Here is a 60,948-nt window from a genome sequence, read left to right on the forward strand (position 1 = left end):
AGCTCTTCCTTGAAACCTTCACCTCTGGCTTAATCCTACCATATTTCCTGCCCTGTGAGGACCTTTCACCTATAATCAGGCATTTCTCCCCTGTTCAACTCATCGCCTTGGCTTCTCCCACCTGAGGACTAAGCAATATTTGCAGATGGCAAATGCCATCTATGCCTGCAGATACCATCACCAAGACCCTCTCAGCAGCATGAGGCAGGTCTTCTGGCAGCACATGGGAAAGTACTCGAGTGGATGGGTTTTCTCAGACATGGGACAAGGCTACACTGTCACCACTGCTGGGATGAAGAGATTTAACTGCTCTAAGCACAGACACGCAGCATTGGGGTGAGCTGGTGGTAAGGAGAGAAGATCCTTGAGACCTATTTATAAGGTAGAAGCTAGTGGGGCTGGCTGTTTTTCTTGGAAATATGTTATTTCTTCTTTTTGAAATCTCAGCTCTCTGAGTCATAATCGCCATATTCATTTAGGAAAGCAGTGTAGTTTGAAGTGAAATGTGAAAATGTAAAGTGTAAGCATTCAAAAACCAGAAGGCAATTGAAATAAGAACCCAGTGCTACTTTTTAACAAACTCTTAAAGTGACTCCTAATCTGGGAGATGGATGGGGAAGAAGGTGGAAGATACTGATACACAATATTTGACTGCCTGTGTCTGATAATGAAACTGTCCACAACAGCAGCTTATGAATGGTTGCACACACCTGTCATTCCTACAATCAGACATAAACAAAATTTTTGTTGCATCACCAACATTTAAAGTGATAGCCGGTATCAATCTGTTCTAAATGATACATGGAATACAGACCTTCTCCTTCTGGCTGCACAAATCTATAAAAGTAACCCTCCACCCCGTAACTGCATGCTGCAGAAGAGTCACGTACACATCTGCCTTTAGGGAGGTTTTGTACCTGCAAAAATGTTTTCAGAAAATTTTGCCCATTTACAGCCTAATGCTGCGAGACTGATAGCAGCAAGCCGAGGATCCACCACAGCTCCACCCTCAAGCTAGCATATTCAACACATTAAGAATTAAAAATAAAGCTATTTTCCTCTAAAGTCTGTGACCAAACAGCATTCCTGCACCAACAAAGTTCCCAATCCAGATATGCTAACGGGTACCCATCCTTGCCAGCTCTGCCCCAAAGGGCTGTGCTTGGACCCAGCTCCCCAGTTCCATCAAACATTGGCTCTGCAATCTGACCTTCTCATTAGCAAACTCAGCTTTCTGCATCACCCAAGGCTCTTCTTTGAACATTGCATAACTAATTACACACACAGAGATAAGGTTTGTTGAAAAAGCACTGCTCCCAATAGATCAAGCAATCTGCTGATGAGGGAAGGACCACATTTCTGCAGCCTACTACTTTCTAGCCCTGAGCAAAGTTCCAGGGCAGCCTGGGTGGGGACAGCTGCTCTTTGACAAATTTCATCCTTCAGCCCTTACTCAATCAGCCCCGTGCTTCATACCAGTGGGGCAGCAAGGCCTGTGGGGAAGGGGAGAAGCAGTGTGGTGAGAGCACTTGTGGCACCCTGAAGTGTGTGATGATCAAATCTCATTGCTCTGTGAAATGCATAAAATGAGTTTGCAGTTGCTAGAGCTTGCAGAATTAGGTATTTCAGGTTTTAGGCTCATCTTCTGACAGTCTGTTGTAGGTTTCCCTTAGGAAACAAGATCAGGGGGAGCTAGAGGTGAGGTGACTGTCCAGCCTTCCTGGAGACAACACTGTGCCCGGTTGCTTTTCTTGCTTGCTCCCTTGTGTTTCCCTGGCTCTTCTCCAGCCCCATAGCTAGCTGACTCAGGAGATGAAGGCTGGAAAAAAGCTGCTCATCTTTTATGTGGTATTAAATTGCCTGTTCAGTTAAGGTCCATGGCTGCTCACCCTGGAGTCTGTCAAGAGCCTGCACCAGTGCCAGAGAAGCAGATGCTCATCCAGAGGCAGCCGAGCGGTGCCCCAAACAGCAGCAGATGGGTGTATTCCCACTGCAGGGGCTGAGCTGCTCCCCGTGTTGCCCCTACCAAAGAGCCCATTTGTACCTCTCTCCCTCTGTTCCTTACCACCCATCCCACCCATGGTGCTATCTTCCAGCTCCATCAGCACACAGAGCTTGTTAGCCCAGAGGAAAAATAATTAGCAAAAAGAAAGCGGGTGGCTATCTTTTTGGGTAATGAGCCAAATAAATTCATGGAAGGAAGGGCCTGCCACGAAATGAAGGGAATGGGGGATAAAAGCACCCCTTTCAGAGGCAGCAGGCTGTTAGAGCAGCTCAACTGCTTAAAGAAATGCAGCCTCAGGATTTCTTTAAAATCCCAGTGCAGAGGAAATGTTTAGCCTCGGGGGGTGTCAGATGACTTTGCAGAGGGCTCAGAGATTATTCACTCAAGTGTGCACTCCTCTGTTGTCCTCTCTCCCTACATCTAGCTGTGAGGGACATCCCAGGGGCTACTGAAAGCACCAGAGATGCCGCAGAGAGCTGGTGTGTGTGGGTGTTGGGGTGTGTGTGTATTGGAAAACCTCTTACATACAGGGTAATTGCAGGAAAAGAAAAAAAGGAAAAACTTGACACTATTAACCATGCAGTGCAGCGATATCTAAATTTGAGCTGCCTGAACTGTAAGTTCACACAGCACTACATTAACACTGTTACATGGGTTTTGCCTGCATTGCAGTTAATCCATGATATGGCTAATTATTGAGATTAGTCCACTGAGTTAGAGTGCATAAAGCTATAAACTCCTACAGATTCCCATACTGAAAGGAAACAAGGTGAATCATCCAAAACAAATACTTGTGTAAGGTAAAACTCTGTGAGATAATCCTGCCAGAAATTGTTTCCTTCAAAATTTCCTCCAAAGATTTCTCTGCATGAGGAAAACTTTGCCTGCTTCGCATGTACGTGTGCAGTGGAAACACCCTACATTATACTTGACAGCCCCCGTCACAGCTTAGTGAACTAGTATGTTGTAATCAATTACTCTATTTTAAGTTTTATATGAAGGCAAAAATAGACTTCAGTGCAGGCTTGGATTACAATTCCTCTGCCTCCAGTGCACACTGGATACAAGTTACACAGCCCTGAAGGCAGGTACGCTACCTGCCCCACCACAGTGCTTCCACCTCATGCCAGGTGCTTGGATGGTCACCCTCCAGACCTCCTAGCTCCCCCCAGGGACTCTGGGCCCCGGTTTCTCTGAGCACTGCTCCGTATTTGAAACATGGATATGAACATTTCACCCATACAACAGCAGCGTTAGGAAAACAAGGTACATTTGGAGAGGAGTGTTCTGTTTCTGCAGTGTCGGTGCTCCAAACCAGAAATGCCCTGCTGGTATCTGCCTGTGCAACACTCACAGCAGCAAACACTGGTATTGGCATCAGTGGCATGGGCAGCTCCTAATTCAATGTTGAGTCATATCCACATGCAGGAGAGGAGCTGTCTCCACTCGATTCCAAATGCTGCATACTCACACACCTGCAACCCTACCACTCCTCAGCCCCGCACCTTCTCCCATCCTATTCAGGAGATTCTCCCATGTGCTGCGCCAGAAATGCAGGTTCTGTTTTGGCTGTACTCCTGCATTTTGTGCTGTGTAGGAACCAGAAACCAGGTCCCAAACCTGCCTGAGATTCCTCAGAGCTGTCAGCTCCCTTACTTGCTTGGCATGGTGCGGGCAAAAGCAGGAATCTGACTTGCAGATGCCATGTATCGGTTTACATACCACTGGTGAAATGACTGCACTTAGGTTATTCCTAGTGAATGATTAAGATACCTTTAGGAAACTAATTCTTGGCAGCTATTCACTCAGCATATGACTTTATTGAATCTTGTTTTGAGGCTCTATGCAAAACACCAGGAATCTGATTTTCCAAGCCAGGTCTTTGGATCACAGACAAAAGAGGGTTTCCATATTTCAAACAGGAAAAAAAAAACCCACTAAAAAAACCAAAACCACAACAGAAAACCCCCAAAAAACCACCACCAAAAAAAAAAACCCCAGAGAAAAAACCATAAAAGCAGGAGAGTAATGTTTCTTGGCAGCTTCTCCTCACCCCAACCTGTACCTAAAAGGAACTTCATACAGCACAGGAGGAAGCTGTGAACAGCATCTTAACACTAATCCCCATTCTACTCTCATCTGTTCCTTCTGCCCAGCCTCTCCTTCACCCCAATCTTTTCCACCCCTGAGCTGGCCTCATTCGGAAGAACTGTTTAAAAATAAATATCACATTGATCAGTCCATGCTAAACAAAATTATACATACTGTGACATGATTGCCCAGTTGCTTCCTACCCTAAGTCTCATTCTGCTGCCTCCCTGTCCAAAACTCCCCTGTAAGAGGGGCTGGATTCAGTACTCACCCAGATGCCCAACCTTGCTTATCAGCCCCCAGCTCCCTGCTGGCACCCCGCTCCCTGCCTGCTGCATCACCCACTGTGCCTGTGCTTGCTCTTCCTGAAGAGCCACACTTGCAGCTGCAGTTTTGGGTGAGGCTATCAACACTGCAAAGGGAGGTAACACCTGCCAAATCCCACCTGGAAGGAAAGAAGGCAGTAGCCACAGGGGACATGCCCAGCAAAAGGAGGTTGTAAGGCAGCCTTAACCAACTAGTTAAGTTTTTATGTTGGTTTTAGGTAAACCTTACATTCCAACTCTGGATGCCTACTGTTGTGCTACAAATTTTGCACCATAAAAAAGCAAGTTTGTCTTTTCAGTAACGTTTTGTGCTGGGCTGCCTTACTTCCTTCCATAGCATGAGAAAACAGAAGTACACAAGAAGAGTTTCACTGTGCACAAAGCAGCTGAAGAAGCTTTTCTGCACTGGCTACTCACCCACACTCAGGAAGAATTCCGAGGGGGAATTTGGCACAGTGACAGCATTTCTGAACTTGATACAGTAGCACTACGTTTCTCCCTTTCATGGAGGAGTTCTTTATTACCTCCTTCACTCCTGTGCATATTGAGGAGACAACCCCCAGCATGGGAGCAAGCCTGCCTCCCAGCCCAGTCAGATGAAGGGGCCACATCCCATTTTATGTCACACTGAAGGGGTATGTCCCTGTATCATGTACCTAGGAAGGCTGAAGCTTCCAATGAAGGTGCAGGTGTATTACAGCACTCAGATCCTCTCCATGCTCCCAGATCTGGTGTATACATTTGCAGAAGCATGGCAGGGAAGCTTGATCTAGGAGGTTCTTGAGGGGAAGGGCTTGGGAAGGGATTTATACCTTTTAGCTGCACCTTCCCCACAAAACCCCAGGCCCAGACATGAAAAAGAACTCCATGTTATTCCTCTCAAACTAACCGTTATTCCTGCTCAGCATTTTTTTCTCATCCAAGCATCTGCAGTCTCAGAAGAAATCATCAGCTGCATAAATGGAAATAGAAGCGTCTTCTCCAGCAATAGGCATGTTACATGTTTCATATTGGAACTTCATGGGGTCACAGTAAACATCTCTCACGTGGAAGTGCTGTAAGAAGGAAATTGCAAACAAATTCCTGCTGACTGGTTTGGAAATGGAGAAGGCTATGTTGTAGTCATTACTGCTCCTGGCTCTTTTCCAGTACTAAACTATCACATTTATACTATAATAATTTTATCAACCTCATGTTAACTTGCTATGATTTCTTCACTTCCAAGTAGCAGTCACAGACACAAACATTCCCTCATTCAAGCTGATTCCTTCTAAACCAAAATTCCAAATGAAAGTACAACATAGTCCCTCTGCTAATGCATTTATCATGTAGTTATAAATGAAAATGATCTTTAGTTTTCATATCCTGATATTATTCATAAGGTTGCTGCTACTGTATGTCTTTGTTTTCCACTTATCTAGCACTTTCAATCATGGAATAGCTGGCACAAAATGACAAAATATTTTTTGCTTTGTGTCCTGCAGCTATAATTAAGAATGCCCCAAACCCATTAATTATATCATTGTTCTTTCTTGAGACAGCACCATATGTATGAATTACTCCATCAACAGTGAACACTGTGTTTTTAGAAAAGGTACCATGACAGATCATATGACACAAACTACCAGACGAGGTAAAGGAAAACATATGATGCAGAATTCATACCGCCGTGGAAATGTTACTGCAGCCACTGTGCTGGTTCTGCCCTGAAACAGCGTCCTGCACACCACTCTGGACAGACTCTCTCCTTTCTTGCTAATTTGCTGAGAGCTGTAAACGACAGTAGAGGAATACCCAGAGTTCAGCTCCAGCTGCATGCCCACCTGCCCCACACTTTCTGTGGTTTCCACTTGGTGTGGCTGACACCTGTGAAATGCTCATACAGCCACCCTGGACTGCATGGAGCTAGCACACAAAAGCTTAGGTTTGTTACTTGGTATTTTTATTGAAAAAAGTAATTATATGAGGTTTTGCTCCACAACCAGCAAAGTTAGTAAAACAATAAAAAAGTGTTAGAAAAATCAACTTAGGCAATGTCTAAAAATGCGTTTTTGTAAGACTGTAACTAGCATTACAGATGAGCCAGTCAGATGGGATTTTTTCCTTGCTAAAAATCATTGTACAGCTCAGGAAAGCACACTGAAAATTATAAGCTGGATGGATGAAATCAAAGTTAGCCTCAAGTAGAATAAAATTAATAATAATAATTTGTAATCAAGTTATGCAGAGCTTTCATGTAACAGTAATTAGAAATAACAAGATAAATCTTATTTCTAAAAACAATTTCTTTTGGCAGTCTCAATGTTTTTAATGCTGTAGTTACTAAGATGAAAGGTATTTTTATTAATAGCATTTTGCCTTTGTTCTATCCTTTTTGGAAGAAGTCTGAGATCTTTGAAAAGTTTTCTTATAAAGCTGAGTAGGTGTGTATATGGCTCAATACCTGCACAGGTTAGCTGCTAAGAAGAAGTTGCATTGAAGCCAAGTAGAATTTCTGTTTTACTGTACTGTGGTTTATATTTCATTTGATCTATTTTATCATGTTTAAAATCTGATTTATCCAAAATAGTAATGAGAAACTTTTACAGACAAGTCTATAAATTTACTCTGCCTTGGATGAACAACCCACAAATGTACGTCCATGAAAAGCAATCAGAGAACAGTTTTATGGACAACATCTCAGCAATAACATTTACTATACATGCCTGATAGTCAGAATAAGACCTGAGGCAACAGGTTGTGTTATAATATCCTCTAAAGAAAGAATATATTGAGTTTCAGGTGCATACAGGGGTCAGGGAATAGAGTAAATGTAATGGACTAGACTAGGCTAGACTAGATTGAAATGGAAAGAAAAGGAATAACTTCAGATAATATAATGTAATTCCAGTGCAGGTGTAATTTCTACTAGTAGAAAGCGGAACTGCTGAAGGCTGTCCATTGATGGACAAGGGCTGAAGTCCAAAGGTAAGATAGTGATTTTTTTTCAAAATTATAATTTCTCAAATGTACATTTCTTCATATCTGCTTCTCCCCTCTGTAAACTAGAAAAGGCCATGCCAACTGGAGAGAGAGACCAACGGTATGAGATTGAAATGTTACTTCTTCAGATCAGTAATCTGATTCAGTAGAATAAATTCCATGACTAGAAGCACCGGGATTTCACTTGGGGTATTGCTATGCCTGAGCACTTGATGGGATGTAAAGGCGTAATGGTGGACAGAAGAGAAACGGCTGCGAGGCAAGAAAATACATACGAGGAACATGAAGGCAGAATAGAAATAGAAAAGGGTGCATGGGGAAGCTGAGAAACAGGAGGAATTTGTGAAAGGCTGAAGAACTGCAAAAGGACAGGTAGGTAAGAAAACATGGCAAGACACTGAAATGAAAAGCAAACAAGAGGGATAGGAGGTGCTCAGGGACGTGCAAGAAAACAGTGGGAGTAGAGGACATGGACAGGACTGCAAAGACTGAAGTACAGAAAAACAGACAAGGGGCAGGACACTGGCTACATTAGGAGCTGGCCTCACCTCATGAACAAGGAGAGGGTAAATGAAGATTTATTTTATCCATCCTGAGCAAATGTATAACAACATATAGTTGAATTTGGAACTGAAATTGCCACATATAATAGGAGTGGTTCCTTCCCCTTCAAAGGCCAGAAGGCAGACTGGAAAAAGCAAACACACAGTAAACATAAGCAAACATGTGGGTATGTGGTAATTAATTACCCCATATGATTTTTCCATCAGCTTTTTAATTCTGAGGTGATTTGAACATGTTGTGCAACACTGCTTGTAGCACAGCTGTGTGGTTTCATGGGAGGAACAGCAGGACAGTGTGCACCACCCCGTAGTGCAGATGGAGATGACTGGATGGGACTCCAGACATGGTGCACCAGGGTGTGTATGGGAATGGCACATTCTTGTAGCACCATGATTGCAGCTGAACAGCTTTTCCTCAGCTCATACAGGAGACACCACACCTCTCCATGCTACGATTGTATTTAGCAAACCAGGTTTATCCTAAATGACCTCCCTTATCTATCAGTAATAAGACAAATGTGCATTGCATAGTAAGAACCTGCTATTTCATTCTGTGTGGCTGTAGTAAATCCACATTGCTTTGATGGAAAATATGAGGATGGTTGTCTCCAATTAGGTGCAGTTACACTATTTCTGACTGTGATTGTCCAGACAGAAATGCATGTGTGCATGGTGGGTAGCTGATGTATAATGTATTTGATGTTTCAAAGGCAGCAAACCCTTTGGGATTAGCATACTAACAGAGCTAAACTTTGCAGCACATGCTTTTCAGTTACATATAGAACTACATATAGTTCACTCCATGTCTTCTACAGATCTCTGCAAGCACAGTGGCTGGTTGCATGTAAAGAAACATACCACGACTAGAAAAGTCTGGGCATAAAGTAACCTCACCACCAGAGTTAATATCAAAACCTAATGTATCAGTAATGGGGGGAAAGAAAAAAAACAAATAAACAAAAAATAAACCCTCTAACCTGCACAACATCAAAGAACTGGATAAAAACTTACAAAATTAGCTATCAAGTATTCTGAAGTCCAAGGATAATATCAAACCCTATATGCTCACACTAATACTTTCCATGCTTGCAGTAGCTATGAAAAGCCGTAATTTAAATTATGTTGTCATAAATTAGTAAATTTACTACAGTTTTATTGAAAGGTTGGTTGGTATTTGCATTAAAATTGTTGCTCCTGGAGTCATGTGAGGATATCAGACACTCAGGTCCTGTTCAAAGAGATGCCTTAGTCATAGAGAAAAATCCTGGTGATCCTGGAGAGCTCGTTCATGGCTTTGAATGCAGAGAACTGGCTAGTCTGCATTGGCTGTGAAAGGGAAAACTTTAGAATTTGTCTCATAAACAACCTCCCACTTTTCATTCATCCTTTTTTATTTTTCAGTAACTTTCGTCTGCCAATAGTAAATATTTTGCAGACAACAGATGCTGACACGTTTAACAAACTTGTGCCCATCAGTCATCGCGGGTGGAAAGCTTCTTCTGCATCTGAAAATCTGGCTGCTGCTTTGCATAAACCAAATGAAGGATACCTGCAAGTCCAGTCTGCATTATTTGCTAATATTTGTAAATAAAGTGATCTTTAACAGATAAGGATGAAACACTTCACACCCTCCAGACATGATCCAGCGAGAAACTGGTTCAGCCAAAATGAATGCACACAAAGCCTAGGACAAATCCCAGAGGCAGGCAGGATGCCCAAAGACATCTCAAACAGCACTAAAACCCATGTTTGGTTACTTCTTGTTGGTGGATCCAGGGACTGATTGCTGGTGTGTCGAGTAGCCCCTTATCTTGATACACTCCTTTGTCCAATGTCCCATAGGTAGCAGTGGCCAAAGATTAAAACCACAAAAGGCAGACAGATTAGTGGCTAAAAATTTGTGATTCTGCATAAAAAATTTTCCCCAAATCCCCTCTGAGGTGAGTTGTCATCTAAGGGACAATTAACCATTGTGAGGAGTGGGTTGCATGTGCACACCCTGTATGCATATACACCCTGTATTTATGATTTCACCCACTAGTATTTGACAGCTGGCGTACCACGTAGAGAAGTCAGTTTGCTGTAGGCAATTATCTAGCTCTGTCTTTGATTTTAATTTCTAATAAATAAACTCCAAGGCTGTAATCCTCTGCAGTCCCAAGTGAAAATTACAGACAAGCGGTCACAGAAGCCATGTCAGAGCTGACCTGCCCCTGATGCTGCTCCCCCTCCCTGGCGCCGGTGGCAGCAAACAGCGTGGGGAATGCATCATACGTGGGAAAGTCATCACGTGTGGGGAATGCATCATGTGGGAGATCTACTGAGCTAGAAAATCCTGCAGTGGGGAAGGGAAGACTGGCTCCTTCCATAGATCATGCCAATGGCCCACTTTAATGTCCCACGCTAGGATAGAAGTTGTGACAAGGACATGACATGGTGACATGGTTCACTTCTGTACAATCTGGAACAACCTCCAGGGTGTTGAACATGCCAAATGAGAATTCACATTATGCAAAGCAGTAACATATCTTTCTGTGTACATACCAAAATCCTTGGAGACTGGGACATCCTGACCATTTGTAGGTGAATCCTACGAGGTTTTCTCTGAACAGGTCTAATTTCAGTTCCTCCCTTGTTGAAACTGAACCATGCGTAACTGTGCAGAAAGCAGTGGCACTAAATTCAGGGTGCTTCTTAAGGTGGTGCCTCTGTGGAAAACAAACACTTTCATACAAAATTGAAGAGGCAGGTACCCACTGTATGTACCACGTACAACTGCACATTGCCCATAAGGCTAAGGGTGAGTCTGTCACATCTATAATATCAGAATAACTCAGTTATGCAAATATTTGTACTTGTCTTTATAATTTGAAAATTATACTAGTCTAAAAAGTAATTTTGTTTTGCAGTGGCCCAATCCCTTTTCAAAACATAAAGATGAGGAATCCAGCAATGGTATGGAACCATACAGTGATTTTATTCAAAGGTTTAAGGGAGGAAGGTTTAGCTGCTGTCCTGAGGGAACAAGGCTCAAGAGATTATGCTGTCTATGTGTCTCTCTATATGTTCCCTGGTAAATTCTGAGCCCTGTGGACAGTTTTCACTGATACCAGTATAATCCTCTGCAAAATTATTTAGGCTTTATGTGTTTCATGCAAACAAGATGACTAAATAGAAGAGAAAGACTACAAGTGTCCTGACCAGTAAAGACTGCAGCATGGTTAGGAGATTAGAAGAGGAAGAAGAAGAGCAAGAGAGATACCCTAATCATAGGGAATGTTTAGCTGAAGCTTGCAATCAACTGTGAGGTACAAACTGACAGGAAACCAGTTGCTACATCTACTGCTCAGGGAACAAATTGAATTTTTGACAGCATTGCTAGCTCCAAGAACCTACCTGCTTGTTAAAAATCTGTGTATTTTTTTTTCCCAGATATTCCTTTCTCTTCTTCAAAGCAAAACCTCATCAGTGACTTCTCTACCTCCAGTACTCCATTCTCTTAAGTCTCTGTCAATACAACTTGTAATAAGGACACGTCTGTCTTTATAGCTTATATGAATAAAATCTGGCAAGGGCACCAAAGCAAGGATTTCAGCCTTGATTTTCATTTACTTATCTGAATATTCATTCAGTTTAACAGGAATGCAACTTGAACTGAAATATCCCTTAGACGCTGTTCAGACAAGTATTAGGGAGAGTGCGTGCACAAAATCCTCATTCATAGCTGAAGGTGCCAGCTGGACAACAGGAAGGAGGCAACAGCCCTGGAGGTCACAATGACTTGAGCAGAATCGCAAAACAGTGACAAGTGGTTCAGTGTCCCATTCATTAGACCTGGACAGCAGTTATTTCAAGATGCTGGGATGACCTGAGCAAGACCGCAGATACAAGGGCAGAGTGGTTTGGCTGAGCAGTGCCACAGTGGAGCCGGGGAATGCAGCAGGAAGATGCCAGCCCAGCTTTGCCAGTGGAGGGGCAGGGTGCACTGCAAGGGGTACGGACCCTAAAAGTGGTGCTGCCAGAGCCAGTTCTGAGCTGGTACCTCTCTACACTGTTCTGCCAGGTGCTGCCAGCTCAGATCAGAATCATCCTGAGGATCACTGCACCACAACTTACTGGGCAGTGAAGACGTGACTGGTTTTCCTGTTGGCTTTCAAAAGGAAAATGCAAATCACCAGCTTTTCAGACCCTTTTCTCCTCTAACATCGGAGCTTCTCTGCTGCAGATGGACAGTCCCACTAGCTGAGAACCTGGAGACATGAGGCATCCCTGCTGAGGGACGTGTCATGCTTCTACACAGACAATTCCCTTGGCAATTCCTCTTTTCAGACAGCCCCTGTGACCTGCTCCAGGGGAGCAAAATGGCCAGGAGACCACTCTGCAAATGGATCCTCCTGGCCCAAGGCACTTCACTAAATGCTTCAAAAGCAAAGAGGTCATCCTAACCATAAAAAAGACGTGGATTTCCTTTGTGATGGTAAGAATTGTGCCCTTGTCTGATATTACTTGTCTTAATGAAAGGATATTGCCTTGTTTCATGGGAACTTTGAATGCCTAATGCAACATCAAATGTAGAAAAGCTTCAAACTCCCTAAGTTTAATTTGTCCTATTTCTGTGCAGCATTGTGAAACTGTGTTGGCACTAACATTTTAGAAGTAAACTTCCTTCACATAACAAGAGAATGAAATATTGTTGACGTAAGTGAAACAGAATGCGTAGATGATTAAGACATTTGGTTTTGAAAAGTGTCACTTCGGGATCAGCAGATAAATTTTGTCTTTATAAGGGAAAGCTTTTGTTGAAAACACAGACTATATTTGATAAGAAGCTTTGCTATTTAAAGTGCATTTTATAGCTAAGTTTAAAACATTTTTATTGTGTTCCATTTTCCTTACAAAAGATCAAAACAATATTCTAAGTCCTAAGTGCAAAGTAATCGTCTTATTTTTGTAATTGTTTTTTATTATTTTATGGTGGACTATTTAATGTGGGAAAATTAATGTTGATGCCCAGAGCAGACCAATAGTTTGTATTGATAACTGTATCTTTGCTTGTTGAAGGAAAACGACCAGATTTATGTGTTAGCTATACCTTCACTGTTTCAAAAGTAATTCCTATTGTGTGTAAAGGTAAAAGTAAAAACCCAAGATCTTTACAATTTGGAAAGACAAAGCCATGATTATCCAAGCTGTTGACCTAGCAAAAGTTATTGGGAAGTTGATTTTTATACATGAGAAAATCCAGCAATCCAAGACTGAGATATTTAGTAATGGAATTCATATTTGAAGAGAATTTTTCAGTAGAAAGCAAGCAAAGAGAAAGGTGTTCACAGGAAGAGAGCCAGTGGTCCCAGCTGCCAGTCACCTCAGTGCCCAGCCCTGACCTCAGCTCGCTGCCCACTCTGGGCTGCCACCAACTCAAGCCAAGCCCAACCCACTTACAGGTATGCAAAAAATCTCAATTTGAACAGAGGTTTTGTGATGCCATCTCTAACCCCCCAGCAGCCTCCTGCTGTCTCAGAACAAACCCGTTACTTTAATTCTTAGCTCTAAGAAAAAGCCAAGCCACCCTGCCCACATACCCTCTGACCTATCCTTAAAAATAGATGGGTCGCTCCTGCTGATGGCAACACAAAACTGGCCAGAACAAATTGCCTGACCGAACCCAGCCTCATTCATTAGTCGATGCTTACCAGTGCTTAATGGCACACACTCACCAGTACTGACTAGTGCACACTGACTAGCGCTGACTGGTGCAACACTGTGTGTAACTCCTGCTTAGTGCTCGTACTGGTTCCAGTTCTTCTGCTCGAAGACCTGAGTTCACACTCGCAAGACTTTCATTCAGCAACAAGTGCAAGAGAAATAAACAATTTTTTGTTTAATTCAGCTTTCCACACATTTGAAGGTGTGTGAATTCTTTTTTTTTTTTTCTAATTACAGTTGATACATATATGGTGGTGAGGAGATATTGTATACATTACTACAAAGTTAGCAGAAGTATGAAAATAATTACCTGTGAACTGTGGGGCAAAACAATTTGAAGAGTTATGCAAAGCTGATGAATTGCAACAGAGACTTCATCTTCATCCACCCTCAGAGGTGAAGAAATCCTGGCTGGCATATGTTCCACAGACTTCAGCATCAGCAAAAAGTACTGTGGAAATGACTGCTGTTTTTAGAAGTTGTGTTTCCTTTGGATAAGTCAACAGAAGAGCTGGTGCTGAGCTTTTTATTTGCAAGCTGCCCCTTCCATAGGTGAGTGAGGCTTGGGCAGGTAGGCAGTACTGCCTGGAATATTCCCAGGCAAGGCATCAGCAGTGTGAGCAGAAAAGACAGGCACGCAGCCCTCTTTGTCCCTCCCTTTTGACACTTCTTACTTTACCTTTGTCACACAGAAGATTCATAATTATGTAAGTGCCAACTCACAGCTACCTCACTCATCACTCAAGAATACTGTGCCTAGTTGCTGGAAATCCTCCAGGCAAGCCCATGACGTTTACTTTGATGATGAGCACCAGGAATATTTTTGCAGGCCTGACTGAGCTGAGGAGAATCTCTCACTCCAGAAGCACCTGTTCTCATTAGCGTTTTATGCTTTGCACTTGTGTCTCTTTGTGCATGGACTCCCTTTGCTGTTTGGAGGTGTAGGGGCCTTAGCTGGACGGGGGGCTCTGTCTTCACCCACCAGACATGCCTGGGCTGGAAGCCAACAGTGCTCCAGCCAGGGCAATAGTGTGGGGTGGCTGAGGGCAGGCGCTGCACCCACACAGCCAGAAGCCAGGTATTGACCCAGCAATGACATGGAGGAAAGACTGTTAGACCCCGTCCTTAAATCTCAGTGTTTTGCTCACTCTCAAGAAAAAACTGCTTACAGTGTTATGGTATGAAATATTTTTAAAGCCATATGAGTGCATGGAAGGGTTCCTTGTGTTCCCTTGGACACTCCTGGCTGGCAACTCACACAAAAACAAGTCTGTCTCTCAGCAAAGCATACCTTCCTCTAAAGGCTCTCCTTAACATACTCAAAATAGCCAAATGTTTCTGATAACTACATAGACTAACTGGACAAAGAAGCCAAGAGGACATATTTGATCCATGAAGAACTGCTATATTCAGATGCTTGCAAATATCTTCCATTCGTAAGTCACTTTCAGAGCCAGGTCTAATTCCTGAAGCAGGAGGGAAAGGGGAGGGCAAAGAGTTTGCAGAAAACACCAAAATATGTTAGGGATCATATCATGTGCATTGCTGTTTGGTTTTGGGTTTGGGTTTTTTTTTTATCCAAAAAGAGCACTGGAATGAGTGGAGGTTTCATGAACTGAGCAGGTAGTCAACAATATATACAAAACCACCTATTTATATAAGGGCATCTAGACTGACCAGTTTAAGGTCCATTTGAGTATGACTGCTTTTGTGAAGCTGCAGCCACACCTCTGACAGCAACATTTCAACCTTTAAGCATTTCCACTGAATTCTACACTTGTTAATAGTGTAAGCAACTTACCCCAAAACCTGTCAACTTACAACAGAATGTGCATGTCTGTGTCTGAAAAAAATAAGCCTAACACTCACCCTTGTTCATCTTCTTTCTCCATCCCACTCTCTTCAAACACGTGCTGCCAATAACCTGCAATGATGACTTTATCCACTAGTTTGCTATTTATGGTGTTATGCCATTTATATACGGACCATTTACTCAATACTGTTTTATTGAGTTGTTTTTGTAAATAAAGCGTTGCTTTACACTAAAGAATGAAGCTGGCTTTGTTTACAGCAGTTAATAACACATCTTAATCAGTTAGAGTAGCATGAGGTACTTGAAGGCAAGTACATGTTTGAACAGTTCACTCATGGAATTCCTGTTGAGCTTTGAAAGACACCAAGACTTTAAAAAGGAGAAACCTGGTTTTCTTCGAAGGAGGATGAAAGATCTTAAAGTATATGAAAGGAAATAAAGAGAAGATGTAAAAAAAATTCCACCCCATGTGTAGAGTCAATATTTGGAAATACTTCAAGTTCTAAAGCAGCTCTTTGAAAATCATTTCCTCTCCCAATTCCCTGCCAGAACCTTAAGTTGGACCTTTATATTTCTCTTTGAAAGCCTGCTAGCAAATCTTATAGGAACAGTTCTTTCTGGTCCATAAATACCAAAGAAAATATCCTCTAAGGGTATACTAAAAAATTCTGATCCTAACCAGAACCAGTATTGCAAGGAGAAAGCATGCAAGCTATAATATAAATAGAAATGTCAAAGCTGGTTCACAGCCTTGGTAGATGTTCATCTCAGGGTATAAGATAATCTGTTCTACATGGGTGAACAGCAACTGTGAGACAGAATGAATATTTGGAGGAACAAGTGTGGGGAACTAAACAAGAAAAAAATAATAATTGCAAAGTTTTAAAATACCAAGCTAGAACAGGCAGAATGCCATCTCCACCAGCTTTATAGCAGAATATGCAGCGGAAAAAAAACAAACCAAACCAAAACAAAATCTCAATCATACTTCTGCAAAGTTTGTTTACAGAAATAGCTAAGACACCGGTTAGGGAACATGGCTTCATTATGCTTCTACTCCACAAAAAGAAGAGCGTCACAAAGGTCCTAAAGACCTAACAATCTACTCAGAGCTACCTCGTCTCTACTGCTGGGCAATACTGGCCAATCTCCAGTATGCTTGAGACCACGGAGACAATGGCCATGATGGTAATGTTTCCTGAATCCACACAGATTGTCGAAAAGCATTCTAGCTTCGTAGCTATTAATGTAGGGAATATCTATTTTATTCTATGGCCATTTTAGAGGTGAAATAGGAATAAAGAAAATCTCCTGAAACCACTCCTGCAACAATGCAGCCCAAGCATTACAGAATTACAGAACAGCAGCCCAAGCATTAAAAGAATAAAAGAAAAAGATGTGCAACAACATCTACAGAAGTATCAAAGAGTCAGAGTTCCTTCCATCCTTTCCACGTAACATGAGAAGCTGGGAATGGAAGGTTGTTAATGAAAAACTGTTGCAGGTTTATTGACAATTTCATTAGGTACGATAAGGTATATCTATGAACATATTTGTTTTCAGAATTCCTGGTCCTGCTCTGCCACTCCACAGAGGCTGGTATTCTCCTTAAAAATCCAGCAATCTGTGATATTAAAAAGAGTCTTGTTATGGCTGTGGCAGCTAAGGAGATGAAAAGCATGAGGTCTGAGAATAAAAGGAGTTGCCTTTCTCTGTGCTACCCTAGGGAAAAGCCGAAGCAGTAGCAGAAGGAATGAGGAGTGGGAAAGAAATAGATGCTTATTGCCAAGGTGTTGCATGATTGGAGAAAAAACAGTGCATGACCACTGTTTTGCTGCCGTCTTTACCCAGAACTGCTTCCAAACACCCAGGAATTGAGTTTCCATTCTTCTGTCTTCTCGGTTGCTCAGCCAAATACATGATTCCTGGAACAAGGTTGGTCACAGTTTAATTTCTCTCTGACCCAAAACTGGTGAAGGCTTTGTTGAAGCTGCAAAAGACAGCATGAAACCTAGGCTTGAGAAGTTGCTTTATTATTTGAGAACAAATATATTTTGTTGTGTTGTTTTGTTTGTAACTCACATAGGTGAAAGGATGGCTATTTCTTGAAAGATTCTTTTGGCTAAAGAGAAGTAGCATGACTCATCTAGCCTGAATTCAGGTTACCCTGAGATAACTGGAGAGGCACAGGAAAATAGTAAGCGCAGGAATAAGATGGTAGTGGCTTTCAACAAAAGGAAAGAAAGCTAGCTCAGTTTAAAAAAGTTTTTCAAATGTCTGTTCCTTTTTCTACAAAAGAAGTCAAATATTTTTAAGATACAGATTATATCAGAACATAGTGTTAGGACGTCAGAATATAAATTGCTGTTCTGTGATAAGAAAAAAATAAGCTGTTTGTAGTATTTGGGAAAAAAAGTTATAAAGTCGTCTTGACTGGGAAAATAATAAATGTAATAGATTTTTTGGCTGATTCAGTCTAGCTTAGACATCTATCACTGGGACAACAGAGGTTTAGACATGGCCTCTAGGGATCTGTGTGGTGTAGAGAATTCTAATTCAAACACTGCATTTTCTTTGAGCCAAGACTATGCAGGTGTTCACAGACTGTGGAGCTGCTATGTTGCATCTAAGCAGGCTAGTCTCCTATCAGGTTTTTTGTTCCCTATTCCCTGAACAAAACCCAGCACTCAGTCTCTAGCTAGCATTACATTTAGCCAACCTTTCTTTTCCTTTCTCCATCCTTATTCTGTGGACTGGATAAATTCTGCCATTGAGCAGTTTTGCATAAATTACGCTAGGCAACTACAATTAAATGCTTTATTTATGTTCCTAAGTTCTTAATTAAATGATAAGTATTTTAATTTGTTTATTTTCAATTGTCTTTGTTTCTTCAGTTAGCTATCCAACATCTTGGTTGTCTCCACTTTGGAAACTTCACTGTGACAATGATTGATTCAGTCACGAGTTGCCCAATAACTCCAGTGTTCCCCAGAGTTAGCCAGAAGTGTTTCCTAATCATTCTACGGAACAAATGCGTGGTATGGTAATGCAAGTGCCTTCTCAGAACAAGGGAAATCCATTTCTCCAACAACTTCGCTCCTTTCTTTGGATTCACTGACACTTTTGTCCTGATTGAGAGCAGTATCCTGGTCCAAAGCTTAGCAGAGAATCCAGATTGCTGCCAAACTCTGGCAAAGAGGTGTTTAAAGTCAGCTTTGTTCCGTTTAATTAACAAGTAGGGAGTACCAGTCTAGCTCCATTTGGTATCAGGCAGCACTTCCCTCATCAGAAAAGTACAGAACCTGTCTGGATTACAAGTGCAGAGCAGGACTACTGACAGATGAATATGCTGTTCTATCCAGAGAGAAGATATGGCTGTGTGTTGCCGTGACGTATTTGTTTCAGGGGATTGCTTATTCAGAAGAACTCAGAAGAATGAAGAGAACTGTGGATCCTGAAGCATTTATGAATATTGTAAGTTGCTCAGTAGAGTGACCTGGGGATGGAAGGAATGCATGTCTCACAGCAGAGAGGTTTCTAGGTGTTAGATAAACTGCCTTTATTTAACCCATCCCCTCTAATCGCTCTATGTACTACAGCTTTCTCTTCTATTCTCTTCTGTCTGCATCTGTAGCAGCACGTCTTATGTTTCACAGAAATTAAGGCAAACACCTTTCCTTAGTAAATCTCCAGAGTTTTTAAATTTCCTTTGAAGTATCAGTTACCACTTTGCTATTGTTGGCACTAATCTCCTGTGTGAAAGAATGACCACTTAGAATGTCAGCATTTTATCAGCAAAGACAACTCTAAATAATTAGTGGTTTATGTTTTCTCCTTTTTTTGAATGACATGGCATAGATCATAAATGGCAAGCTTTTCAGAAGAGCACCTCTTGCCAAGCAAGCTTGTTTAGATCTTTAGTCACTCATTAAAATCTTGGGTTTTCTGTCCTGCATGACAAATTACATTGAGTAATTCTCTGAGAACAGGTTATAAAAAACAATCCTCTCTTGTAACAAAAGAAGTGGAATGTTACATATCGAAAGTAATACTTATTTCAGAGCTTAAGATTGACTAAGCTAGTGATTTTCCTTTGACTATGCAAGTGGCTGATCCAGTTTTTTTCCATAATGTAGTCAGTTTTTCAGTGGTACTCATCGCATATGTGCCATTCACAAAAGGGCAGTTGTGAACCTCTCTGGATTTCTCTGAAGGTAGCTTAAATAAAATGGTTTCATTTTGCATTACAGCAGATCAGGACCATGCACCCACACAGCTCCTCATCACAGCTATAGGAATCATAAGCTCCTGCTATGAGCTTGTAGTGATTCTTGTATCAGCAGAATGCAAGGGCTTGTCATGATTGTATGGCAGTAGTACAATACAGGGGTTTTATAACAGATTTTAACTGAATAGTCAAATCATGGATATAACACAAAGAATGAAGCAAATTTACTGTGGTTTTAAGGTTACAATATCCAATGTGATATTGCTTTATTTTGATGCTTAATATATGTAGACTAAATCCCCAGTTGTATCTGCTCTTTACCGTTCCCTCATTGTGAATATCTTATTCATATATTTTATGAAATGGACTTCTGCAGGCAAATGCACTTGTACTTTCTCTTCTAGAATGAGCTCATTGCTTACAAAGGATACCCCAGTGAGGAGTATGAAGTGACGACAGAAGATGGTTATATTATTACCATTAACAGAATTCCTTATGGTACACAGAACCAGGGAAATCCAGGTACAGTTCTTTAATATGAGATAAAACCAGCTAAGATAGGACACATTCTTGAAAGAGATACCTTATATTTGTAAAACATCCACCAAAGCTTGTGTAAGTAGAAGAATTTCTAGCAGAGAATTCTGGCTGCTCTGAACAGTTTGCAAGATCAACTGGTCTGGTGTCAAGCATCCCTATTTCTAATGAAAATCCACTATAATACAAAGCATATACCCTCATAATAAGAGTTGGTGAGTAAAAGTAAAAAAAAAAAAGGCAAAGGCTGTAATCTGTCCTATCAGCCTGTTTAGAGAAAGCTGCTCCAGCCTCTAATTTTGCTTTGGTTTTGCTTACACCTGGTTAATATCAGTGACTGATTCATATTTTGGGTAAAGGAAACCTCTGCAAACAATCCCACACCTTCATTCTTTATATCAGTGTTGAGAATCTCAAGCTTAGGGAGTTGAGCTGTACAAACAATGACCAGTATGTGCCAGGCTAGTTTTCACTGTGTCAGGCAGATCTTTCCAGAAATCCTTACAAAACCTTAGAAGTTCTCTCTTTACAGAAAGGGATACTTAGTTATTATGATTCGTTGTATCCCTTGAAGTTGGCATAGGAACAAATCCCAATATTGAATGTCAGACAGTAATGTCCCTGAACTACCAGAAAAATGAAAAAAAAAATCATGAACTGTTGTTTGTTTCTGATTTGCTTTTCAGCTTTGAAACCTGCTGTGTTTCTCCAACACGGATTATTGGGAGACGCTAGTAACTGGGTCACAAACCTGCCCAACAACAGCTTGGGCTTCATGCTAGCCGATGCTGGTTTTGATGTTTGGATGGGAAATAGCAGAGGGAATCGCTGGTCCAGAAAACATCAAAATTATTCCATTGATCAAGAGGAATTCTGGGCTTTCAGGTAGTCAGAACCATTGAAGGTCATCTTTACTGCCCACCATTACATATTTAACTAAGCTGGCTAACCCAGGGATTTACATATGCTGGCCTTTTAAAAAGCATTCTTTACATTCACTTTTGCTGAGGTGCTCCTATACACACATGAACTTTAATAGCGATGGAGACTACTTCCATTACTGTTAGCAGGGGTTCTTCAAACTAGAGGCGTAGCAACAGAGCAGTTCAGAGGAACCCACACAGGTCATCTCCAAGCCAATCCTCAGTTCTGGAGGCAGTTTTGGAAGCCATTTAGAAACACTCATCTGTGTATTACAATAACATGAAAATCACAGAAAGAGAAAATATGAATAATTTTTGCACTTATTTTAATGAACCTTTTAAAATAGACCTTTTCTTTAATGACAAATTGCATAAAATGTATGATTCCATGGAAGGAGCTCTCTTACTATATCACCACTTGTTCCTTCTGTGTAGACAGTTACAATTCAACCTGACACTTCTTCAAGTTATAGTCCTTCTGTTGATGTCAAGAGGGAAAATACCTCAGAAAATCTTGAGTAGTGTCTTCCCTATTCAGTTCCAGAAAAACACAGAACCTAAAATAGCTGAATGATTCACTAAATGGTTCATGATGTTTCTTTGCTGACAAGACTAATAAAAACATTAATTCAATTCAAAGTCTGATTTTTAATTTATGCATGCCTCTCCTTCAATCTCCTGCCTGCAGTTTTGATGAGATGGCAAAGTTTGATCTTCCAGCAGCAATAAATTTCATTGTGGAGAAAACCAGACAGGAAAAGTTGTACTATATTGGCTATTCACAAGGTGCTACTATTGGTAAGTTATACACAACAGACCAATGTTTTAGGAAAACAAGAATAAAATGTGATTTGAGGTACTGAGATACTGAATGTACCTGGGGTTTTCATTAATTCTTTGCAGGTGTGAAAAACGCAGGATAAGCTGTTTTCAGCATGTAGGCATTTTTAATTTAATATAAAGAGAATAAAACATAATGGGCCAAATGCACTGTTTCTGTAAGTCTGTCAGCTTAGAATTATACTGGAAATTATTGTGGGCCATGCAAATTGTTTCTTTCCAAGATGCAAGGGCATGTCCAACAGCAGCTGGTCAATTGACCAAAATAAACAAAATAGGAAGATGAGAGTACAGAAAGAGAAGTTGGTCAGTTTGGGCAGGACACACACAAAAAGAAAAGAAGAAATTGGATCAACCAAAAGAAAAACATCTGCTCCTCCCTATACTATATGAAATGCATGAATGTACATCAGAAGTGTGCATTTATGTTTAAATTGGTTTGGAATAAAGCTGCAGAGGCAAAATATAGAAAAAAATCTCTGTCTGAAGAGGGAAATAAAACTACAAGCTGGTAACATATGGAGAAGAGGGTTTTCACACAAATCTAGGCTGAACCATAGTCTCTAAACACCAAAAAAAGTTGCTTGTAGGTTTAAAATTGCAGAATAGAATTTATAAATACTGAAAATAGTCTAACATATGAATAATAATTTTCTTAATTCCTCTATTTTGTTTCCTCAGCTTTCATTGCATTTTCAACAATGCCAGAGCTGGCTCAAAAAATCAAACTCTATTTTGCGTTGGCACCTGTCACTACTATTAAATATGCTAGAAGCCCAGCAACAAAACTCCTCTACCTTCCTGAAAAATTGCTCAGGGTATGTGATATCTTGGTTTCAGTTGTTTAACTATATACTTGTTTGTTCAGCTCTTAAAATGGATAAACAGAAAGTATAGGGTTTTATGAAGTCTACTCATTTGCATGTGGGTAGATTTACCTTATGACTGAAGCCTTTGGAAGTTCAGGCTGGACATTAAGAAAAACATTTTATCTCTGGCAACAGTGCAGCACTGGGGCAGGTCACCCAGAGAGGTACAGAGATGCTGATCCTCAAAGGTTTCCAAGATTCCTGTAGACAAAACCACAACTGATGTGCAAGCTTAGAGCTAAACTATGAATTGGAGTTAACATTTAACATATCTCTTTATTAAAAGTGATGTAACACAAATTGAGTAATGCCTGAGCAGGCTGATGCAATGCAAAAACACCTAATTTCTCTGTTGTTTGTGGGAACATCATCTGGCAAATTAAGAAAAAGCAAGTGAGAACCACTGAAATTACTGGAGAAGAGGAACAGGACACAAGCACCTTTTGTAACACAACAGCACAATGTACAACTATACATTCTTAAATGAATATTACCTTTGTATTTCACAGGGTTTGCTAGGCAAAAGAGAATTTCTCCCCCAGACTGAATGTCTAAGAAGGCTAATAGCTCCTGTCTGCAGCCACCGAGCTTTTGCCCAGCTTTGTAGAAGTGTCTTCTTCAGTCTGGGTGGCTGTAACCTGAAAAACATTGACATGGTATGTATGACTCTTAGCAGCTTTACTAAGAGTTTAAGCTTCTGTTCCCAAAACTTACCTTCTATCCTGTGGCATGAATTCTGAATTTCTATTAGTCAACATCATATTGCAGGGAACAGTCCCCACTGCTGGACAGCAATATCTGCTGGTTGCCCTATCACTGGGCAGGGGACCACTGCCTCAATCCTCAGAAGGGCACTTGGCACCATCCCTAAAATCAACAGCTGCTCAAAGCCCCCAAAACTCTGCGGTCTGCCTTCTGCCAAACCCCACCTAGGGCACCATCCCCTGGTTCATACTGTGACTACTTCACATCTTCAGTATGCTGGCACACCACAGAAGGAGAAATAAAACCCCTATCTGTTTCATGTTTCCAGGACCTCTTTGCAATGGAGAAAGGAACACATGTATTCCCCTTGCCTTCCTCCTCCATGCCTTGGACGATCAGGGATGTGCTCAGAGGCACAGGATACCTCAGGAATACCTGAGAGAGAGTTGGCAGACACAGGGGGCTAAGACATGCTTAGGCATCTCATGCTACACACAGCTCATGCCACTCAATTTACGTTGGTTTTACTGATACATGACACAGCTGTGGCAGGCATCTTGATGTACATCTGAACAGAAGGGAGGAAGACAACACTCACTAAATATTTTCTTTCAGAACCGAATCAACGTGTATATTGCCCAAACCACCTCTGGAACTTCCGTGCAGAACATACTCCACTGGAGTCAGGTACTAGCAAACTCGTGGAAGACAAAATAGGTATTCACTTCTGGCTGAACGTTACAGAGGGGGTATAGCTGATCTCCTGTGGAGAAGCCATTGCTAACTTCTTGGAAACACATGCAACTTGTGGTTTACAATTGAAATCTCAGTTCAAAGCACTACTTTTCATTGAACCTTGTTTTTCCAGCAGGATAGAAATACCCTGTGTGATACAGGTACATTTGAAGCCAACAATGAAATGCTGTATTTGTGTAAAAATATGTGTGCTGGAAGCTGAGTATGTGGGTGTATGTATCACTTTTCTTATTGTGTATCCAGTAGCTTTTATAAATTATGCCCACTGCTCTGTACAGAGCTTACCTTAAGAAATCAGTTTTGTTTCCAATGTGCAGGTAAGAAATGAGAACACATTGGCTGCTTTGTAAAGTATCAAATTTTACTAGTATTTTAACTTATTGCTTTCAAAACTATCAGTTTCTGGACAGCAATAGAACTATAAATAGTAAACTATTTATTAGACTTGTTATATCCCTTACTTACAAGGTACTGTCACAGTGCATCCTCATCAGCAGTGCTGATGAAATCTGCCTTTCTGTCTTGGGGCTCACACTTTGAGGATTCGTGAAGTCTGGGCTCAGTCACAGAAGCTGCTGCATGCAAGGCAGGTTCCCCGGCAGCTCTGGAGGCTCTGGAGCAGAGCAGAAAGCAGCTGCAAGCACAGTGAGCTTGCAAGAGTGTTAATGCATTTTTCAACACTGCAAACACATAGATGAGTTCGAGTGACACCTGCACAGGCATTTGCTCAAAATCAAACAATACTTTTGGCTGTGAATTTACATAAAATACTAGATTTGATTAAGCTGTTTTTGTAACCAAGGCCTAGACCTGTAAAGAAAAAGGGTTACAAAGGCACAGTGGGGGGAGCTCTGCAAATTGACTCAGGTTTAATTCAGCATCCAGCCACAGACTGGCAAGTACAAACATGCAGGGGTAATACTCCTAAGCCTTCATTGTCATTACTTTTATTACTGTTAAAGGAGTTAATAGACACTTCCCCTCCAATATTAAGATCCCACTGATGGTGTCTCTCCTAGCAGTAACAACCCATGCTGTAGGCAAAGCCAAGGAATGCAGGGGGAAAACTAGAAATGGTTCCAGTTCTGTATTCAAACCAGGGAGGGAAAAGCAAACATGAAGAGCCACTCACGGAGCCGAGTGACAGCAACATGACTGTCAGAAGCAGCAGTGAGAGGAACTTGCTGGAGGTTGTTAACAGCAATTTTACAAACTAGAACAAACTGCCTATGAGAGCATCCCAGGGTGTTTCTGCAGAAGCCATGGGTTTTTTTGGTTCTGACAAAAAATATTGACTCCTTTTCACTGATTGAGACTTGTAATTAATTTACTGCTGGCTCTTTCATATCTCTTAGAAGAACTTTTGTTCAGGCTTTACATTGGAGTCAGAGGCTTAGCAGGGAAAGAATGCACAAACTTCCTGAATGCTAGCTTTGTAACTCCCCTTCTCTTGTTCATCCTTTTAGGAGGCCCACTCGGGGCAGTTCCAAGCTTATGACTGGGGCAGTTCAAAGAAGAACATGGAAAAATACCAACAGGTATATTTTGGTGAAACAACGTTACCACCCTTGGACAACACAGAAACACACAGGAAGAAAGCAAGGATGTAGCAGCAGACACATTTTCAGAATACAAGTAGATGAAAGAATTACTACTTTCCAGTTTGGAAGTCAACATAGAAAGCATGCAAGCAAAGTGGAGGGTGGGGACCAAAACTTTTCAATTTAATTATAAATAGGAATAAAGTGAAGTAAGGGTAGGAAACATCAAAAATTAATTTTGAAAAAGAAGAGAACATCTAATGGATAAGAGCAAACAGGCATCTTGCCTGCTCACATGATTGAAACAGTTACAAAAGCATGAGAGCCCAGGGAAACAATAGTATGAAGAGGGCAACTGGAAGGCTAATAGCTACCCCTAGATTCTGGCACCCAGAGACAAAAGGGCTTTGTCCTCAAGCAGTCCCTGAGGAACCCCTTCTCCGTTTAAGACTCTAATCCCATCCTTGACCTTCCTACCCTTTAGGTCTCCATAACAGCCCATCATTATGAATTACATGTTTTAATGAGGCCTTCCATGAAACGCAACTTCCTTTGGTTAGTTTTGAATTTGCTTGACCCTGGAAAGTCACTGGATGCCTTCTAGGTTTCGTGTTATGAGAAGCAAGGGGATAATGACTTCCTGTGCTCTTATTCACACCATTGTGACCGCATAAACCTGTTTCCTGTCCCTGCTCCGGCCTCTATTTTCCAAACTCAGGAGTCCTGAGCTACTTCCTCTCTCCTCCTACAGAAGTGACGCCATGCTCCTTTTCATCCTTGTCACACATTGCGTTTTCTAACTAGACTGTGTATGTCTTCTGGGGCTGACCAGTACTTCAAAAGGACCAAGATGGAGGTTTATCCAGAGGCATCCTGACATCTTCTGTCTTGTTCCAGGTTCCTGCCCTATGGATTCCTAGCTGAGAGGGCAAAGGCCCAACTGTAACTCTTTGTCAACTCAGCTGGCATTTTTCCTTTGGCTGTGCTATCAGCTGGGTCATCCCTACGAGCACAGGCAGAAAAGCCAAGCGAGGGCACTTCCTTCCTGTTTGGTTTAGGCACCTCCACTTTGAACAGTGCCAGAAGAAAGCCCCAAATGCATGTTTAAAGTTTGCTGTGCTTTCCTGGACATTCATTCCCATACTGCTTGATGTTTTTCAGGCTACTCCTCCTCCCTACAACGTAGAAGAGATGACTGTACCAACTGCAGTATGGACTGGGGGTCAAGACTGGCTTGCAGATGCCAAGGATGCAGCCATTTTACTGTCTCAAATCAAAAGGCTCATCTATCACAAGAGGATTCCTGAATGGGCACATCTGGATTTCCTCTGGGGATTGGATGCACCTTTGCGCGTGTACAGTGAAATTATTGATCTGATGCAGAAGCATCCTTAACCCACAACCAGTAGCCATACCTGACTCATTCAGTGATACTTGCTTTCACTCGGTATGAACAAAACCTTCTGCATCGGCTGGTTTCTGCTGGAATCAGATAAAGGGTTCCTCCTGGCACTATTTTCACACCACATGTCAATGCAATGCTTTTTGCATCTTGGTAGTGCACTTCATATTTTCTGGTAACCTGGTGGGTCAGTAATCACTTTCTATTTGATACAGCTTAGATTTTGCAATAACAATACTACACTAACAGAAGACAGGGTTTTCTGCTCTCTTCTTTAGATCCTAACAGTAATGAAAGCTCTGACTTGTTCTGGATACAGTCAGTAATCTCAAGACATTTTCCATTCTTCATATAATTTCTCAGTTTATTGGGTTGGCAGTTAATGAAAGGCATAGTGTAAGCCAAGACTAATTCTAACAGTTATGGTATTGATTAATTTTATTATTAGATGAGACAACGACCAGAAAGTAAAAACTGAGTTCGCACAAAAAAAATCACTCCTGAAAAAAAGATGGTTTGTCTTCATTTGAAACAGGGCTGCTTACTTTTTTCATACAAGGGACACAGGGAGGGTAGGCCCAGCAGAAAACAGTAGCCAGTGTCATGGTTTAAGCACACACCTGCATGATGGGAAGCTTGGGTTCAGGGCCCCCCACCCCGAGATAGAGAAATCTTGGCACATCCAATCCCTGCTGACAACACTTTTGGAATCTGTGTACATGAACTCTCCAGGGTGGGAGAAAGGAGCTGATTTCATCTTGGCGATGACAGCACTTCAATGGGACATTTTGGTTCAAAGTTACACTCAAAGAATGTGGCAAGAACCTCACATCTGCTATTTCACATGGAAGATGCTGGCTACCACAGAGCTGAGCTGTTCTAAACCTTCATCATGGCTCTGGAAAGCCTCTTTGGGGTTTAAATACTAAAATAAAAAGTACCCAAACATCACTAGAAAGAATCCATGTTCTCCTCCCCATGGCCATTTAGAGGACTTTGCCCATCAGTGGGAAGGGCTCCTTTGAAAACAGTACTGAAGAAACTGTTATCCGATTTATTTCCTGAGGGAACTCTGGCTCTACCAATCTTGTTTCAAATGGGCAGCTATTGCACATAGACACTCACTTGAAGGGTAGCCTCCATCCTTGCTAGGTTACAGCATCACAGTTCACCATCCCTCCACAATGACATGCCGTTAGCTTCACCATGAAAAGAAACACAGTGCATTTAGGGGTTTCCTTTCAGCATGATACCCTTCTCCATTTGAAGCAAACGTCAACGTGGGTCAAGTCTGGAATGCTATCCAGGGCAGGTGCAGCTGTTACACTAAGACAGTTCACTGGTGACACTATATGACCAAAGGGTCAGTGTCTCACTTTGCAAAATGGTTCATTAGCTGAACAAATTAACCATGGCTGGTGCCACTTCTGTCCCTTTCCCTTCCAAGGCAAACAACAGGCCTGTTTCATCTCCTGGCCCACAGCTGAAGCCAGTCCTCTTCCCTTGTGCTCCATGACTGTAAGTAGAGCTTGATCCAAACAAAACGGCTTCCCTCTAGACAAGGACATTCTTTACACCCGATACAAGTTCCTGGGGACAAATACCCTCCAGAAAGTCAGCCCTTCAACTAACTCACTGTTTGTAGGGGAAACGCAGGAGGACTTGACACCTACATTATGAATTTTTAACACTTGCAAGGGGAAATGTAATAGTAATATATCTGAAAGAAGCCAGAGTACCCCCTAAATTCACCTAGGAAAGGACTGCAGCTGTGCAGCTACCTTGCAACCTGGGAGACCATAGGGGAGGTAAGTATTGAATTTTCTGGAAAACCAGTAAAAAAGGGTTGGGCAAGCAGCAATGGAAACATCATGGGGACTGCTGATCCCACCTTGGGACATGAAGAGGGACTAGACATCGTATTGCAGAAGCACTTCCGAGTGATTCATTTATGACTTGATGAAAAATATGATTAGAGACATCAGAGCAGCTGTTTATCATGTTTTTCACTGACAAATTAACAAATTACCCTTTCCATCATCCCGAATGATGTTCTCTACTTTGTATGTAAAGCAGAACTGTTACTGTAGCTTCACTGACATCCTGTTCTTGTTTCATTCCTTTCATTCCCCCACTACCCAAAGGCATCATATTATTTGAAACGGTGTTCCCAAGAAAACATTCCTTTCATCTGATGTTCTTCTAAATGCTCATCAGTCCATGATGAAACACAAGTTCTTCTGAAGACACTTGTGAGTTAATTGGCTGAAAAGGCTTGTCCTCACGTAGGAGGATTCTACTTTGTTTGTAGCCCAGCTGCCTAAAGACACAGAACATGTCCTTCTGCCCATGGTCATCAAGCCAATTTCAGTGAGGACTGAGCCCTCAGGCTGACTACAACTAATGCAGCAGTTAGGCAAAGATCTCCAAAGATACCATGTTTTCAGAGACGATGAAAATGGCTTGGGAGATGCAAGAACCCTTGTTTTTTCCCTCACTGGGAGAAAGATGATATGATGTGCTCAAGCCTTCTTTAGCACCAGAGTCCCTAGAGAAGCCATATCAACTCTGAGCAACTAATCTAGAGTAAGATGGGTTTCATGCTGCTCACTGAAAAACAGAGTTAGGACAGTCTGTAGAGTTAAAGTTAACATAAACCAAATGAAGAGCAATAGCAGAGACAGTGCTCTTGAGAGTATGTTGAGAGAAGCTGGACACTTCCTCCTCTTCATCCTAAAAGATTACATTTGGAGCATTCCTAAAGTTGGGCAACAGTACAGGTCAAGGTCTATCACAGCCTCAGGAAGCTGGAACACCCAGGTCCCAGCTAAACATCCTAACCACTGATTTGTAGGTACTTCTCAGACTGTCTTGCTCCATGGTGTATTTTGGGTTTGTGAATTTAACCAGATCTTTTTCATCACAAAGATTTCCCCACTTCTGAAGGACTGCCAAATCAGCACTTAAACACGCTCTACAATACATGCTGCCAACTCATGACACTCAGAGGTACTACCCTGAAGTGCTCATTGTATTTTGACTTCCTTTTATCTGCGCAGGTTTCTGCCAGTGAATCAGTCTGCTAGTGGCGACAGACCAGGAACTGCGGCAGAAGACACAAGCAAGGCAGTCAAAGCAGAGGTAAGTTGCTTGTGCTTATGTGTTCATGGTCTTTTTTTCTCTGCTGCTTGCCTCCATAAAGGGTTTGGTTTTGTGCAGTTGCTTGTAAGAATAGACAGCTTTTTGCTTCTCAGATCTGTAAACCTATTGCTGTGCACAGAAGTGCTTGTTTGGTCAAGTTAGAAGACAAAGACATTTGGCCCACTCAAAAGGGAAAAAAAAACAAAAACCCAACTATTAAATTTTCCTTTACTTGTTTTCTTCAGTCTGAGAACAAGGGAATGAATGTCCCAGTATTGCAACAGCATGTGTAAACTGGACCTCCTGCTCTTGCAGTTTTAAGGTATGGTTTCTTAGAGTAAGGCAGCAGATTCTCATGATTTTAGTCACAATTGCTTCTCTGGTTGGTGTATGTATGCCTTACAGCTTACATGACATAAATCTTAGAGTGCTTAAAGCACAAGGATAGAAAGATGAATTTCTGAAGGGCTTGGATTTTGTATCTTAGTCTCACTATATCTTAGAAATTCCTGAAGAACTTTTGAGAGTATGTTTCTTTCTAACCCTTTTTCCTTCTAAGTATATTCATTTATGATAGTTTACTTTGCCCAGTATTTCCTTAAGACTTCATCTTCCTACATAAAAACATCTGTTCATGTCTCCTAACTGTCTTTATTCTGAAAGTTTAAGGGACCGCTGGCCTGCCGAGATTGATATTACTTAGCCTGCTGTACTTGATTTAAAAGGTGAATACCTGGAAGTCCATGAGCCATGCCAGCTCAGCCAGGTGATCACAAAGTGCATTGAGAAAAGTTTGCCCTACCAAGAGTAATAATTTAGCCTTTGAATTGCCTCAACTAGTCTTGGTGGTGATTTGAAAACAAGCTGAGACATTAGGAGAACTTTTTTTCCCAAATAAGATTCCCCGTGCAGGGAGAGGGAGGCATATTTTACTCCCACTAAAACAGAACAGAACAGCAGAAAGCAAAAAAAGAGTGTTTTGCTGACTGAGTATGTAGTTGTGAGGCTTCCTGTTTTGACAACAAAAATTAAGTAGTATTTGATATACAAAGGGAATCAAATGGAGTGTGTTTTGATGCCAAGTTTAAAATTTTGGGTGTTTCCAAATGCTGCTTCATTCCAACTGCCTGATGACTCATGAGTTTCTTTAAATTTGTTCAGTGAAATTTAAAGGTTAAACTGAAGACCAGAAAAAATTCAAAACTCCTTCTCCTATAAGGAGATTTAGAGAATGCAAAAATCTCTTGGTTACTCCCCCTCACTCCCACAAATCCTGCTCATCTTCCCCATTACTTGCCAGGGACTTGATCTGTAGCTCCATTTCCAAGTCCAAATAAACTTCACAGAGTGGCGTGCCTTGTCATAGCAGATGTCTTATGCTAGAAGCAGACTCCAGAAACATGTGGCTGCATGAGAACCTCTGCTCTTCATTACAAATTGAATTTTCCATGTCTAGTGGACCTGGCAATGCCTGGTTTCAGAAAGACTTGCTTCCTGAATCTGCTTAACTTCCTAATGCAAACTACAATACAGGCAGGTAGCCTACGAAATTCTCTCACAAACCCCGATGCCCAGCCATGCATGCTGTGGCTACTTTGAAGCTACATGGACACTGACTAGCTGGCTAGTTCACTCTTGCTGACTGCTCAGCTGGTTACAGAACATACAACAGTTGCCTTCTGCCTGCTTTCCCCCCAGGCAGGCACTAACCCTGCTGAATAGCTCTCCGAAGCAAACAGTCCTCAGGAGATCCTGCAAACCCCATCATCTTACAGGCTTGTATCTCACTGCTGAACCTGCCAGATATATACCAATGACAAAAAAGTCAATTACAGGATGGACTGAAAGATGAACTAACATAAACACACTGCAGTCATAGAAACATGCCTTCTTCTTCTGAGGAAATCAAGCCTACACGAGCAGTAATGTCCCCAGTCATTACTGGTGAGGCAACTTTACAAGACACCTTGATGAGCTGAAGCCTTACGCTGCATTACGTGTCCCTTTTGTCCCATGGATTCTATTGTTGAATATTTAGGTAGCCTGCCTGATCTTTATGGTCCTTATCCACATGCAGAATGGCTACTACTTTTCTTTTCACAGCCCTCACTCTGTCTTCACACCTGCAGGCACAGCATACAACAATTGGATGTATAAGGGCTTTTCCAGAATGTGCAAGCACAGTCCTAAACTTCATGGATGAATAATTTTTGTATAGGTCTTCAGATTGGAAAGAAAAATCCTATCCTAACTACTTGCAGCTCTCTCATAGGCAAGGAGCACTGAGCATGTCAGACCTTCTCTTGCTCTCCAAAGAGTTTTAACTAATAGTCCCACACCCAGTAACCTTCCGGGACACTGAACCTGCTCTTCCCTTTTCTAGGGAGCGTTTGAGTCAAAATTTGCATGTTGAAAAAAAAGTCTGGGAAGCTCTCAGAAAGCAGTGTTCCTGCAGTCAGTGACTGGGTTCTAGAAAATAAAGACTGAAACTTGGAAGCATATCTGCTGTAAATGGAGTTGGCGTGAAGTGCTGTTAGACTGCACTCTGCAATTTCTATTCAGAAAAGCTAATCTGGTACCATCAGTCAACCCAGGAAAGGGAAAGGTCTCACATCCTCATGACCAAGACAAGATTTGCAATATGGACAGTCATTTCTAAGAGATAAAGGAGACAGGCCCTTGGCAATGTGAAGGCAATCTCAGGATCCATTGTTCATTGCTCTAAAACCAAATCATTCTGCAGTTCCTCAGCTGATGGCAGCCATTGATTTTGAGAGACAGAAACTTCGGGCTCAGAAGTAGCAGTAGGAAAAATGCAATTATCTGGGGATAGCAGAACAGGTTCTCGGAAGAAGTGGGCACCGAGGGGCTGGTGAAGAATCCCAAGGGGATGGTAAATGGAGACCTAGATGACTCAGTTTCAGTCTGAAAGGCTGACTGGGAACTGGCTCATGGGGCTTCTGGGGAGCCACACAGGGTCACCTTGTTCACTTCATATTGTCAGAGGAACTCATTTCAAAGAGACCTTGACCCTGGTCTGGGTCACATTACCCCATGGAGCTTTCAGCACAGGCTGGCACTGATCTAGTGCAAGCATATTCCATCTCTTCCCCCTGAATCACCCCTGGCTCCTGCACAACCCTTCACGAGCCTCACTGGCTGATGCCTCACCCCAGCACGCCACTGAACAGCACCAAGAATGGCATTTGATCTCAAAGGTAGAGAAGGCAGGTGGAAACAGAGCCCATACCAAACCTCTCTCACCTCATTCCTGAGGAGACAGGAAATAAAGAGTGCTTTCTTCTCCTCTTACCTCTCCTGCTGGAAGAGAAGTAGAGGCAGATAAAGACAGACAAGCAGGGTGATGATCATCTCAGATACTCACGCTCCTTTGTCAAGCTTCTGCTAGACTCGTGCCAAGAGCTGGCCCTCTCTGCCAACCACAGCTCCCTTGCCATCTGCAGAGTGCTTGTGCATGTTCTCACACGGTATCCCCAAGTGTTCTCCTCACCTGTTCTGCAACCCTCCCTACAGCATGAGCCATAGACAGTCCCTCCTCACACAGGTATATTCTTGCATTCCCTTGGGGAACAGACCTTGGGCAACCTTCAGGAGACACCCTACTTGGGTCTTCCTGTGGAATTCCACGCCACTCTTCCTAATGCAAACACCCTTGAATGTGCTCTTTCACACAGCCCCAAGATGTGGCGCCTCCTCGTGCTGCTCTGCTCCCAAGGAATTGCCTTTTCAGAAGGATTCACAACACCCTCCACTCTGAATTCACACACAAGCCAGTACGGGAAGACTCGCAACCCTGAATGCTTTATGAACGTTGTAAGTTGGGTCACTTTCTTTCCCTTTCTTTCTAAATTGTCTCTCCCAGTACCACTACCACTGCTCCATCACTAACAGTCCCTGTCAGGAGGCTAAGAAAGGCCCCTTCTACATTTGCCTCTTTCCCAACCTGCCTTTTCCAAACCCGCTGCACTGGAGTCAACACTGCAATGAGGGCTGGCTCTGAATGTGCTAGGAACAGACGCGATTCTTGTGCATTGCACAAGGACAGACACATAGCACTGCAATGGAGAGTGCTGGCTTCTACTTTTAGATCCAAGGCCAGGCAACTCCCTAGAACTTCCTGAGGGACACTGGGCATTCAGGCTACTGAATTTTGACCCCAGCAACAGGATTCTGCCCTGAACTGTGGCCAGAGCACAGATTGCATGCTCCAGTCCATACCAAAGTGAACAAAAGATTTCTCTGCCTGCATTTAGAGTAAACCCCAACAGATATATGATGAACACGTGGCTGGGCCATGCCTCATAACACTTGTTTGCGGTCATCTTTCTCAACACATGTTGGTATTTTGGGCTACCACATAAAGAAGGGAAGAGTACAAACCTGGCAATAGGACAAAGATTCCTCCAGCACTATAATAGAGAGCACCAGCCTAGAAGAAACCTTGATGCTCCTGTCCAAACAGTTAGAGCTGCCAGAAAGGATTCCTTTGCAGTTGAGGCATAATCTGGTTTCTACTCTCAAGGGAAGCAAAGTCTTCCCCTTCTGTAACAGCCTATTTGCTCAGTACAGTAGTAAAGGAGGATGAACCCCTCCTGCAAACAGCAGATTCTCACAACACAAAGTAATCCAAGACACCTTGCTCTGAATCACCAAAGATTTCCTCATAGTGCATGCAAAATGAGGTGTAGGTGGTCTCACGAGTTTCTTAGTGACAAGAGCTCCACCCTTGTTTGCCTTACCTGTGCAGCTTGCCTAATCACACTTTGGCAAGAAAAGACTCATTATGGACCAAAACCCACAGCTTTTGGCACTGTCTAATACAGATACTGCTGCATGTTTACTCTCTAGAAAGGTAGGATCTGTATCACTCATGTAAAACATGACAAACTATCTCCCAAAAGGTTAGTCACTCAATACAGTTCTGCTTTGGCCCATAATATGGAGTCCAATACCAGACAACCACCACCTAAGCAGGTCTGAAGAAGACTTTGATGCATCTTTTTAGAAGACCTGTGATATTTATTCTCAGCCATGGCCCCTGTGGCCAGGGGCCTTGCACTACCATCACAGAACAGCCCACATCCACACCGCTCAGCTTGGTTACCCTCCAAAGCAGGATGGCTTTATGTGAGCTGCTTAATAGCATCATCCCTGAGGTCTGAAAGAACAAAGGTACATCTAGGAGAAGTAGAGAGCACTAGAATGCTCAGGGAAAAGCTGCTCCCAGGACGGTCCTAACACATGGCACCACATAAAAGCAAGTTGCAGGGCCCAGCAACAGTCTCGTTTACTGCACAGTTGAACTCCGTCATCCTGCCACTCTTATAAGACTGTGTAGTGCTTGGGTATCACTGCTACAGCAATTACTACCTAGCCAAAACCTAAACAATATGGGGTATATCAGGAAAGCTCCAACTATAACTAGGTGCTCCTACCTGAGCAAACGCAGCTCTTGGTATTTCATTTGGAGGGATACAGCATTAAAGAGCATACACAAACCACATCACACAAGCACAGCTCAGCTGCTCTCACTTCCATTTGCGTCCTCCAGCCTCCATGACGATGTTATAGCATACATCTGATCATCCCCAAAAGAGAGAGTCACAGGTCATGCTATCCTACAGGAATCTCTTCTGGGTCCCTTCCTACCAGTACAACACAGACCAGTAGAGAAAAAAGCCAGCAATATGTTATCACATTCATCCATCTTCCTGGCACATTCTTGTCTACCTTCACATTCCTGGACAGAAGCAGCCACCTTCTGTACCCATCTCTACACTGTAAATGGATGTTGACAAGCTCTCCTTTGGCTTCCAACAGAGTGAAATTATCAGATATCATGGATACCCCAGTGAGGAATATCAAGTTACCACAGAGGATGGATACATTCTTGGTGTTTTCAGAATTCCTGCTGGGAGGAACAGCCAAAACACAGGTGTGACACAGGTGTTATAGGACATATGGAAAGTCTGAAAGCCAGCTCTTACGTGGGTCCCCCATCTTTCCCCTTTGCACATGCAATAGCATGTTCTACACCTTTCCTTAGCAGGAGCACCTAGTCAAGAATGTGGCCTGAATTCTGAATCCAGCTGAAGCCCACACATTCAGTGTCTCTTATCCTCATTTCAGACTTTTTCTAATAATTTTGTCATATCCCAGTTTTTTTCTTTCCTGTGGGCTGAGGGAGGGTTTGGTACACTGGATTTGGGGAGTGTTTGCATTAACACCCTAAGTAATATGCATTTAAAATAGAAGCCTGACAACAGTTTCTCAGGTTGGGCATATGAATATTAATTCCTAGCCTTCTGAAGGACAGAGATATTCTCAAGGAATGTCATAAGAGATCAGGTCATGAATGAAAATCAAATGCATTAAATGTGTTTCATCACTTATTCTGAATGGAATAAATATTTATGCTGGAATTTCAGGTGCCCTGGATTCTGCTACTTTGTTTAATACTCCTTGTTAGAATTGTAGAATAATTTATTTTAAATGTCTCCTCCTATCTGTATCTCCTTCTTTGGATATCTGGACCTCCTTACTCTCAAAGTAAGGTTAACCAAAGTTAATCAAGGGCCTCTCAGCCCTGCTCAGTTGGTAACTGAATGAACCTAAGGGTAGATACGCTTATTTGCAACAATTATTCTGTCTTACATACACTGTTATGTCTTCAGCAGTTTTTGGCTATGGGTAGATGGTTTCAATGTAGGGGCGTCTATGGTGGCTTTACAGTGCAAGAGGAGGTGGGACAGGCCTTCTTATTAAATTCTTTATTTGCCATCCTGTCATGAAATGGTTATGAAATGTCATGAAACAATTCCTGCTTACATGGAAAAAATCCTTCAGGTTTCTCAAAGCAATATCTGTGCATAGTTCTCCTGGGAACTTCCTGAAGAACGAAAGATCTAATACCTCTCCCAAACTAAACTCTTCACCTCAATCTTAAACACACATTAACTACTGCTCCAATATAAGAATACTTTCATCTTTTCCAGGGAAAAAGCCTGTAGTGTTCCTACAGCATGCTCTTCTAGGAGACGCTACCCACTGGATTTCTAACCTGCCCAACAACAGCTTGGGCTTCCTGCTTGCAGATGCTGGCTATGATGTCTGGATGGGAAACAGCCGAGGGAACACTTGGTCTTTAAAACATAAGACCCTTAATCCCAGCCAGAAAGAGTTCTGGCAGTTCAGGTACTCTGTAGAGGGAGAATTACTCAAGACAGAAACTTGGAGGCAACTAGATAGCTTCAGCCTGATAGTCTTTACCTAAATCAGCATCAGAACAGGGTCTACACCAACCAAGGAGAGTAAAGAACCAGATAAAGAAGGATGGTCACTGCTACTCAGAGTTGGGTGCATCAGCTGGGGAGGAGATTTCAGACACTGGGAGATTGAACGGAATGTAGAGGAAAAGGGAGACAGCGCTGTGAGAAGGAGACCAAGAACCTCTACTGCAGCAGACTGAGCAGCCTTGTCTAGAAATTTCTGATCTCTCACAGCTGAATTAAACCAAGAGAGAAATAAGTTTTATAACCCATGCTGGTGAAAGCAAGGATGAAATTCAGTTCCCCAAGGGCTGCAGCTGACAGGTGAAACTGGCATCTCCTTTGCAGAGAGCCCAAGGCATCAGGCAGCCTGGCAGTACAGCTGTGTCCCTCTGCCCCCTTCCCCAGCTCAAGCAAGAATGCAGACAAAGTGAGCAACCTCATCTTTCAATGGGTCCTGGTTGGTGCACTGAACAAAGCTGACATTCAGTAACTCACACTGTGATAGCCAAATTACCTGCTTTTTGTGTTTCTCCTCTGCAGCTTCGATGAGATGGGTAAATATGATATTCCAGCAGAGCTGCACTTCATCATGAACACAACTGGACAGGAGGATGTATATTATGTTGGTCACTCTGAAGGCACAACAGCAGGTAATGTCAGGACACTCACGGTTCACAACCATTCATCTTCCTATCTGATCAGTAGGTGGGTCTCCTATTAATTCAGTTGTTTTTCTTTTTTGTGGAGAGCTAGCAAACATAGAAGTGCTTTCTGAACTGAGATTTGGCAAATATGCAAAACTTTTCTAAAAACAGCTTTGGTTACCCTTAATAAGCAAAGAAACCTAATAGCAGATCCAAACAGAGTTCAGCTTTTAAAATAATGAGAGACATGATGGTGATTATTTACTGGGTACTTCAGGTACTGGCACTGGGTATTTTTCTTAAATTCTCAGCAACAGGCATTTGCATAAAGTTCATCTTTCATATTAAGGCATGCATTTATTTTCCTTGTGAACAGGAAGGAATAACTAAAATGATAAAACAGCACCTATAGTACATAATTTCAAATAACAGGAGAAAAGGAAAAAGAACTCAGCATTACTAAGTCATGTGACTTGATGGCAATATTACAATTTAAAGCATAGTTCATGAGTAGCTATAACTGGCCACATTATTGTTTTAAAACATATTGGCAGAGACTGAAAATTAGGAAGGAAAAAAACACTAATAACTTATTTTCTCTTAATGCCAGCCTTTAGCATGAACTCACTTTATAGCCTCTGAATGCAACTCACTTTCAGCATCAGCTGAAAGTTCCTGACGTTTATGGTTTATGTGTAAGATCCATGAATGGACATTGAATAGAAATGAGCAATTTCCAGTTCATTAGTGTAAACAACCCAGAAAAAAAAGAGAAGTAAATGTGGTAAAATCATCTAATGTCACAGCTCCAGACCTTTTCTTTCTTTTCCTCTCATAAGAGTATTTAAAGACCCTTTTGGCAAAATGATCTATCTGGGCTTTCTTCAGCTGCTGTGATGCAAACAATCAGTTGAAAACACTCAAAGCTCCTGGTATTCAGCTAATTATTCTACAGTTTCATGGAAGCATAAACATAAACCTTCAGAGATCAGAATCTGAAAAACTCATTTTAGAGGGAATTGATTTTATCATGTAAACCTCATTGACATGTTTCCTACAAAAGCTGTAATGATAAAGACAATGTCCAGACATGCTTTAAACCTCAGAACGAACTTTGCCTCCCAAATAAAGTTCATTTCAAAACTTAGCTTTAACGCTTGCCGTACTTAAAACATGCAGCACAGACAAACATGGACAACACACAATCTAGCGTAATTTCTTGTTTGCTGCCAACTGCTTATTTATTTATTTTGCCTGTGGAAGATGTCATCACTAACTCAGGCGGTCTTTTGTGTTTGCAGCCTTCATAGCATTTTCTACACACCCTGAGCTGGCTAAACGGGTGAAAATGTTCTCTGCTCTGGCCCCAGTAATCACAGGCGTGGATGCTACAAGCCCTCTGATTAAGATAGCAAGGATTCCTGAACCACTGATCAGAGTATGTAATCTTTCCTTCTAAAAGGCCCTATGTCTGACTTACCTTCGCAGGGTTCACTCAACCTAAGACGAAGTGTTCCCAGACAGGTAGGATGCTGATACTGAGCTTAGGATAAATCAAGTGCTCTTGAAAAATCTGTTCCCAGACTTTGTGGGGAAAATAGTGGAGATACAGGGCTTGTAGCGGCAGATCCCAGTGAATTAAGAGACTTGTGAAACTGTCTCATCATAGGACTCTTGCCGTTAACTTTTGCTGGTCTTGTGCAGGAGGAACTAAACCAGAGCTACAATAACAGCCGTGACAATCTCTGGGACTTCAGAAAGGAGTGAGCATTGAGGTCACTACACTAGAAATGGAAGATGGCTTCCTCCAGGATTCATGCCAGTAATACGAAGGAGGAAGGATATATGATGCACTATGGGAAAGAAGATGTTTTAAGGGTACTGGGAGGGCAAGCTGTTCTGGCAATCTTTGAATACTGAGTCAGGAGGCTAGGCTATTAGCATCAGTTTGCTGCAGAAAATGCTCCTGCAACAAGAAAAATGTATTGCACTTTTCCCTTCTGTCAGTTACTACTTGGCTGCAAAGGAACCATGCGCCAGAATGAATTTCTGAAAGGACCCGCGACACAGCTCTGTACAAGCCTGGATAAGTTTTGTGGTCATATACTCTGTAACATAGCTGGAGGCAACATCAGAAATCTGAACACAGTAAGTATGTGCAAGAACACCTACTCAAAGTAAAAGTGATTTGGGAAGCTACGTTTGTGCACTCTGTCCTTATCTAGCAACTGTTACGCATATAAACGTACACAAACCACAACGTGGTTCTTAGCAGACCAAGGGAATGCCAGGACATTGTATGGTGCAAACAGTGCCAAACAGGACTAGAGCTAATGATGGATGGGATCAACAACTAGGCACATTCCAATCCCAGAAAGAAAGGATGGAATTCAGTCTGGAGCTATGTCACAGACGGCAACAGATGTTCCCCCTTTCTGGGCTAAGCCAATCAGGTTTTGGTCATACGCAGATACTCTTTAAAAAAAGCCAATGAATGATGGAGTCAGACTTGTTGGTAATACAGTTCCCAGTTTCCTTCTTTAGCATGTGGGGACCACGGTCCTCTGAGTACTGGAATAATTAAAAGACAGGAAAAAGCTCCTTTTCTCTTCCCACTTTTCAGACTACTTGCATCAGAACTTGGTCCCAAAGCACTACTCTAAGGGGCATTTTCCCATTGCTGTTATCCTTAGAAATGGGCCCAACAGCTCAATCCACGACAGTACACCTACAGAAAGTCCTTCCACTGTGCCTGAGGAGTGCAACACACCTGCAGTGGGAGTCACAAAGACTAGTGCATCAGTGAGAGGGGACAGGAGAGACAGGAGAGTTGTCCCAATGCTTGCCAACACAGGGATGCTGTAGTGTGTCTTAAATCTACTTTACAGTGTCCAAACTGTATAGGACCTGGCCTGTGTAATATTTATTACCATAATATCTGTAAAGACTGGGGTCCATTGTTCTCCATTTATAACTACACATAAAAGCACATACGGGAAAGCACTGAGAATCAAAGGTTCAATGCAAAATCAATTAAAGACATTGTAGCTCTTTTGAATTGCAGAGCTAAACCATTAAGGATCTTTCCTGTCTTGGGTTAACTCACTAATGTGGTTCTAATCACTAATGGGCAAGATAACAAGTCTGAGGAGGAATCTAGAGAGATGGAATTGGAAAATCTCCGTAACAGAAGTATAAAAATACAAATAGAAGAAAAAGCAATTTGTTCTGTAAGCTGGCTTCATTAGCTTAATGAGTGTAAAGTGTACACTTACGGTGTAGTAAAGGACTAAAGTGAAGAGAAAAACAAATCTTGAAAAGACTTATACATGCACAAAGGTCTGCTGTGAGGTGAGAAATCTACTTTGAAAGGATTGGGGTGGGGGGTGGGGGTGTTCCCTGCTGTTGCTGAACCATAGGATCCCACAGTAGTACTATCTTCATGGAACAGACTCACTTTCATGGAGAAAGCGTGCAGATGCATTCTATTAACCAGCTATTCCTAAGTCTGCTTTTCACTTGTCTGTCTGATATTTGAAAAATAACCTGTTAAAATGGGGGTTTAACACAGCAGCAGTATGTTGTTCAGGTCTCTCACAGCTTTATTGTGTCACAACAGTGGATCACTGCCTTTGTAACACTTCTGTTTTCTCTTCAGAGTCGGATAGATATATACGTAGCACATTCCCCTGCTGGAACGTCAGTACAGAACATTCTTCATTGGCATCAGGTATAACTGCGCACTGACATATAAACAGACTCTTAATACTGCTTTTTTGTGCAACCAGTAGCCTACAGGGAAGTCCAGAGGTGATGGGTCTGGGAAACTGCCCATCACACCTTCTCACGTGCTCACCAGTCACAGCGGGAGCACTGTTTTCCATGGCTCACCAGACTATTGCCTGAACTGCTCCTTTGGTATCAGGTACTGACATTTCCCCAGGGCATATCTAGCTTCTCTGCATGTTGGGCTCTAATGGCTTCCAGCCTTCATATTTATTTATGAAGACATTTGCCTTGAAAGCTGCAGAAGTGAACACAAGCACGGTCTAGGCACTTGGCAGGCAGTAGGAGGATCACGGAAACTTGAGCAGCCAGGGGACGAGCCAGACAAAGAAGTGATCTGGGTTAAAACTTTTCTTCCAGAGGGTTAATTGTAGCCTGGATCACCGCCCAAAGCTAGTTAACTGCACTAACACCTCTGCTGCTACAATGGCAAAGTGGGGAAATGTCTTACACTACTACATACATGACAAGCAACACCACTACAGGGATGTTCCCAACAGCCAGTTTTTTCCAAAGCCCTTTAAAGTCATTCTTGCCGCTGTCCAGATCCTGGATTCGAGTTCTCTAAAGGTGAGTTTCCATGTATGCACTGGCAGATCTGAGCTTGTTCTGCTCATGGTCTGAATCAGACCAGCACAAGACAGCTCCAGCCAAGAAACTAGACACATCATTGCATGTGTCCCAGTACACCTGCTGAGCCAGGATATATCCGCACACATCTTATAAGCAGACTCCTCATTTCTGCGAACACTTAATATGGGGAAGAGTATAGGTGTGCTCCTGAGAACACCCCTCATAAAAATTCCCAGCAGTCAGTCCTGCAGGATACACCTACCCAGAGCCAGGAAACTGGGACAAAACCATCCACGACCAGCCTGTTTTGCCAGCCTCTAACAAAGTCAAGGGGCTACAAAGCAAACACAGATACAGCAGCAGAGAAGAAAATAGCACAGGCAACACAGCAAGCAGATCTCTAGCACATTCCCAGCTACCTGAAACCTTGAAGTCAAGGTTTTTTAAGCTGACAGACACTGACTTTCTCTCAACCTGTGTTACCTACAACCACTCACAAACAAAATTACTTGTCAGGTTAGTGCGAAAAATAAAACAAAAGTGACAAAAAAATCTCAAACAATAAACTCCAGACAAATGTATACTTAACTCTTCACTCATCAGTCTTGTAGGGCACAGACCATGTCTTCTGGGCAACACAGGCTCAAGGAGGCTAATATCTTGTGTCTAATGTTTCACCTCAAAACTGCTGTCAGAGCACAACTCAAGTACAGCCAAACACTTAAGTACAGAGCATCTGCAAATGTTGCCACTGCTGTGAGCAGACCAAACTGACACGCAAAAGACAAGAAGTGTAAGGAGAGATCTTATATTACACTAGACTAGTAACAGCCCTGACATATGATAGACATTCAGGTCCTATTTCCATGTGATAACTGAACCCAAATCTGCATCGCAAACAGGGACCCCAACTTCAGTTAACTAAGGTAGTAAAGCAAAATCTTAATAAACATAACAAGAAGGACAGCTGAGGATCAGGAGAAAAAGTTAGCAAGAGTAAAGGCGATGAAACCACTTACCCTACGACCCATCCTCCGTAGCCCTGGAATCCTGCAACCAGAAGAAGGGGTGGGAGTAACTCGTGGTTAGCTGCCTGAGCCTTGGCTTCGATCACAGGCAAGAAAACACCTCCTGCACTCTGCTTCTGGATCTCTCAACACTTACATCCTATCTGTTCTTTTAACAGCTAGTAGTTAAAGACAGATTTCAAGCCTATGACTACGGCTGTAAAGAAAACATGAAGAAATACAACCAGGTAAGGCAATTCAGTTTTTCTGAGAACTCATCCTCGGCTCCTGGCAAAACTAAGAATAGAAAAGTTCAGATTTTATCCCCTGTCATTGCTACAGAAAGGGGGAGGAGAGTGGTCTGAGGTAATGTTGCACCTGAATCTAATACTTGTAACTGTCGAAGTCTATTCACAGACAAGGCATAGACAGATTCTTGCAGACAGCTAACAAGTTCATTTTGCCTCCCCTACTGATGCAGGGATGTGTCCAATGACATGTCAATTTACCTGCCATTCCCAAAAGGCTAAGAGCCACATCCAGGCTCTAGGACTGAATGAGTATGGAGCTCTTCACTTCCCCCAAAATCCTCAAGGTCTGCCTTTCAGTTAAGGGAGGAAATGAATCTCACAGCTACAGTGACCTCTCCAATTGGCTGACAATCATTTCACTTTTAATTAGCACATTTGACTTGCAAGTGTCCTGTGCTGTATCACGACAGGCTGCTTTTCACAGGCAGAAAGGCTCCAGAGTTATAATCAGTCATTTCTACTCATGCACACTGTCTCAAAAATTTTCTAGAGGGAAATTATAAATGGCCAAAGTATTACCTTGCCACTTCAGTCTCAAGCATAACAACTAAGACCAACAGTTGCACTCTGTGCCACAACAAAACTTAAAGACCTTCCCACCCTAAATATACACATTATTAAGCTCCACAGTCCTTGCCTGATAAACACAGACACTGTGCTTTCCATATCCCAACCTGTGGAAGGGCACAACCGAATGGTAAACTGCAGGACAACTCTTAGCCATGCATGCAGGAAAGACACAGGAATAGGATGGATTGTTCCTTTGCACTGTAGACAAAGAATGGGGTTAGGGCAATAAACGCTGGGAGGGTGGCCTTCATCCTTACTGTTTTCCTGTAGTGAGTGCAGAAGGGAAAGAGAGAGATGCTTGCAAAGAATCCTTTCTCTAAACACAACTTCTGATATAACAACATTCACTCAGATCTCCTCCTTTTCTCACAGTCTACTCCTCCTGCATACAAGATAGAGAAGATAAGCATACCAATTGCTGTTTGGAGTGGTGGAGACGACAAATTTGCAGATCCAAAAGACATAGCAAAGTTACTTCCTCGAATTACTAATCTCATTTACCATGACCATTTTCCTGCTTGGGGACATCTTGATTTCATCTGGGGCCTTGATGCAACTGAGAAAATGTATTGGAAAATCATTGAACTCATAAAAAAATACTTTTGAAACCACATGCACAGTGTTGATTCACTAGGTAAAAACCTCCAAAATTTCTATTTGGCGATAAGGGTGATACCTGGGGAAGAGGTAAATACACAGATACACATCATGGATACCAGTATAGGTATTTATCTGCATTTGTTGGTTTCTTGCTTTCCTCATTGTTTGAGGTTTTCCATGGTATTATTGTGTCTGCTGTCTTCCTGAGAAGGTTGAGGTGTACAGGAATGAAAGCTGAAAACGTGAATATATTAGAGTACACACTGCAAGAATCACTTAATTTGGACAGCTTTTATTTCTCAAAGACTGATTTTCCTAAGCCTAAACTCTGTTGTTCTTGTGTATATCCCAGGTACTCCCCAGAGACATTCCCATGCCCAGGTAGTGTCTTTCCATGAAGACCCAAAAGTGGGATTTGCTCATTTCTCTGTTGAAGTAAAACTGACCTTTGTTTAAATTAAGTAATTTATCCACTTGACAGAGAACTTGGCTTGTCTGTCCCCAGGCTGCATCCAGAGTGTTCATTATTACAGGCTGAGACAGGATGGCTTTGTTTCCTGGGCTGTTTCTGGGTGGAGACTCAAGTTCGTATTGCCCAGCCAGGACCCTTTGTAGTTGGAGTCAGCATCCAAACCAGAACAGTTACACAGAAAAATGTATCTGTGTTCTGCAACACAGGAAGAATACACTATCTTGTCCATGCGTGTAGTCTAGCAGCCATTAGCATTGCTGATCATGGCATCTATCTTCTGAACTTATGACAGCTTACAGGAAATGGCCAAAACTATCAACAAAAATAAAGATCCATTAGACCAAGAAAGCAAGATACAGCAGCATTTGAAAGGAGATTCCCCTTTACTGCTGCATTATTAAATCACAAAGCACCAGGCCACATTAATACATTGCTTACCACTGCAGGTTTTCTTCTGCCTTCACCTATGCAAGAGAAGACTCATGAATTTATTATTATTTTGGTATATGCATCCCCTGCTGCATGCACCACTCTGAAAAGCATGGTATCCTGTCCAGTCCCATGGGAAGTATACATCTAGTTCCCACCAACAGCATTTCATTTATTGATTGTTTTTTCTTTAGTACACTGTTTATATTGCAAAAGTAGCCGAGACTTGTATCTCTACTGCGCCAAACATATTTTCATTATTGTTTCTTAATGCATTAAACTAACCTGGGAATTGGCTTTCGTTGTGGTCTCCAGCAACCCATTGAATCTCTTTTTTGCTGTTCCTTACATGAAAAAAGGGAGAAGATAATCCTTCCCTCGTAGCAACATAGTGAGAATTAAGGTGTGTGAAACTTGTAGCAGGGATGGAAGGAGGAAGTGGTAAGCAGAGAGATCTATTCTCCCAGTCACTCCCACTGCAGGAAGAGAAATACTAAGAGGAAGGGTACCAGGCTTTGTATAAACTGCTGTGGCGTATCGTTCAGTTGTCAAATGTATCCCCTATGGAACACACACTCAAAAGAATATTTTATTTTTGCATTGGCTGCCAACCACTATGTGCAATGTTTATGCTTCCAGAAATATTGTAGCTAGCTTTCAAAATCCAGTCTATGCAAGTCAAGTAATAAAACTGGGCAAGCAAATGGGAAGGGCAATATTTTGAAGGCTATTGTAATCATTCATGGCTTAGTAAAATCAAATTAACTCCTTTCAGCCCATGTGGCCTTGTGGGTACTGACAAGTCTCACAAGAAATAGTCAAAGCCTGCAGCAAGGAATGAGTGGCTTTGGACCAAGTCTATCAAGTCACTGCCCTCAACCTGCTGCAGGACTTCTGCTGCTGCGCAAGGTGGATTGTCAGATGATGTAATTTTCTGCACGTTCAAGAATCCTTGACAACTACGAAGTTTTCCTTAGCATGCTTTCAATGTTGTGGAACTGTAATCTTCTTGCTATATCTAAAGGAGTCTCCCCATCCTGAAAGAAACAGATGAAATACATTGCAATATGACAGATATTGGTCAAGTGCAAAGAGCTTTCCTGTATTTGCTGCTCACATGCAGTGCTCCCCTGCCTAAGTTTCACTGTCACATCCTTGCTCTAAAATAAAGGTTTCAGAATGTGCTGGGCCTAAGATCACTCTCACCGAAGCCAGTGGCAGAGTCCTTCCCTCCAGCAGTGACAGCCATTCCACTGTTCCCTGGGGCTAATGACCAAAGTCAGTGCAGAGCTAAGCAAAGAGCTAATTTCAAGGGCAACGTGGGCAATACATTGCTCACCTCAACTGAGCGATGCAGATACTTCCAAGTCAATATTGATTTAGAATCATAGAATCATTTGGACAACATTTGAGCTTTTCTGATGACAGAAGCAGCTTAACTTAGCCCCTCTCAGAAGAACGGTGTCCAGTGGCACAAAAAGCACCTAGGAAGGCTTTAATTTCTCCCCTGCAGCCTGCATCTTAGGAACAACTGTAGGGCAGCTCTGAGTTAAGAAAAGGTACCGTAAAGATAGCTAAGAGATCTGCCAGTCTGGTGGAAGTGCAGGCAGTGTTTGCTGGTAGAAATCCAGCAGTGAAGGATTTGGACTTTAAAGTTGCTCTTGCCAACAAAAGCAATGGAGCAAACGTTGCTTTATACCCCACAGCAAACAAGTCTGCTGCCAGGAAGCTATCCACCCTTATTTTAAACTGCTGCACACCAGCTAAGGCCTACAACATACTGGTTCACTATCATGATAAGGAAATATAGTTATCAACTTCACCTTCTTACCTGATTCTTTACAGAAGTGTCTGCGTGAGCTTCAAGCAGTAGAGGAATGACTGCCTGATTTTTCATTTCACAAGCATAGTGAAGGGCTGTGTTACCAGACTGAAGGGAAACAGAAGCAGATTACTTTTAGTACTATTACTTCTTCAGCAGACCTTAGGCAAGCATGACTACCTGTAGCCTTATCAGTTTTCCCCTAACCGCTGGATGCAAAAGACACTTATCTTTTCCTGTTACAATGCACTACACAGTAAAACAAATACATTTTCATAAGAGCAACAGGAACAAAAAAATCATCCCTTCCCCAGGATGCTGCTGCTAAAACAGGTCTGATAATTTCAGCAGGAAGCCAATTGTTCTTTACTAATTTCAGAGGATTCCATGATCTTGATCTTAACAACTATGTCTTAAGCAATACCATTTGCTCACCTGTCAGTGTTTTAGAATTTGGCGGCTGCTAAAATTGGGGGTTCTCTTTTTCTGCCTTAGAGTAGAGGAGCTCTACCAGACCCAGGCTAGTGGATACAGAACTGTACGCATGGCAGATCAGCGCACTCTGAAGACCAAGAGAAGACACAGGGTCTAGCACTGTGGCACAACCTCTGCCCACAAATCTGCTCCAGCCCAAGAACTCATAAATCATGACAAGCTCAGACCCTTATATCACTAGAATCTTTATAGGATCAGGTATGTAATATGTAAGTTATCTCAACCCAGCTTGCCTGGATTCTCTTAAGAGGGCATGTATCAGGAAGGGAGAATTAGTTGATCAGCTGACAATTATTCCTGTGCATATTACAAAACTATTGCCTAAGTGTCTAGGGGAAACATTGATTCCTCCTGGTACATCACAGCCAGTTCAGTACCCAATCCTACTCTGAAAGCAGGACTGTGTTGCTAGAGGATTCTGAAGGCTTTTTTTAATATTGCTGCAAGCAAACATGCCACATTCGCATTTGTATAATATAAACCCACTTACAAAGTCTGTAGCATTAACATCAGCTCCAGCTCTAAGCAACATCTTGATCAGGTTTTCATTCTGTTTAGTCTTTGAGATCTGTTTGGTACAAGAGAAAGAGTAACATAGTAAGACAGTTATCTGCATATAGTATATTTTGGCTAAATACTGTGGTTTTTTCCAAGAAGAGTGTCTGGCTTCTGCAAATTCCAGACTGATGTAGTGATACAATTCTGTTAGTTTACTAGCTATATTAATGGCAAAATCCTTGCTTCTTCTGTTGCTCTCCATCAGTTCTTGCTTTAAAAAAGCAGTCCATATTCTATACAGGTTCCTGGCCTGAAATACTGCCATGAGAAAGATGATAAGGGGAAAGGTACAGGGCCTTTCCTACTTTCATCCAGACTCACCATAAGAAGATATCCAATAAGCATAACTGGCATGAGGATTATGATGAGCACATAGTCAAGGAAGGTAAACCGTTTTCTCACAGCATAATGCAGACAAGTGCAGTCCTTCTAAACAAAAAATAACTGGTTAGCACCAAATTCAGTGATCTGATTCTATTTGTTTAATATTGGCAATAGTAGACCATTTTATATTTCACAAGCTTTCTTTTAGGTTATCTACTAGAAATATTTCTCTGATTTCCAAGCAGAAACGGATACATGCATTTTGCTTCCTTCAGGCAGAAGCATATTTAACACATACAGGCTCATGGAAATTGGGCTACACATGCAAGAAGGATGTGGGATCCAAAGGATTCCATGTGTATGTCTGCAAACTCAGACATGGCTGCAGAGACAAAAAGGGAAGTGGACATCTCATGTGGCTACTACCGCTGCCCAGCAAGTCAAATCAGCAGGAAGAATCCCCACAGCTCCTCTTCTTATAGAGGTGCTGGTTCCTGTAGGAAAGACATGTGAGAGTTTATGGCATCTCCTTTGGCACATGCAAGAAACACAGGCAAGGGGCAACACCCCCAAGCAGACTCCTAGTGTTTAAAAAGTTTTGGAATACAGAGTTTCAAAAGTATTTCAATACTGACTGTACCAAAGCAAGTAAAGGGCAGGGCTGTAAACTTGTGTATTGAAGAACACTTGTGTTAAACTTCTTGCAGGCTGTCAAACTAGGTTACAGGGTTACAGTGGGGTACACTGTGGCCCAAAGTAAGCAGAGAAGCCTTTCTGTGGCATCCTCTGTTCCCCATTCTCAACCCTGAGCACCACAGTTGAGCTCTGCACCCAAGGGCCTGATTTCATCTGTGAAGGTGAAGCAGAGAGGCATTTAAGAAAGCCCAGGCTTTGCTAGCAAATGGCTACCAGTGCAATTAAAATGAGCTTGCGACAGAATACTGAACCCTTTCAAAGGGACTTTGAGGTAAGATGGACACCCTTCTGCATCAAGAACAGACGGGATAGAATATGCCACCTCACAAACATTTGCTGCCCTCCTATGAAATAAACAAATGTGCTGGAAAGCAGACACATAAGGTAGCCTACAAATGTGTAGAAACTCGGTAAACATTGCATTGGAGTATGAGATCATACAATAGAATTGACAATGTTGGGGGGGGGGGGGGGGGCTGTTCCTGTCTATTTATCATCCTTAACATCATGACAATAAATCACAAATGAAGCCAGAACACACATCTTTCTGCTATTTTTTATTTGTAACCTACATGGAAATTTACCACAAAAACATAATTCCTCATCACCTTAGGGAAAATGGTCACAGCTACAGTGCAAGACAGGTAGGGATTTTCTAAACTAGGGAACAGGGGAAGAAAGATGGAAGGCTTCCCCTCCTTGCCCCCAGCATGCTATTACATGTCATGTCGCTGTTCTATAGCATTACAGAACCAGGTCTGCAGAGGAAATAAGGAAGGTTTTCATAGTCTGTCTCTCCTCAGGGATACGTTTGGGACAGATGGGACAGGCTCTCCTTCAGACTTTCCTTTTAACCAGGGTGAAGAAAAAGACAGAGGGAAAGAAAGGCTACAGAAGGGATAGATACAAGCTGGAGAGCAAGATGAATGCAGAATGCTGCGTGGGTAAGCAGACAGAACCCACTGGGGACCAGGGATGTCCTGCAGCGTTACCAAAATAGGGAACATGAACACACAGAGAAACTCCGGCTGGCAATGTTTATTACTTGGTGTGCATTAGCAAGTTACGAAAATAAAGGAGGAGACAAACATAAACATATAGGTCTATTGAATTATAATTCGGGGTTATACTTATGCCTCAGCTGGAAACAAACCTCAGGCTTGGCTGTGCTTGCTGGTGTCCCCACACACCCTACAAGAATCTCAAAGAACAGTTGCTGCAAAGGAGTCGTCAGTGGCCACTTACCTTGTTCCTGAGGTTGACATCAGCATTTCTTTTTAGAAGGTAGCTAACTATCCTGTTGTTTCCCTGTTTACATGCACAAATTAAGGGTGTGTCTCCACTGAAGCTGTCCTGGATGTTCAGATAGTTGCTGTTGTGCTCCAAAAGGAGCTGAACTTCATTGAAATCGTTATTATAAGCTGCCTGACAAATGGGCTGAGGAGAAAAGATAATATTTATCAGCACGTTTCACTAAGACATCCATACTTCCCATTCTGAGTTATTACTGGCACATTCCAAGACAATGCTAAGCGCTCTGACAGAGGCTGTAGTTCCAGGTGGCTTCCAGCAGATGGCGGTAAGGGACGATCCTGCAGCTGCCGCGCCGCAGCGCTCAGCCGTCGGCCCGAGAAGCCACAGCCCTTGCACAGGAGAACGAACTTTCTATTCATTTTGGACGATGTGTCTATAATCCCAGAAATAAATCTGGTTCGCTTAAAGCCATTAAAAGAACGGCTTCCGATCTCACTGTACGAAGCAACAAGCGCTGACAAGCCCACGCTTCACGGCCGAACAGGAGGTACCGCTTCTGGCTGACTCATCAGCTCCCAGAGCAGAACCACACTTCAGGTGAAACTTGAAAAACCAAACCCCCGCAATGTTTCTTTTCTAGGGACTGAAGTTAAACTTCATATCTAAAAAATACATGCACGTGTGCCCACAGCTCAGATCCTGCTTGGCTTTTGGGAACTGCTTACTGCTTGAGTCTTTGCTTCAATACTTCTGCACACCTTTGACCTAACCTGAAATTCCTTCCCTTTCCAGCAGCAAGAACTCAGACTAAGGAGAGGCTGAGAAGGACAGGAGCACGATGACTTTCTACAGGCCTAATACAGGCAGAAAAATAACAGTGGAAAGTGTGGCAAACTGGTAGCATTTGAAGTTCTCCAGTCAAAAAGAGAGCAAGTTACTTTCTTTTCTTCTGCCTTCAATACTGAGGGGTTTGTTCACCATTTTCCAAGATAGGCATTTTCTTTAAATATTATCTGCAGCTTTTCCTTCCCATCCTCCTTGTAACACATCCTAAATACCCTACATGAACAAGATCCAGCCCTGAACTCGGAGCCCTTTCCTCACTCCCCTTGCAGTTATCTCCCCCCTGCCCCCAGTTAAAAAGATTCGTATTATTTACACTGTCACTTCAGACAAACTTTGATCTACAACACAAGTTTACATTATTGGTCTTTAGTCTTCTGGACAGTTGCATAAGTGACTTTCCTTTCTAAAGAAAGTTATGTATGTGTTTATCAGACCTTGCACCACTGCTTGTTCTGGTTTTATTATATCAGACAAAACTCTACAAAGAATACATGCAATATTGTAAATTTGGACACCTGTCTGTATTCTTATAAAGGCCTACATATACCATTTGCTATTATGTGCTCCTCCAGAACCAGAACAGTTTTAATGATTCTGAGGAGAAACCCCTCTTTCAAATCGTGCTTGGTGTAAGTGACCTGCCCATCGGTGCCATTTAAATGATCAGTTTGCTCTAGAACCTCAATCTCTGTCATGTCAGTGTCTAATACTGTATCTTCATGTTCAGGAAAGAAGAGATCAAATGGGGTCTGTCTGCACCTCTGATTTCCCTACTGTTCTTGTTATTAATTGCTTTGTTTATTTTTGATGATCTTAAAGGTCTTTTCTAACCTAAATGATTCTGTGATTTAAAGATGAAGGAGATTTGCTGTTGGGTTGAACATCTGCTCAAATCCCAGCCATTTACCATACAAATTTGCTCCTTTCTAGTCTGATTCTTGCAAGTTCAGTAGCTCATAACACCAAATGACACAGTTTTGTCTTTTATTTCTGTATTGCCTCAAAGAGTTTTATTTGCTAGGCCATTAAGCCCAAGGCATTTCTGACTCATACTCTGACACCCATGGGATCTTTTTCTAAACCTTACACTACTGTTGAACCCAGTTTTAGAGCCATGAATAATGATGGTGCACTTACCATTCCCTACCAGACTATGTCATTTGGGACTGAAGTCATGCACAAAGACTGGCACACAAGAGCCATGCGTGCTCTTTTACCTACTGGAACCGCCTGTTCCCAGAAAACATTCAGGGCACAGAGAATGTAAGGAAGCAGTTCTCATTCATTCCAACAGCTAATACATGGGTAACTGATGTACTTAAAGTATTTTTTAAATTATTATTATTCCACTGCAGTGGCTGTTCTTTGTAGAATTGATTCTTTCACACATTAATACATTCCATTCATATAAAAAACCCCCACAAACCCAAACCAAACTTTTTTCCTGGTTTTATGGGATTTTCTTGAGGACCACTCTGCTGGTTTGCATTCTAGAAAATGCCTTTTGTAGTCAAAGAAAGGTGAAAAGTCCCATAGATCAGACTTGTACTATACCTCCCAAATTGACAAACAGCATTCTGTGACCGGAAGGGCAAACATAGGTAGCAGAATATTTGAGTTAGGAAACAAAGCAATCCAAACAACTATAAGCTCATTACTTTGATAACAGTAACAACAAGACTTCAGAAAAATGTGTTGGGGAAGAATAAAGATAAGAAAAATTATAGATAGGTGGCAGTCGGTCACCTCCATAAGGCATCAGAAACAGCAACCAGTGGCAAACATTGTATTAGGCAGTCTTTCCCACAGAAAGAGAGCTGTTATAGAAAGCACTTGACTGGGACAGTGGATACAGTTCTTGTCATCTAGGTCCAAAAATGAGATCACACTATGGCAGGAGCGTAAGACCTCTATACAAGTGAGGAATATGAAAAGCCTGAAGAAAGACCGATTTGCTTAGCTTGGCTAGGAAGAAAAGAGACAGGTCTGTAAGTGTTCCAAAATAAATTGAAGGGTAAGTATTAGAGAAGAGCCAATTAATTTCAAGGAACAAGGTAAAAAAGGTTATATACATCTGGCCAAGCAGTTTAGCATGAAAATTAAAAAAAAAAAAAAAAAAAAAAAAGATTTTTAGCCATGTGCAGAGTAAAGCTCCAAAACAGGCTTCCAGTAGCAGCAGAATGGACACAAAACCTGACCAGCTCCAGACTGGAGCTTGAGAACTGTGCAAGGATTTCCATGGCTCTGAAGCCTCTGCCACAAACCTCTCTTTCTGCCTGTGCTTAAGATTGTTTTAAACAATTCTCCAAACTTTGGCCAGAAGACAGTTACACACAGTTAGACAGCACCTGCCTAGAATATCAGCAGTGAGGCCAATTACAGAGTTAGGACAATGTTATACACAGGCAGTAGTTTCACTCCAAAACCCAAGAAAACACATTTCCTTTGTATCTACAGAAAAGCACGGAGGCCTGAAGTCTGGAAACCCTCACTCGGCTTTCTACAGTGTTCAAAGACCGCCTCAGCAATGATGTAGCTTCATGACCGGCTTCTGATTTGTGTTATGGTTATTACATTATTGTTATACACCCATCAAACACAAGAGGGAAATAAACCTATGAGATACATACTCAGAATAACTGGGCTTCACATGCAAGGAAAGCAGTATCAGAAGAATCCAAAGTTCATGCCTCAGGGTCAGGCTCAGCTGTAAAGAGGAGCAGGACTATGAGCGCAGAAGTCTCACAGCAGTGTAAGACATTCAGGAGAACACCAGCAGCTTCCCCCATTAGAGATGCACTAGCAGCTGGAGCACAGACATAAGGTCTATGGCATCTCCTTTTGGCACCTCTGGGAAATAAAGGCCAGTGCTCCCATAACAAAAAACTCTGAAGAAGCATCAGTGGGAACTGAGCTCACAACTTCTGGAAAGGTTCACAGGCTAAGACACAGAGAGGCTGCTCTCACCCACACCACATTATTTATGAACCCCAGTGTCCTGAATGCCGCAGAGAACCAGACCCAGTCCACCTCCACACTGTAGCAGGGCAGACCCGGCACAGGCACATCAAACGCTGCTCCCAAGGAAAGCACAAGCTCCAAGTCTGAAGGGGGAGGGAGCAGGACCAAGATGCCAGCTTAGCTGAAGAGGAAGCAAGCACCTTTTGAACTGCCTGGCAGCAAAGCCCTTCACCTCTGCTCCAGTTCACACTCCTGCAGCATCACCTGGCATTCAGGCAAGATGCACCCTGTGACCCTGACAGCATGGCGCTGCACAAAGCATATGATGGAAGGGGGGGGGAAACAGAATTGCAACACCGAACTCCTCCTACCTCCACCAGTGGTGCCTGTTTGCTGCCGCAGCATCAGGACTAACTATGAACTAGAGCACATGGCTCTACCTGACTAAAGAAAGCAAAAGGAAGACACTGGGGCCTGGAAATTAGATTTTGATTATATATGCCAATGATTGAGTGATGTTCATGCAAGTCAGGTGTTCAAAGGAAAATTGAATATGCAGTTTTAAGCAAAACCTCTATAGTGAGATTAGAATCTCTCTTTCTGCAATACTAGTTCTTCTACAAGCCCTTCAAGAAAGGTGAAAATTAGTCATAGGATGGGCAAAGGTTTTCTTGGCAGAGATCACACAGTACAAGATCACCCGATAAGGGCTGCAAGAAAAGTAAAATAAACCACTTTCACTGTTAGGAAGAAGAACAATATCACTATACAACTGATTTACTTATTTATTTTTAATCAGTTATGGGCCATGTGATTGAAATCAGGACCTGGTAGTTTACTCAGATCCAGATGAACTACCACATCTAAATTTGTCTACTTGTTTTCAGAGCTTCTTGCATCTCCCTCTGCCTAGCTTTGCTGAGCTAGTAACAAACCATGAGCTATTTAGCAAGTTCTACCACACATAAAATAAGGATTAAAGGCACAGCACTAAGGACAAAGCATTCAGCCAATAAAGAGGAGACTAAGGTAAAGCCAGTCTATCAACTGGGAGAGCACTATCAGATTATAATTGCTTCCTCCTTTGAGATCTGCAGGCAATTGCCTAAGTTACATCAACACATTGCAGTTGTTTAGACAAAAAGGAGACATTTCGTAACATCCAGATATTCTGAACCAATCCATAGTCTCTTCTGTGCACTAAAATTCATCCAAAGCATGCTACAAACTAAATAGGGAAGTCTAAATTATGTTTGTGATGTTGAGGAATGTGCTAGTATCCAATCTGTACCCCTCAGAAAAGGCAACTTACACTTTCTTATTTGTATTTCTCTAGATTTCTGTCCTGTATAAAGAAGCATACTTTTTATCCACCAAACCAAACAGTGTATCACTCAAAATTTTAAAGGAAGAGAATTATGTATATGAAAATACTAACTAATAAGCATGGAAGTATGGACAGCATTTGAACATTCTCTAAACACCACTTAATTAAGCTAGATGACACTGTTTTCTTGTACAATCTTATCTCAGAGTAGCAGATCTGGAGAGAGGCAACAAATCCTTTCAGAACAAGGTGCAGTCTACACAGCCCATCACCTTATGAATGCACAAATTCAAGCTGCCTAGAACACTGAAAGAGAAGAAGAAAACTTTTAAAAATAAAGGGTGGCTTTCAGCAAAGAAATGTAAGCTTTTAAAGGAACCACTATGTAATTCTGTCTCCAGAAAAAGAAACAACAGTGCAATCCACTGTATCCACAGTCAAAAAGGACCAAAATTCTCATTTGATCCCAAACGTAGAAATGGAAAGTTAATAAAAAAATAAATATGTTTAGATAGTATTTATGCTAAATTTCAGGACTATGCTAGGTCCCAGACCCAGGACCTCGGTCTGGGGACAAACCCATAAAGAGCTAAAAATAAATAAATAAATATCACATTCCTAAAACAATTGTGGGGTGGGGGGTAATGTTTCCTTAGGCATTAGCTTTATGACCTATATTCAATATAAGCCAAGGAGCTGTTTGCAGTTTGCAAAGCCGTTTGTCCTTTGCCCCTGCCCAGAATCATTACGATCTCAATACAGAACAAAAAATGTTGAACACATACTTCCTCTGTGAAGTCACAATAATTACCCTGGTTATTACATTTTCTTTACTCCTGCAAACAGTACTTCTGTCAATTTGTAATAGCCAAAGTACAGCACTTCCAGAGAACTTACAGATCTGTATAAGCCTGTGCATGCAAGGCTGCAAAGGGAACAAGCCAAACCCAGCGAGTCTCTGTATCTTCAATAGCTTCAGTCACTGTGCAAAAACGGTCACCTACCTCCGAATAGAGTATCCCCATGTCTACTCTTCACTGCTTGAGTTCGCTCTTGTTCACAAGCTCAACCAGTTAACCTCACTTTAAACGCTCTTAAGCTTGTTTGATTCAGGTTAATATTTAACTTAAAAGTATCACTCTCTTAAGCTACATTTCCTTTAGGTGCTTTCCAGTTGGTAGCATGAAACAATTGTCTCCAGAAACCCAGCCCAAGGAGGCAACACGAGAACAGCTTACGGGAGAGACAACAGAACAAGTTACAACACACAGGCATTTTCCTATGTCCTTTTTGCAAGAACAGCCTCCAGTTACCTAAAAAGGAAAGTGGCAAAACAGGCTGAGGACAGGAGGAGGCAGAGGGAGAGGAAGAAAGTTTCACAAGTGAAGAAAGGGGGGTGTGGGGGGTGTATAGGAAAAAAAGCATGAAACCTAAACCCTAAGTGAACAGTAGCTAGATTGCCACCCAAGCTACTTCTGACTAAAACTACTGAAAACCCTCTGCAAGCACACCTCAAGAGGCTTACTGGGAAAAGGGAACCAACTAGATCCCACACACTTTAATGAGAGCTCCTGGTATAATTAGCTTCAGTCTCTTACTGAACAGGCGAGCCGCTTTCATCACCTTCTGCTCAGTCTCCTCTTCCTAGCCCAGCCAAACAATGGATATGATTCATGTTTAACCTGCTGATCTTATATGTTAATTGCGTTAGAGCTTCCTTGGGATGAGAATTACTGTTGATGCCTCGATTCCTTTTGCATGTTCATGGCTCTGAGGTTAAGATGCTGATAGTATTTCTGTACTACCCATAATACCTTTTCCCTTTATAGTTTAAATTCACATTTCCTGTATTTCAAGTATATTTTAAAACAAGTTCTAAAACATCTGCATGTAACTGTCCATCTTAAATCCAAGGCCTCTACCTTACATTTGAGAACTTTTATTTCCATATAATTTTCATATTTATTCTCCAGTGAGGTAGAGGACCATATAAAATTACTTACATTGTCTCTATCCTTCTCTGGTCAAAGTAGTATAGCACCACTGACTGTAGTGTTAATTTGCTGGCACCAGTAATAACCGTTTCAATGGCTGTTTACCGGCAGAATATCAGGTTGGCTTGTAACAGAAATGTACACTACACCTACCTGTGACAAGCTTCACTAGGATCCTCCCAACAGATTAATCTTTCAGCATGCAGTGAATACTCTGTTGGCCTAAAGACATGGAAGAGTAATACCTCATAGGTGAAAAGGTATTCCTTGCCCACATTTCTTCACATCCAGATCCTAAGGAATGGACATCCTCCAACGTCAACTGGTCAGGTTGTTGGAATTTATAAACTACAAATTGTTGAAAGAAACCTCAAATCATAACAACTTAGTAGTTTACTTAATACTCTCCTAACACCAATATATAAATGCATGGTAATGTGGGAAAGTATTTTTTTAAAAAAAAAAAAACGAACCAAAACCCCACTCCTCCACAAAGTGCAGTGATAGCTTCAGGCAACACCTTTCCCAAGATAGTGTAAGTTACCATTTAGCCTAGTATCACACCTCAGGCCCTCTTGAAAAATCATTGAAGTGACTTACTTTGGTTAGAGTCTTCTGTTTCCCTCACTTACCAGGGGTATCAGACTTGCCGAACTGTAATGTTTTTCATTGAGAAATAATTTTTTTGGCTTTTCCATAGACCGTACTCTACAATGCAGAACTGTTTCTCTGGTGACTCTTATGTTCTGTTTACCAACAAAGACTTACTTCACTCTGTTTGCCCACACAAGATGGCAGATGATTAGCACCCACGTTGCAGAGGATTTGCTGCACCAGGGCACCAGGCCAGTTTCAGTGAGGACTGAGCCCCCAGGGCTGACTACAATTAATTCAGTGGTTAAGCAGAGGTCTCCAAACATACTGCGTTTTCTCAGAGTCATGAAAATGGATTGGAAAAAGCAAGAAATCTTGTTGGGAGACTAGACCAGCTCTTTTCCCCAGATGTAGCTACTTCTAGGCATGTCGGGGGGGGTCGTAGGAAGGGCTTGGCTACATGATCTGGGCAGGCCCTTCTGGAATCTGCACATACAGAAGCAAAGCTGGAAGTACACAGGTCACCTTTGTCCATACACAGTGCCGGGTTCTTTTGGGAAAAGACTTCCAAAACTGGGAGAAATCTGTAAACTAACCTTGAAGTCTCCCACCATGTCCTAAACGCAGACAGGAGAGGAGACTGCTCAGCTCAGTCTAGAAATCTGATCTATCACAACTGATATTATCTGGGAGAAACGTTTTTTGTAACCCATGCTGGTGAAAGCCAGGATTAAATTCACTTCTGCAAGATCCTCAGCTAATGGACAAAAGTGGCACTTCCTCGGCAGAGAGCCCAAGGCATCAGGCAGCCTGGCAGTACAGCTGCGTCCCTCTGCCCCTTTCCCCAACTCAAGCAAGAATGCAGACAAAGTGAGCAACCTCATCTGCCATGAAATCCATGAATAGACATTGGTGTTTATGCCATGGTGTGCCATTGCCCTTTTACAAAAATGAACTCAGAAACAGAGGAGAAAATGGGGGGGGGGGGGGAAGTGGCATGTGGCCATATTCTCAGACAATTATTTTCCTTTCTTCTTATATGTGCATTCTAATGGTCTTTAATCCACCAGTGTAGAAATTCAGACATTTTCAGAAAACAGGACTGGATGCACATGTTCTGGTTTTCCTTCTTTCATTCCCTCCTCATACTCTTCCTTCTGTGTGCATTCACTTTCACACAAGCTTGCACTTAGTTACAAGTAAAGATGCTGCTCTTAAATCTTCAGATAATTGTTGTATTACTGCATGCCATCATAGACATATACAGTCTTTTAGAGACTGCAAGCTGAAAACCTCATTATTTTATTAGAGTTTGGAGAACCTTAGAGGGAACGTGAATTAAGAAAATCTGATTAATGCATCTTCTCCCCCAAAAATGGCCTTAACACAAAACAGTTCTGAGAAAATCAAGACAAGGACATGCTCTAATGAACCTGCATCCTTAGAATGAATTCTGCCCCCCAAATAAAAGTTTCAAGAGTCAAACACTTTCCTTATGTCTGCTGCACAGAAATGGACAACAGCCAATGGGCTGCTAATTTAGCCTCACTTTGCCACCTAATGCTTTTTTATTTGGTCTGTGGAGATCTTTTCACTTGCTGGACTTGTGTCTTCTGTGTTTGCAGGCTCCATAGTATTTTCTACTTATCCTGAGCTGGCTCAAAGGGTTAAAGTGTTCTTTGTTTTGGGACCAGTAGTCACAAGCACACACTCTACCAGTCCTCTGGTAACATTCACAGGTCTTCCCCAATGACTGATCAGGGTCTGTCATTCGTCTTTCTAAAAGACATAATTGACTGTTTTGTCTCTACTGGACTCACTCAACTTGAACTGATTTTAAGGGGATGAGGAGTTAAGAATTAGTTTATTGTATCAGACTGCAGACAGTGCTGGTAGATTTCAGACTTTCCACCCAGCTAAGCTGCAAGGCTTAATGCGGTATTTTTTGCAACTTCTTTAACAAAA

General features: G+C 42.1%; 3 protein-coding genes across 5 annotated transcripts; 2 read left to right on the forward strand and 1 right to left on the reverse strand.

Annotated features, from left to right (window-relative positions):
* The first annotated feature begins 18,848 nt into the window (after positions 1 to 18,848).
* Positions 18,849 to 27,928, forward strand: LOC101914582 (lipase member M). Its single transcript, XM_027788914.2, has 9 exons — positions 18,849 to 18,960; positions 20,119 to 20,236; positions 20,938 to 21,136; positions 21,863 to 21,972; positions 22,696 to 22,832; positions 23,393 to 23,539; positions 24,204 to 24,275; positions 25,811 to 25,882; positions 27,047 to 27,928. Exons 1-9 carry the CDS (start codon positions 18,922 to 18,924, stop codon positions 27,278 to 27,280), a joined length of 1,128 nt encoding a protein of 375 aa, XP_027644715.1. The 5' UTR covers positions 18,849 to 18,921; the 3' UTR covers positions 27,281 to 27,928.
* Positions 27,929 to 30,296: 2,368 nt separating this feature from the next.
* Positions 30,297 to 46,409, forward strand: LOC101914762 (lysosomal acid lipase/cholesteryl ester hydrolase-like). Of its 2 annotated transcripts, XM_055790648.1 has the most exons (11): positions 30,398 to 30,428; positions 30,674 to 30,750; positions 34,124 to 34,262; positions 36,270 to 36,384; positions 37,445 to 37,643; positions 38,261 to 38,370; positions 39,666 to 39,802; positions 40,372 to 40,512; positions 42,023 to 42,094; positions 43,910 to 43,978; positions 44,984 to 46,409. In XM_055790648.1, the coding sequence occupies exons 3-11, from the start codon at positions 34,131 to 34,133 to the stop codon at positions 45,215 to 45,217; spliced, it is 1,209 nt and encodes a 402-aa protein (XP_055646623.1). In that variant the 5' UTR covers positions 30,398 to 30,428; positions 30,674 to 30,750; positions 34,124 to 34,130; the 3' UTR covers positions 45,218 to 46,409. The 2 variants fall into 2 exon arrangements, with proteins under 2 accessions (XP_055646627.1, XP_055646623.1); XM_055790652.1 differs by lacking the exon at positions 30,674 to 30,750 and having other exon boundaries at positions 30,297 to 30,428.
* A 269-nt stretch (positions 46,410 to 46,678) lies between these two features.
* ANKRD22 (ankyrin repeat domain 22) lies at positions 46,679 to 58,037 on the reverse strand. Of its 2 annotated transcripts, none has more exons than XM_055790672.1 (6): positions 57,400 to 58,037; positions 51,253 to 51,444; positions 49,309 to 49,413; positions 48,920 to 48,997; positions 47,944 to 48,042; positions 46,679 to 47,149 (listed from the first exon to the last, which is right to left on the reverse strand). In XM_055790672.1, the coding sequence occupies exons 1-6, from the start codon at positions 57,418 to 57,420 to the stop codon at positions 47,072 to 47,074; spliced, it is 573 nt and encodes a 190-aa protein (XP_055646647.1). In that variant the 5' UTR covers positions 57,421 to 58,037; the 3' UTR covers positions 46,679 to 47,071. The 2 variants fall into 2 exon arrangements, with proteins under 2 accessions (XP_055646647.1, XP_005238971.1); XM_005238914.4 differs by having other exon boundaries at positions 49,309 to 49,416; positions 57,400 to 58,022.
* Positions 58,038 to 60,948: the final 2,911 nt, after the last annotated feature.

Source organism: Falco peregrinus, chromosome 1 (assembly GCF_023634155.1).
Source record: "Falco peregrinus isolate bFalPer1 chromosome 1, bFalPer1.pri, whole genome shotgun sequence".
Lineage (NCBI taxonomy): Eukaryota > Metazoa > Chordata > Aves > Falconiformes > Falconidae > Falco > Falco peregrinus.

Bases quoted from the DNA above. Each gene is read 5' to 3' on its own strand.
- LOC101914762 (XM_055790652.1), top strand. From the start codon at position 34,131: ATGTGGCGCCTCCTCGTGCTGCTCTGCTCCCAAGGAATTGCCTTTTCA. The intron at 40,513-42,022 runs GTAAGTATGTGC...TTTTCTCTTCAG, and splicing joins ACATCAGAAATCTGAACACA to AGTCGGATAGATATATACGT. The intron at 43,979-44,983 runs GTAAGGCAATTC...CTTTTCTCACAG, and splicing joins ACATGAAGAAATACAACCAG to TCTACTCCTCCTGCATACAA.
- ANKRD22 (XM_005238914.4), bottom strand. From the start codon at position 57,420: ATGGGGATACTCTATTCGGAG. The intron at 48,998-49,308 runs GTGAGTCTGGAT...TGTACCAAACAG, and splicing joins TTATTGGATATCTTCTTATG to ATCTCAAAGACTAAACAGAA. The intron at 48,043-48,919 runs GTAAGTGGGTTT...GTTTCCCTTCAG, and splicing joins ATGTTAATGCTACAGACTTT to TCTGGTAACACAGCCCTTCA.
- LOC101914582 (XM_027788914.2), top strand. From the start codon at position 18,922: ATGAAGAGAACTGTGGATCCTGAAGCATTTATGAATATT. The intron at 18,961-20,118 runs GTAAGTTGCTCA...TTTCTCTTCTAG, and splicing joins CTGAAGCATTTATGAATATT to AATGAGCTCATTGCTTACAA. The intron at 23,540-24,203 runs GTATGTATGACT...ATTTTCTTTCAG, and splicing joins ACCTGAAAAACATTGACATG to AACCGAATCAACGTGTATAT.